This window comes from Propithecus coquereli, unplaced genomic scaffold (genome assembly GCF_000956105.1).
Source record: "Propithecus coquereli isolate 6110/MARCELLA unplaced genomic scaffold, Pcoq_1.0 Scaffold439, whole genome shotgun sequence".
NCBI classification, from domain to species: domain Eukaryota; kingdom Metazoa; phylum Chordata; class Mammalia; order Primates; family Indriidae; genus Propithecus; species Propithecus coquereli.
Genome location: NW_012150163.1, coordinates 1,409,304 through 1,480,729, shown reverse-complemented (window position 1 = coordinate 1,480,729; position 71,426 = coordinate 1,409,304).

The following is a 71,426-nucleotide window of genomic DNA, read 5'->3' as shown; positions in this document are numbered from 1 at the left end:
AATAAAATGTGTAACGACATGTCTGCGGTAATCTATACTTAATTATGTAATTTTCTAATACCCAGAAGGTATGCACAAGCGCAGATGAGTAAATTGCATTGTGTGGCATTCATTTCATGAGGTCACTGGTCATTAAAGTTTAATCATGTCCCATTAAAAAGTAAAGATTTCTGTTTTCGCTCTTTCCCAGTACCTACTAGTGTGTGCACGTGGCGAGGTATGAAGTCATATCGATTTTTAAAGAGAGAGATCTCGTACCTCCGCCCATGCCCGGCACACACCTGTTAGGACGTTAGAGGTGCACGGGGCGTGCCCGTCTTCCTGGGCCCAGGGCCGTGTTGGGCAGGTGTGACCAACGCGTAAGGTAACAACAGCCACAAGGCAGAGCTGAACCTTCCAGAGTGCGGGTCACGGAAGTAGCAGACGTGGCTTCCCAGAGACTCGATCCCTGCGTGGCCAGTGCCGGCGGGCGGCCGCGTCCGGCAAGTGCCTCCGGACAGACGAGCGGGCGAGCGGGCGCATGAGGCCCAGGAGAACCAGGAGAGTTCTCGGGGGAGAGGGTCCAGGAGGAGCCCTTGCAGGGGGTCAGGAGTGAGGCCCAAAGGCCAGAAGAGAACTGGTTTGGCTGCTTCCCACTGGGGCCGGGGATCTGCTGGTGAGTCGCGGCAGACGGGCTGGTGACGGTGGCCTTGGAAGCCTGGACATTCTCGGCTCTGACACCTCTAAAAGTCATTTTGTCTAAACTTCAGACCTAAGAGAGACCAAAACTGCATGGACCCCCGTGCCGCCACGCCTTCTGCGCCCAGGGCTGCTGGTGGCTGCAGTACACACAGACGCCAGGTCTCGGGAAACACCAAGCGTTTCCCCAGAGGGCAGCCACAGTGGCAGCGGCAGCGAGTCACCATGGAGCAAACAGCCCAGCCGGCAAACCACCGGAGGCCTCTCTGAGCACACAGGGGATCTCAGGGTTTCCGAGTGTTTCCACAGGACCTCTGGGTGCAACCGGTGGTACCCAACCCCTGCCGGGTAGCGGGAGAATTCCGCAGTGCCACAGCCTAAAGACCTGGAGTCCAACCCCGCATCCGACCCTAACCCGCAAGAGACCTCGGGTGAACCCTGAAGTGGGCAAGGACTCGATTTCCTCAGGTCGAAAGGGAAGCAAAGACGCCGGCCTCATCCACTCGTGACCTGCTGCAACGCCGGGTCACGCCAGGAGAACCTGAAGCCGCAAGCCGCGGCCATCCCAGGGTTAAGGGTGCTTGCGGAGGGCAGGCAGGGGCAGGGTTTTGTTGAGCAACTTTGGACAAGGCACCAAATTCTCCACCCACGAGATGAGGTTGTGAGCTGGGTTCAGTGGTTCCCCAGATCCCAGCCCCTGGTCCCACTGCCCCAGGATCACCTGCGGCGCCTGTTGCAGGTGTCGAAGGCCCCGCCCAGCATGGGACGGGCAGGGCCCAGGACCAGGCGCTGGCCTTGGAGGGTCCCCGGCAATGAACGCACAGGAGTCGCGTTGGAAATGACGGGCGCTGCAGTGCGCAGCTCCGCGTGGGGCTCTGGGCCTCCCGCTGCCAGCCCAGGGCACCCCCACGGCCCTAACCATTCCTTAAGTGGTCTAGGTCATCCGTTAGCGTCTTCCTCAACCTGGTGGCCTTGGTAGGAGACGCATCCGCGCTGCTTGTGCCCAACTGCTCACGATGTCCAGGTGGTCTGGGGTGCCGTGGCCCCAGATTCCAGAAAGTTCTTGCTCCGCCCCCAGCTTCAGCTCCTTTTGACGCACGATTGTCTGCTGGCAGCCGTGCTCCAAAAGCGGAGCGTCGGGAGGGAAGCCCGGTGTCCCAGGCAGCGTCCCACCTGCCAGCCCCCCAGCCCCCCGAGCTCCCCTTGGCTCAGAGCTCCCGCGGCACCTTTTCCCGGCTGCGCTGCGGAGGCCACGGCGCGGGGCCCGGGCAGGCGCGGTGGCCGGTGCGAACGCCCCTGTGCTGCATGAACTCCGTCTCCAACATTCTGGCTTCTAAGGAGTCCCGCGATTGCCGTGGGCCACCTTCGGCCCTGGCTCACTTAGAGGCTGAGAAGAACCTCTGGAATTCCCAAGGTCGAGGGCCCAGCTGGAGTGATACGACCCCGGACATCGTCGGGGATGAGGACATCTACCCAGATGACGTCACTGGGCGCGGCGCTTGGCTGGGTCCCGCCACAGCCCCAGGAGGACCAAAGGAGGCCACCTGTGCGCACAGGGTGGTCACTGGCCACCCCACGCTCCTCCTCTAATGCCGGCGCCGGACTGCTCTTTGGCCCCTCGGCCCTGGCGCACGCAGTGTCCCCACCCACCTGGCATTTGCTCTTGGGCATCACGTGTCCCTCACAAGATGAAAAAGTAAAACTGGGTCTGCTCGACCCCCCACCAGGAGAGTTTTCTCTCGAGGGTCTCAGATCCTCAGACAAAAATGAGCAGTGTGGATCAAAGTTAGGGGCGTTCTCCTCCCCTTCCCTGGGCCTGGATTCACGGTTTTTGTCACATCCAGCTCCATTTTTATCGCAATTGCAGCTCATCCCCGAGCGTCGCCGCCAGACAAAGAACCGCGCAGCCCCCAGGCCCCCGGCCTGCAGCGGGGCGGGAGGCTGCGAGACGTGGGACCGTCCTGGGAGAGGACGCCGTCCCCCAGCACCTCCCGCCCCCGGCCAGAGCACCCTCGCGCCTCCCTGACCGGCTGCTGCTCCCCTAACATGCAGCCCAGCCCGGACCTGCCCCGCCGGCCTGCGCCGGCGCCCGGGACCCCTTCCCGCGGGCGTCGTGGGTTTGGCCACAGGGGTGCAGGCCGGACCCTGGAGGTGGAGAGGAGGGAAGGCCAGGTGTCCCCGCCGCAGGGCCGTGCGCCACAGCCGTCCCGGACTCTCCCGCAGCCGAGCCCCGCTGCCCGTGTCCGTGGGCTTCGCGACCCCGTGGGCCCTCGCGGAGAGCCCCTCGCCGCACTCGGAGTGACACTGTCCCCTGCCCGGCCTGCCTGATGCAGTCGCTGGTCACCACGCGCTTGACCAAGGTGCCCGGGAACATGCCCGGCAACAGTGACGTTTCTCCTCTAAACTCCGAATGTGCTCGCTTTAAACCTGGAGCCCGTCACCTGCTATCCGGTGGCCGTCACCTGTCCTGTCCCCCGTCACAGCTCAGCCACTCTGGGAACATGGTGACATCGCTCAGTGCACACAGCAGCCAGCAGGGAATGGTGCTTCTCACACACACACCACACACACCACACACCACACACCACATACACACCACACACCACACACACCACACACCACACACCACATACACACCACACACCACACACACCACACACCACACATACATACACACACCACACCACACATCACACACACCACACACCACACATCACATACACACCACATGCACCACATACACGCAAACACACCACATACACGCAAACACACCACATACATACACACACCACAAACCACACACACATCACACACACAAACATACTACATATCACACGAACACACACCACACATCACACACACCACACACACCACACACCACATACACCACACACCACATACAGACACACACCACACGCACCACACATCACACAAACACACCACACATCACACACACAACACATGCACCACATACACACAAACACACCACACACACTATACACCACACATACATACACGCACACCACACATCACACAAACAGCACCACATACACACAAACACACCACACACACTATACACCACACATACATACACGCACACCACACATCACACAAACACACCACACATCGCATACACACACCACACGCACCACATACCACACATCACACACACACCACACATCAGACACACACCACACATACACACACGTGCTTATGCTCGTTTGTCTCCGCAGCGGCTGTAAAGTGTGTCCACGGATCCTCTAACCCTCCTCCCTCTGAGGCGGAGCTTGATTCTCCGCCCCCCTTTGCGGCAACTTCACGGCTCAGCGCTTCCCAGCCTCGCGGGGCAGCGCCCGTGCGCCCTGCCACGCCCCGTCACCGCACCTTGGCTTTCTCCTCGCTCTCTGCCTGGGTCCCCGGCTGCCGTGTCCCGGGGCACCCGGCAGCCCAGTCGGGTCCCTGTGGGAGGACCCGGCCCCCCGCCAGCAGCCCGGGAGCCTCTCGGAAGGGGGTCCTCCGGCCTCAGCCAAGCCCTGGGATGACACGTCCCCGGTCAACATGTTCAGCTGAGTCCCTGACACCCTGAACCAAAGCTCCCGTTAAGCCGCTTCTGAATTCCCGACGCTCAGAAACAGTGCGAGGTGCTCACGGTTTGTGTCTCAGTCTGCTGAGTTTCTAGTCGGTTTGCTGTGCGGAGACAGTGACTAACACAGGCTGTGACCCGTCAGAGCGACAGAGCCCGTCTGCGTTTTCTCGGGTACCTGGAGATATGAAAAATTAAATAACCTCTGATGGAAAATCTGCTGACGATGGTAGCACAAGTTCTACCGTCTCTCCCCACGTCTGCCACTGTTACGTGTAAGTCGTGTTTTCTGGAGAGAAACGTGGACCCATCTTTCTCCTCGCGTCACCCGTGCGCCCGCGGGAACTTGGAGAAGGTGGCGTGGCCCGAACTGGGAAACCGTGTCTCGAGAGAAAAGAGGAGAAAAGGAAAACAGGCTCTTGGCTCCCGGCCGCGGGGAGCCAGCCCACCGTCCTCAGCTCGACAGTCTCCGACGGACACGGGGCCGCCCGGGTGACAGTGCGTGCTGTGTCGTCTCCCAGCTGCAGGCACGCGCGCTCCAGCAACACGCTCCAACACAGGCTGAGCTCAGTGTTCATGCACAGTCTTTGCAGGCTCTGGGGCCGTTCACATGCTGGATCAGGGTGGGCGCACCTCGGTGGAAGTCAAGAAAATAGCTACCTTCAGCTTCGCAGGCCGCGGGGTCTGTGCCCTGACTGGTCAACACTGGGGACAATCGCCAATGTACTTAGGTGATTCGCAGTTTTGGTAGAGAAAGAAGAAAAAGCGAAGGCGGCCAGAGAGGTCAGAGGTGTCCTCCCTAACCCTAACCCTAACCCTTGGAGCATACGAGGACCCAGGCCAGTGGGGGGAGGGGAAGAGGATGGCGCTGACGTGCCCCTGGGTGTCGAGGAGACAGCCCGGTGGACGCTGCCGGCCCCAGAGGAGCGGCATGAAGGTGGGATGCAAAGTCAGTGCTGGGCACGTGGGAGGGGAGACCCGTCTTTGAAATGAGGGACCAGACGGTTTCCTGGAGGGATGTGATGTTCAAATCTGCACGCAGGGCTGAGCAAGGAGGTGGAAGGGACCCGGGAAGAGCTGTCATCGAGGCTACTGCTCGAAGCATCCTGCAAACCTGAGAAAGGGAGCAGGAAGCAGGCCCAGGGCGTCCTGAGCCTCTGTGCTCTGCCCAGTCCCCTCTGAGCCGCTGGCCGTGGCGGGAGTGGCGGACACTCCTGTGTCCTGGGCCTGCCCCTCCTGTCCTGTCCTTCCTCCTCCACCCTTGCCTTCCCTCCTTTTCCGACCCACTTTCTTCCCTCCCCTTCCTGTGTCCGTGGACGCTGGCATTGGGCTGCGCCTTATCTCCCCTCCAGCCCTGTTCCAGAAGGATCGGAGAAGCCCAGTGGCAGTGGCTTGGAAAGGAGAGCCCAGGGGGCAGCCAAGAGGCCACGCTGGGGAGGGGTGTCCCTGGTCTCCCACAGCCTACCGAATATTGGGGAACAAAGTGAGAAATGTGACTAGGGAGTAATCCCCTCCCCTCCAAAGGCTCTGGGGGACTCTCTGGGTGAGAATAAGGAGTTAATGTTTCAAGATTCAAGAGGAGCAAAGGAGAGGGGAGAGAAACGCTCTCAGAACACATCATACCCTTCAAGGTCAAAGCCAGAATTGGTCATTAAAGAAAGTATTAATCTTGGTGCGGCTGCTTGACGTCTCGTGGCACATTAGGAAATTCTAAAGAGCTATAATTGTACAATCCAATACTGCAGGGACAGAGCGAGAGCACGCTTCTGTTCCTGGATCCGCCCCGCGCCAACGCCGGATATTTCTGTAGCTGGCCAGATCCTGGGCGCGCGGGAAGGGCTGTGATTCATGTCCCTGCCTCCAGACACCAGGCACGACGGCCGCTCCTGCCAGGACGGACCCTATGGAAACGGAGCCTTTGCTGGCAGAGCGCAAGCGTGCACACACACACACACGCGCGCGCACACACACGTGCACACACACATGCTCACACACATGCGCAGGACTCGCCCCGCACAGGCACAAGCCATGGCCATGGGGCGGCAGGGAATGGGTGGTGTCACCCTCCCCCGGGGGGCCGCCTCCCAACACGGCTCTCCACGACCTCGACCGAGAGGGCGTGAGGTTGGCCGCCCGGCAGGCAGCTGGTGCCGAGCACCTGGAGTCACCCACAGGCGAACCTGGCTGCCAGCCTCAGCTTTGTCATCGCCTGTTCTTATTACACCGTCATTACTGTGACCTTGAGCCTCAGTTTCCCCAGCTGCAGTTCAGAGATAAACACACCCACTTCAGGGGTTACAAGAAAGAAATGACCCGCGGGTGTTCAGACTGCTGTCCTGCGCTGACCTAGTGCTCAGCGGGCCAGAGGGCTACTGGCAGTGACGTCATTAGTATTGGCGCTTTGGATCTCTAGGCAGAAGGACGCTCGTCCCCAGGTCTCGTCACGCCTGTGGGCATTTGCTATTCCTGTGTCCACCAGCACGAGGTCCCCCATCGTGCCTGCCATGCAACCCGCATCCTGCAACCCATGGTCCTCGGGCCCCGGACACACGAGACCTCTCACCCGAGGCACAAAATCTCTTCTGATCTGAGCGTCTGGGTAACAGTTTTCTTTCCCTCGTCCCACCGACGGTCTTGGATTAATTACTTCTTCCCCCTGGACTTGGACGGGGACACAGCCTTGCCGCCACCTCGAAGCCTTCCCCGCCCGCTCTCCCTCCTTCTCTGCGCCCCCAGGCAGAACCCGGCGCGAGCGGGTAGTCAGACGTGCACTGCTCCCGATCGCTGTGCCGGCTGCACTTCCAGACCCGGGCCCTCCCTATCCTCCTCCACCCATCTGCGAATGTTGTCTCTAGAACACACCAGCATCATGTCACTCCCTGCCAGCCCCGGACAATGTCCAGGCCTCCGCGTGGCATTCAGGGCTAAGCCAGGAGTCTCTTCCCCTGAGGCACTGTGAGCTCTCCGTCCGGCTACTCCAGACCACACGCCATGCCCTCATACACTCTGTTTTCATTTTATGTGACACTCGTCACATCCTGGCTCAGGTAAACCCTCCCCTTTCTTGCCTGCCGTGCCGCCCTACAGGTTTCACTCACCTGTGCCCACCCTCAACAACCATCTTCTTTGCCAGACCCCGATGGAGGATTCTTGATACTACTCGCTACTCTCTCACCTCCCAGGCAGCTAATGGGTGGCCAGGTGACACAGTTCCAGCAATAGAACTTCAGCCTGTGGGTACTCCTCCTTGCCCTTTCGTCCTCTCTAGAATGTAGACATGAATCTGGAGCTGTGGCAGCCACCTTGTGACCATGAGGAAGTAACGAAGGGAGGTCCAAGAGAATCCGAAAGACATAAGCCCCACCATCATGAAACCACTGAGCCCAGGCCAATGTCACCCACCTCCCAGCTTCTGCTTAAGGGAAGAAAATAAATCTCCATTTCTACCTGACAAATCTGGTAGGTTTAGGTCAAATGCTCTTCTTTGTAAGGACTTTTTGATTCTTCCAGCCCCAACTGTAAACACGATTAAATGCTCACTTCTCAGATCCACTAATGCCTGGCAGTTAGTATCACACTCGTATGACACTGGTCTTTTTACATGACCATCCTCCAACCAGATTGTATGCACTGCCGTGTGCCTAGTACTAAGCCTGGTGCTTGGCATACGATGAGGAACAAAACGGGGTGTCCCCCAAGACTCCAAGTCCCAGTGGAAGACTTGTGTGGACACACTGTGACAGGCAGAGTGACGGGCCCCCCAGAGGTCTGTGTGCTGATGCCCAGAACTCGTGCGTGTGCCGAAGGGGGACCAAGGTAGCAGACAGAATTAAGGCTGCTCATCACGGGATCTTGGAATGGGTCTGTCTGGGTGGACCAACGTCCCACGTCACAGGGGTGATTTCCACATGTAAGTGGGAGAGGGATGCAGAAGGGAGGCTTAGAGTCGGGGAGACACCCCGAGATGACACGTTGTTTCCCTGAAGAGGGAGGAGCGGGCACAGCGAGGTGTGCGGGCTGCCCCGGGAGTGGGGAGGGCGGGGGGCCGTCTGCTGGAGCCCCCAGAGGGAGCTGGCCCTTGCCGACGCCTCGCTCTTAGCCCCTGGCAGACCTGTGAGCTAGAGGATGAGGGGACAATAAACACGTGGCTGGGAGCCACTAGGTTTGTGGCAGTTTGTCACAGCAGCAACAAGAAGCCGAGACGCTCACCGGTAAAAGTCCCCGTGAATTGACATGGTGCACACAGGCCTGACGGGCCTTGCATCCCTTTCCCCGTGCGCTGAGTTCCCGCAACCGGCAAAAGCGGATACGAGTGACAAACGTGCACAATCGTCACATGTCTGTGCCATGAAGCTTTTAGAACAGCACCTAAAACACAGCGAACCCACAACAGGGCAGCCAATACTCCTGGCGTGAGGTGCACTCGTGTGGTTCATCGGTGTCTAGAAATAACGGCTTCCTTTCTTTAATGACTGGCGTGTTGTCTAAGCTTCTATAACAAACAGATCCAAATGCCATGGTTTAAACGAGTTTGAAGTTTACTTTTTTCTTGTACAGCAATGAGAGGCAGGCAGTTCAGGACTGCACGACGGCCCCGCTGGCCCTTCCATCCGGGGCCAAGGGGGCCACTGCAGCTCAGCATCCAGAGGCCGGGGGGGCCAGCCATCCCTTGAAAGGACGTGACCCAGGAGTGGCACGCACCCCGCGCCACAACCAGGACGTGGCCACGCAGCCACACCTGGCAGAGGGAAGGCGCAGACAGCGTGTGAGCAGCTCAGCGCGGGAGCAAAGGCAGAGGCAGGAGCTGTGTCAGGAGCTCCGGCTGCCTGTGTCGCGGCCGCCAAGCTATAAAACCCCTGGAGGAAGATGCCTCGCTGGGCCCAGAATGGATCTCCACGTGCTCAGGATGGACGGGCTGGAGGAGACCCAGCTCTGACAGCAGGGAAGACCCGAGAGCCCTGTTTCTCTGCGTCCCTTCCCGGCCTCCCTCGTGGGTGGGGTTTCTCGCAGCCCTTCAGAGTGTCCCTGCCGGCCACCTCCCTGCGCAGCACCCACCATGGCCACTGTGTGCCCCTCTTTGCTCTGCTGACGCGGAAGGGACACCTGCCCTGAACAGCGTGAGACAACACAATGCGCAACACCTGGTGTGGGACAGGTGCTCTCAACGGCAGCTTATCAGTCACACAGACGTGCAGCCCTGCGAGCAGGACCCTGTGCCATGCGCAGTCACACAAGGCTGCGCTCTGGAGCAGAGTGACCAGGGGGGCTGTGGGAGGCAGGCTCAATGGTGACAAGAGGGTGGGGCGGCCCCTGGTTCTAGCAGGAGAATGACAATGGCTTGTGTGAGTCATTCCGGGGCTGGGAGGACAGAGAAACCCGCCAGGTGGAGGGACAGTGGGCACAGCTGCTGGGAGCGCTAATGGGGGGGCGCCTTCCCACTGGGTGCGCATCTCTGGCGAGAGCAGGGAAGCTCAAAGGGTGGACCCTGGGGCCTGCAGGCTCTGGGATGTCAAGGCAGCTCTTGAACCGTAGGCTCGCGGTGTGACGCACACTCTGCGGTCTGCACGGTGCTGCCCTGCGCAGAGCAGACCCCCTGGCCAGGCGCCCGGCCGAGACCCCCGGCCTGGGCTTTCTCCCCCACTCAGAGCCATCCAGCCCGGTCCGTACCCTCGGGTTCTCCTTGCAGCTTTGATTCTTGGGTTCTCGAGACTGCAGACCGCTCCCCTCGCGCACGCACTTGTGACCTGTCCGCCTTATCTCGCCCTGCAGGGCGCACAGCCATCAGCCTGCTTCCTGGGGTTCCTCTCCCTGCACCCAGGCAGCTCCTAGAGGGAAGGATTCTGTCTTTTCATTGACTTCCTGGCCCCTCACCTGCCGCCGTGCCTGGAGCACGGAGAGGCCGCTAACGTCGGGAGTGGGTGCGCGGGTCCGTGAGCAGTCACAGACCCCAGGTCCCTGCGCTTATTCTGTTTGAAACAAGAAGCTGTCTGAGCAGCCCCCGCTGCCAGCTGAAAGCCCAGTGACCGCCCACCTGCACCCGAGCCCCCGCCAGCCTGTCTGAGGCACAGCCACCTGTCGGTCGACCCACGTTGTCCCCTGCTGGGCCCCCCCAGCCACTACCGGTCACGGCATCACTCTGGTGGCTGCTCTGTGCCCACCTCCCTGGAGTCATGGCCTCCCGGCCAGCCCAGGGACACCCAGGTCTCCCCCGCCCTGCGCAGAACCTGGCCCCGGGGCAGAGCTCACAGTGGGAGGCCTCACGCCTGCCATCGCCAGCTGCGTGGACGGTCAGGTTCCCTCAGCTTCCTGCTCAGGAAAACGGGAAGAGGACACCTGCCTGGACTCGCGGGGCAGCCCTGAGCAGCAAACGGAATCCCAGCACCGTGCCCGCCCGTCACCGTCATCGCCTTTGCGATGAGTCTCCCTCGAGTCCGTAGTAAGTCACAAAAGACTTTGCAATGCCTGGGAAGGGCACCCTTTCCAGGGAATCCTGAATTTTATCCACCCTCAAATCCTCGAGACGAACGAAGTTTCAGCAGAGGAAGCTCCGCGTCACCGCGCCGCCGAGACCAGAGACCCCACGCACGCGGCCTCCGCTGGCCCCGAGGCTCTGGGGCTGCCCTTACGCACCCCATTTCCTAGACAAGAAAACGGGGGCCTGGAGAGGTACAAAAACAATCCCTAAAACCACGGGGGAGCTGGACCTTAAACCCAAGTGTCCACGAGCTATTTTGTCCCTGAAACAGCAGCCGTTGCCTAGGTAACCTATGAATGGAGGTCGTTCGTGAGACGCAGCTCCTTCCCGGCGGTTACAGAGGACACGGCTGGAAAACGCCCACTTAGAGAACCCGGAAGCGGAGGAACTTATGTTTTCTGTCTGGGGGAGAAGAGCTCTTGCCCCACCCGGCCCGGTCCTGCCGTGCTCCGGGAGGCCAGGCTGCCTGGTCTGCGGCCACAACACCCAGTCTGTGTGTGCGGGGACCTGTCACATTCTCCTGTGCCCTGTGACATTCCAGCAGCGCAGCACGGCGATGTCGCACGGGGGTGAGACTTTGCTCACTCCCCTGCCGTTGACTCAGGAGCTTCCACAAACAGCAGCCAGCAAAGTTCAGACGGACGAGATCCGCTGGGGCTTCCGGAAATTACTGCTCACTCCTGGCGTGATGCCAGCCAGGGCAGCAGTGGGCTTGGCCGGAGCCACCGCCCTCCCCAAGCCCGTGCACCCTCACCCTGTCCCTTCCTGAAAGCTGGCCCCCCGAGGTCAGCAGAGCCACAGCCTGGCCGGCGCGGGCGACCCTGCCATCCGCCCGTGGGCTGGGCCGTTCGCTGTTTTATGCGCTATCTCATCACAACACACGCATTTGCAGTAACGGTTTCAAGGCCCACTTGTTGCCACACATTGTATTTCAGACTCCTACAGGTTTTGAACGGGACAGATAGCAAAGCCAGTATTGAGAAAATCTGGCACTTGGAGTTTTTATTGTCCGGGATAAAAGTAGCTTTCGTGCCCAGACCTTCCGAGCAGCCCCCGCCTGAAGGTCACTGAGCAATGTGACCAAGCCAAGGCGAGCACGGGTGAGCAGGGAGTCTCTGAGCAATGAAAATCCTTTTGTTGTTCTGCCCGGAAGGTCAAAAATTGCCATTTGAGATTGCCTAGACAAGCAGGGCGTCCACCCCCGCGAAGGTGACAGCATCGGGGACAGAAGTCAGCGTCGCCACCATTGACCAATAATGCTGCATTGAGCAAAGGCCCCATGATCCGATCGCAAACAAATGCCATTGTCACCCAGAAATGGTCCACAATAAAGAGGTGCTTGTTTGAAATGCCACCGACTCAGCCGGGCCTGGAAGGAGAGGTGGCCGGGGCAGCGCCAGGCACTGGGCTTCAGGAGAGCGGCCCTGCCCCGCGTCGAGTGGCTAAGACCCCGTCACGACTCCGTATGCGCGTAGTTATGCTCCGTAGAGTCTCTGTGAGCGCTGAGCGCCTAGGAACCCTGGCTCCTAGGGGAACGCGGGTTAGGATCCTGAGGGCCTCTGGCCGCTACACCGTCCTCACGCGATCCTAGAAACCTTGCTTGATGCGTGTTCCTCCCCGAAGGCACCTCCCTGAATGCTGCCGATTCATCAGACTGAACTCGCTGAGAGCGAGGGAACTTTCGCAAAATGTCCCACACGACAGCGTCGGCAGAGTAGCTGTTCAGTGAAGACTCACCATGCATGGCCCCCACCTGGGAAACCTGCGCTCTGCCCAGCAAAGCCGGGGTGAAGGTTTTCTTCCTTCCTGAAGTGGGGTCTGCAAACCTGCCCCGAGGGTCCAGAGACGTCGTGGGCCACCAGCCCCCATGAAACACACGTGGGAAAGTCAGAAAAACCCAACTGGAGCGAAATGCAAACGTCCTCCGAGTTACGGTAGCTGAGGCTTCGCACCCCTTCCTCAGCGAGCAAGAGTTCATGTTACAAACACACAGGCGCACCTTAGAGACACTATATGTGTGGTTCCACACGGCCACGGCAAAGCAAGCAGCACAAGAAAGTGAGTCACACGAACTTTTAGTTTCCTGGTGCAATGAAAGTTATGTTTACACCACACTGTAGTCTACTGAGTCTGCAATAGCGTTAAGTCTAAAACAATGTACATACCTTAATTAAAAAATACTTTATTGTTGAAAATGCTACAATCATCTGAGCCTTCAGCCTTTGGAAACTCTTCATAAGTGGTGGGTCCTGCCTCGGTGCCGACAGTCACTGACTGACCAGGGCACGGTGGTCGCCGAGGGCTGGGCTGGCTGTGGCAGTTTCCTAGAATAAGACAACAGTGAAGTTTGCTACATCAATTGACTCTTCCTTTCATGAAAGATGTCTCTGTAGTGTGTGATGTCGTTTGGTAGCATTTTACGGACAGTGGAACTTCTTCCAAAATTGGAGTCAGTCCTCTCAAACCCTGCTGCTGCTTTGTCAACAAAATTTGTGAAATATTCTAAATCCTTTATGTCATTTCCACCATGTTCTCAGCATCTTCACCACGAGCAGATTCCATCTCAAGAAACCACTTTGTTTGCTCATCCGTAAGAAGCAACTTCTCATCGGTTCAAGTCTGACCATGAGGTTGCAGCAATTCAGTCCCATCTTCAGGCTCCACCCCTGACTCTAGTTCTCTTGCTGTTTCCACCACATCTGCAGTTCCTTCCTGCCCTGAAGTCTTGAACCCCTCCAAGTCATCCATGAGAACTGGAGTCAACTCCTTCCAAACTCCCGTTCATGTTGATATCTTGACCTCCTCCCATGAATCACGAATGTTCGTAATGGCACCTAGAATGATGAATCCCTTCCTGAAGGTTTTCGATGTACTTTGCCCAGATCCATCAGAGGAATCACCATCCATGGCAGCTATGGCTTATGAAATGTATGTCTTAAATAAGACTCGAAAGTCAAAATGACTCCTTGATCCACGGGCTGCAGAGTGGGTGCTGTGTTAACAGGCTTGCAAATAACATTCATCTCCTCCACATCTCCAGCAAGGCTCTCCGTGCCCAGGTGCAGTGTCAATGATCAGTAATACTTTGAAATGAATCTTTTTTTCTGAGCAGTAGTTCTCAATGGTGTGCTTAAAATATTAGTGCACCATGCTGTGAACGGATGTGCCGTCTCCAGGCTTTGTAGTTCCATTTACAGAGCACGGACAGAGTGGATTCAGCATAACTCTTAAGGGCCCCAGGACTTTCAGAATGGTAAATGAGCACTGGCTTCCACTCAAAGTCACCAGCTGCACTGGCCCCTCCCCAGAGTCAGCCTGTCCTTCGAAGCTGTATAGCCTGGCATTGACTTCTCCTCTCTAAGGAAGTCCCAGATGGCATCTCCTTCCAATGGAAGGCTGTTTTGTCTACACTGAAAATCCGTTGTTCAGTGTGGCCACCTTCATCGATTGTCTTAGCTGATCTTCCAGATAACTTGCTGCAGCTTCTCCATCAGCCCTGGCTGCCTCACCTTGCGCTGTTATGTTACGGAGACGGCTTCTTTCCTAAACCTCCTGAACCAACCTCTGTGGCTTCTAACTTTTCTTCTGCAGCTTCCTCAGCTCTCTCAGCCTCCTTAGAGTTGAAGAGAGTTGGGGCCTTGCCCTGGATTAGGCTCTGGCTTAAGGGAATATTGTGTCTGGTTTGATCTCCTGTCCAGACCTCTCAATCTTTCTCTGTGTTAGCAGTAAGGCTACTTCTCTTTCTTATCATTCACGTGTTCACTGGAGTAGCACTTTCAATGTCCTTCAGAAACTTTTCCTTTGCACTCACAATTTGGCTACCTATTTGGCAGAAGAGGCCTAGCTTTTGGCCTATCATGGTCTTTAATATGCCTTCCTCACTAAGTTTAATCATTTCTAGATTTTGATTTAAAGTGAGAGACATGTGGCTCTTCCTTTCATTTGAACACTTAGAGGCCTTTATAGGGTTATGAATCAGCCTAATTTCTTTTCTTTTCTTTCTCTTTTTCTTTTTTTGAGACAGAGTTTCACCCTGTCACCTGGCTAGAGTACAATGGCATCCTTGTAGCTCACAGCAACCTCCAACTCCTGGGCTCAAGCGATCCTCCTGCCACAGCCTCCTGAGTAGCTGGGGCTACAGCTACCACAACCAGCTAATTTTTCTATTTTTAGTAGAGATGGGGTCTCCTTCTTGCTCAGGCTGCTCTCAAACTCCTGTGTTCAAGAGACCTCCTGCCTCGGCCTCCCAGAGTGCTGGGATTACAGGCGTGAGCCTCCGCGCCCGGCCCGGCCTAACTTCAACATTGCTGTGTCTCAGGGAATAGGGCCACCGGGGGAGAGAGCGGTGGGGACGGCGGGTTGGGAGCAGTCAGCGCACACACAACACTTACCAACTACGGTCTCGTATGGGCACAGTTGTGGCACCTCAAAATAATTACAACGGTAACATCAAAGATCACTGATCACAGATGACCATGACAGACACACCAATAATAACCACGAAAAAGTTTGTGATATTGCAAGAATCACCAAAATACGACAGAGACATGCGGCGAGGACACGGCGTTGGAGGAATGGCGCCGACAGGCTCTCTGTGCGCAGGGCCGCCAGAAACCTCCCACTGCTGCGGTCTTGGCGAAGCACGGAACGGGGAAGTGCAGCGGGACGAGGTGTCCACGTTCGTGGTAAGATATGGAAAAACATACTGAGATCTTTAAAAACGAAAAGTCTTCCAGTGGCCCTGACGTTTTGGATCTTGTATGACGTTCCTTTTGCACAAAGAATTAAATGCTTAACTCCCTCATTAACAGGTCGAGTCTCTTAGTGGGCGGGAACAGTCTTCTCCGCGTACGGTTCTGTGATACCCGTAGGAGAGAAGACCCGGCAGATGGCCTTGACGGTACTAGTTATGACTGCTGCTCCCTGAGCCCCTGCCCTGATCCGGCCGCTGGGGAGCAGTTCACACACATCCGCTCACGTAGCAAGTGTCTGGTAAACAAAAGCTCTGTTTTCTTAGAAAACAAGAGAAGGAACTCACTCTCAATATTGCATCTCCGTGAGTTCTCATAACATAGCACAGCGGGACCTTGTCTGGCGCTGGAAGGGCTGCGCAGCCACACGCGGCGGGGAAGGGCGGCAGGAGCTGGGGGGGCATGGACGGTGGGGGCCCCAGGATCCCGGGCTGGGGGTCAGGAGGGCTTCAGACCCAGCCCAGCCACAAACCACCTGTGTGGCCTGGAGAGAGTCCTCTGGCCTCAGAGCGACTGGATTTGGTCACCTGTAGATTGGAGGGGTCGGGGAAGCTAGACAGTGATCGTGAAGACTCTTCCAAGTCTAAGAATGAGCCGGTACACTGGAAAATGCCTCTCAGTGGCAGCAAACAGGGTCTTGTATGAGTGATTGGTCCCTTTTCGCGCTCTGGTGACAACTCGACCCTGAAGCAGAGATTCCACAGCAGAAATAGAGAAGCCCCCAGAGCCACACGCAGAGCTGGCCTTGTCCCCACCGTGCACGCCGCCCGCCCTGCCGTCTGCACGGCCCTCCTGGGCCACTCAGGGGACACCTGTCAGCTCCTCACTGTGACTGTCACCTCCTCACCCAGGGGGGATGTCTCCCCGCTGACACACCTGCTTCCTTACCAGCCTTGTTTCTGACACGCCCCCCACCGCCTGATCCCTCCCGAGAAGATGGGGGAGCCGGCCGGTACCCCGACCCTTCCGTCTGAAGTCCTGAATGGAGCCAGCTCGAGCGGGTTCTTGTCCCAGCAAACCTGGTGGTGGGAGCCGGGCACTCCCGAATCGAGGGTCGGTTTCATCCCTGGGTGGTGGGGCAGGAGCAGTAGGGCTCCCTCAGGCGCCCCTGGTCCTGGTGTGGGGGGAGGTGTGCAGGGCGACAGCTCCTCCCGCTCTCCCGTCTGCCCGCCTCCCCGGCTGCGTAGCCTCCTCCAGGGCCTCGGGGCTTTTGGCCTCTCTGGAGAAAGCTGTAGGGGTAGGGAGAGGCTTAAACAGCCCATAACATTCTCTCTGGAGGCCGCAGGTGGTCTTCAGACCTCTTTGCTTATAAACACAGCCTTGGGGTTGCAACTGAGCCAGCTCGAAGAAGGGTCTGGAGCAGGTGCCTCTCACTTGGAGGAACCATCTAGAAGAGCCCAGCCGTGTGCCAGGCCACGGGATGCCACCGAGGCCCCAGGCCCTGGGCAGCTCTCATCCAGAGAAGCCGGTCTCGGAATGTGTCAGGAAGCTCCATCTCGGAACCCTCCTTTCTAGCGGCGTCCTCGCTGCCGGCACCGCCTCAGCCTGGACGCGGTCTCTCCGCGGTGCCCTGTGCGCTCTCCGGGGTCTGCCCCAGCCCCAGGGCCTCCCTCCACCCACCTTGGCTTTGTCCTGACCGGTCCTAGGAGGTCCGGTTTCCCAAGGCCACTCCTCCTCCCTCCGCCGTGCCCCGTCACAGCAAGGGGGTGGAAAGTAGAAGGAAAACCTTCCGTTTTCCCAGCAGCAGATGCTGATAAAATGCGCGTTCTCTGTCAGAACAGCTCCGAGGGCAAATAACGAGAGGTTCCCTCCACCCAGACAAAGCTGTGAGCGGGCGAATTCCCCGCTAAAGGTGCTCGAGCTCAGAGACCTTTGCCTCTCTCGCAGTGACTTAACGGGAAGTTGAGATAAAGCTAAGTGAGGTCCTGCGATGGCCCCTCGCGCCACACAGGGCTCTTTTGTGTCTGGCAGCCGGGCCCCGGATGCTCCTTTATTGAAGGGCAGGGCTGTGTTAAAGGCTGGGAAAAATGTCCCTCCGCCCCAAAAATAAATCACTAGTGAGTGCCGGGGCTTTAAACATTTTATAGAGAGTAGATTTATCTCCTTCTTATCTCCGAAGGCGGGGAGGCACAGGTACGTGCAGGCAGACAGGTGCCCTGTCCTCGCACGGTGAAGAAGGCGTTCGCCAGGCACGCGGGATAAGCGTGGGTTGGGCAGAGACCAAGAATAAAGGAAGACGTCGAGTGGGGAGAAGGGACATCTGCCCCATGGCTGGGCGCGTCGGCTGCGTGACACCCTGGGGATAGGTTGGACTGGATGCCATAGGCTGGGGTCCCCGGCTGGCCAGCCCTGGGTCAGCCCTTCTCACATCCCCCAGGGGAGAGCTGAGTTCTGGAGCTGACGGAGACATCTGGGTTCATTCAGACCCACTCCTGGGAAAGGGCCAATGCAGGCCACGTGACGTGGGGCGTGGCGAAGGAGGCAGGCTCTGAGCTGCCGCCACCGTGACCCCGGCTGCTGCTCGGAGCACGGAAGCTCGGGAGTCAGGGCTGGGCTCAGAGCTCACCTCTGCTGGCCACGCGAGCCTCGGGGCCCCTTCCATGGAGCGGAAATGGCGATACTCACATCTCCCGGGGACACCGTGAGGATTGAAAATGTGGGCGCAAACTTATAAAAGCAGTGAGCGCCAAAAGTGGCTCCCAGCCAGCCCTCGGGAAGAGTGAGCGCCAAGTATAGAGGCGGAGGCTCCGCAGTGAAAAGGTTTTGAGGCCGAGGAGCGTAGTTCCAGCCCCGACCTACCATTAGATAGTCGTGACCGGTGAGCCCAGGACTGAGACCTTCAGCGCTGAAACCCAGAAAGCCCAGGCGGCGGGACGAGTCGGTCACCCGGCTCGGGAAAGTCATCCGTGTCTGTGAAGTGGAGATTCCGTCCCCCGTTCGGAGGCCCCATGGCAAGAGGCACGTGAAGCTCCCTCCTGTAAACCACCTGCTGCACGGAGGAGGGGGCATGTTGCCGTCCTCGTCACCGTTGTCACAGACGATCCTGCCATCGAGGTCCTTGCCCTGCTCTACCCGCCAGCCTGGGTGCCACCGCCGGTGCAGCCTCCAATCCGCCCGCGCTCCAGTCCCCAAAGACCCGCTGGGGAGACTCACTCACTCCACGCTCGCGTTGTGTGGGTCCCAAACAGGCGCGTGACAGGGTACGAGCCACCGGTGACAACATAAGCGGCCGTCACCAGGCTGTGCGGGGGCCGTGCTATGTGCGTGGAAATCCAGTTCCACATATCTAAAAGCTGTTCTCCTCATGGTAATCCCTGGGAAAGGGATGTTGCTAAACTGCAAACCCAACCAAGCTAACCGCGCAGCAGAACCGATTTTGTAAGACAAAGGAAACGAGCTCGACAGACTCCCAAGGCTTGTGGGGCTGGGGTTGGCGTAGAGACCGGGATTTATGGGATAACCGGGGTTGACTGTCGGGACCAGGGGTGGCGGGGTGGTGCTCAGATGGGGCCGCTGCTGGGCTCAGCCTGAGACGCACCGAGGGTGATGGGTTCCCAGGCGTCCGTCACAAACCCCAGCGCAGCTCCGCGAACTTACAGACGAAACCCAGGCAAGCAGCCCGGGGAGGAAGAGGAGACACAGTTTCCTCCTGGACACACCGCATTTCACACGCGCTCGGCACACGGCTGGTGACAGGACTCTGCGGCCCCTTCCAGCCCCAGTGTCCCTGGGTTCCCCCCACCTCAGGTGCTGGGCCCTGACTCCTCCTGCCTGTCTTGACGAATGTTAAAGCGTGCTGAGAAAGAAACCTGAAAGTGGACACAGGCAGTGCCGTCGCTCTCGTGATAGCCGTGAAAAAGTCAAACACGGAGCGGCCGCACACCCAGCCGCTCTGCTCCCAGGCGAGCCCAGGAGAAACGAAACTCGCATCCATACAGAACTGTGTGCGTGAATGTTCCTAGCAGCATTCTCCACAATCGCCAGAAAGGGGAAACAACCCAAACGCCCATCGACTGATAAACGGATCAACAACACACAGTCCGCCCGCACGCTGGACCGGGATTCAGCCTGGACAGGGAGTGAGGCTCTGGCACGCGCACACGGACGCACCGTGGAAACAGCAAGCCGGGTGACAGAGGCCAGGTCCAAGTGGCCACGCACTGTGATAGCAAGTGTTTGAATGGAGATGCCTCAGAGACAGAGGTCGCATTCGTGGTTGCCGTGGCTGGGAAAGGGAGGGGGGACAGCTAAGGGATGTGGGGTTTCTTTCGGGGGTGATAAAAATGTTTGAGAATTAGTAGAGGGATGGCTGCCCAACTCAGTAAATGTACTAAAAGCCACTGAATTGCACAGTTTATTTTTCTTTTCAGGCAGCATCTTGTTCTGTCGCCAGGGCTAGAGTACAGCAGCATCACCGTAGCGCACGACAGCGTACGATTCCTAGGCTCAAGAGATCCTCCCACCTCAGCCTCCCGAGTAGCTGGGACAACAGGTGTGCACCACCACACTCAGCTAATTTTTCTATTTTTTGTAGAGATGAGGTCTTGCTGTGTTGCTCAGGCTGGTCTCCAACCCCTGGCCTCCTGCCTCAGCCTCCAAAGAGCTGGGATTATAGGTGTCGGCCACTATGCCTGTCCTGAATTGCACACTTCAAAGTGGTGAATTTTATGGTAAGTGGCTTATATCTCAATTTTCAAAATTAAATTAAAAAAACAAAACCAGTGAGGGCCAAAGCAGCCTGTCCCTGGAAAGGTGGTTGGAAGGTCAGCCTCGTGCCCTGGTCCCGGTGCATCCCACCAGGGCCGCCAGCTCGGCACAGCCCCCCAAGACCGAGAGCCCACGCTGGCCAGCACTGCTCCATGCGGGGAGCCATAGCTGAGCACGAAAAGTCCCAGCCCTGGCTCCACGCCAGCGTCCTGAGTGGCCTGGCCACAGACCAGCTTCCTTGAGTCACTCTCTTGTCACAGTCCGTGTCCTTCCATCCCTGGCCCACAGCATGGGTCTGGTGGGACAGGAGAGCACAGGGCACAAGCCATGTGGACAGCCCTGGGGGGAGTAGGGCCCCTCCGAGAGGCGGTCACAGGCGCCCTGGGCAGAAGCTTCGTGCTCTCCTGTGCCCGGGTCCTGGCCCTGGGGTGGCAGGGGGGAGACCAGGACAAGGACGGTGTCTGTGCAGGCCGGCCCGCCAGCTATCTGGGGTCTGGCGGCTGCGTGGCACTTCTCAGAATCAGAAGCCCGAGTGTCCTGGGGTCACCCTCACGCTCCCCAGACGGCCAGAGCAGCCCATGTGCTCCCCGGCGGCGCCCATCTCCCCACAAACGCAACGCGCTCTGCCAAGCTGTGTTAGGTCCTTTCAAATCCCTGAACGAGCACAGCTCCTTTCTTATAGGGGGAAACCGAGGCAGAGAAGCGTCAGCGAGAGTCCCTTCAGCCTTCATCAGCCTGGCTGGACCAAGCTGCCCGTGGTGGCAGGACGCCCGCAAGCGGTCATCTCCTAGCGGAGCTGCCCGGGGTCTGCCGTGGCCCTGAGCCTGGCGGGAGCCGGGTGGGGTCACAGCCGGCCGCGCCCCCGCGGGAGCCTGTCGTCCCGGGATCCGCCCGCAAAGCTCAGTCTGCCCCTCCGGGGCCCTCTCCGCGTCCGTGCGCCCACCGCTCCGTGTCTCTCTCCTGCACGTTCCCCGCGGCGCCGTGAGCTCAGGGCAGGCGGCTTTGCTCACACTGCATCCCGCGGTGCCTGGGATCCCGCCGCTCACACGCGTTTATGGAGTGCGTGCGTGAATGAACAAAGGAGTGGGGAATTAGGGGTTTAGTGTTACTCCTCCCCAGAGAACTTCCCCCGAGAAACAAGAACAAGTCGCACGAACTCCCAAGGATTCTGGGTGTCTGAGGACGGGAAGGCAGCTTAGTGCTCTCAAGATCTAATCTCCTACCCAGAGCCCAGCCCCTCGCTGGCCGCCCAGCTCCCACCCCCACCAGCGGCAGGTGGATGCCGCGTCCATGCAGAGCAGTTGGCGGAAGTGCGTGGGGCGGGGTGGGTGGCGGGTTCTGAGCAGAGCTGAGCCCCCATCGTCCCAGGACATCTACCCCTCCCGCCCAGTGTGCTCCTGCGGGCCCCAGTCCTTCTCCCCTGTAGGAGCTGGGGGGCATGTTCTCGGGGTGCTCATGACACAAGCCTCCTGACTCACTCCCCCAACAGCAGAGGAGGAGGAGGAGGAGGGGAGGAAACGAGAGTCAGGACCGAAGCTCAGATCTAATCATCTAATGGCCGGGATGAGCTCACAGCCTCTGCAAGGGGAGGGAAGGGGAAGGGCAGGCCCCGTCGGGCGGCGGTGACTCAGGCCACGGGCTCTTTGTCATTCGTCCACAATGGGGGGACAGTGAGCCGGGCCCCACGCAGAACAAAGCGGTTCTGTGGAGCAGCGACCAAACAGAGGGCGGAGCTGGCAGTAAACACTCGGGAAAGAAAGGAAACTCCTCGAGTGTGGGCTGGGGCCGCCCGGAAGCGCAGGATCACTGATGGTTCTTCCAAACGGGAAGCCGGCTCGCGGTGGGCGGAGCACAGAGGGGGACACACAGGGACCTGAGCTGAGCAGACGCGGCCTGCAGCTAGCCGTAGACCAGGGTGGAGGTATCTGAGGCCCAGAGGGTCCCACCCCACCGCCTTCCAAGACTCCCGGCAGCGCCCACAGCCTCCGCGCCCGCCCGCTGCCCGTCCCCAGTCAGGGCTTTGGCAGCGCCCGTCTCCCCAGGGCTGTCTGCCCCGTGCGGCTGCACCAGCGTCAGACTCCTGCCGCCTCCTGTCTGCACCCGCCTAGGACGTCCTCTCCTCACTCAGGCTTCCAGGGGAGGCCTCCACCTCCCTCCCCGGCGGGCAGGGGCTCCAGAAGACACGAGCGTCTCCCCCCAACGGCAATCGCCGATGACCCCGGGGTGCCACCACAGACACACCCAGCAGCCAAGCGTTTGCTCTCCCCAGAGCTGGGGCTGCGCAGACGGAGCAGGAGCCCACGCAGCCCATGTGGCTCCCTGAGCCCCCGCTGACCCAGAACTGCGGCCAGCCCAGCAGAGTTCTGCGCACCGCGACCTAAGCTTCCTACCTCCCGCACCACAGAGTGCCACTGAGTCAGGTTCTGTGACAATGCCGACTCCTCACGCAGGACACCACCCCGTTGGGAACCCTCTCCAAGCAAGCGGGTTGTTTGCCACTTGGCCCCAAACCCCTGGGAATAGGCCTGCAAGGGGCCAGGCCCTAGGACAGCAGGTTTCATTTGTGCCTCACCAAGAGCATCTCCGGCCGCAGTTCACGGACGAGGGCTGAGAAGGTGGTTTGCGTGGGAGCAGGACGGCGGCGCCTGTTGGGGGACTGGCCCCAGCACGCCCACCCTGCTGCCTCAGGGAACGCGGTGGCATGTCCAGAACCAGGAACCGCCCCGTGGGTGGCCGGCCCTGTCCTGCGGGACCAAGCTGACATTTCCCCGTCTGTTCTGGCTGCCTGGCAACGTGCTCCCTGCTGGGTGCCAGCTCTGCCTCCGCAGCCCAGTGTGCCGAGCAGACCTCAGGCAGGGGCAGGCAGGGCAGAGAGCATCCCAGGTCCTCTTCGACAAGTGCAAAATCCCCCGGACCCCCCAAACCCACCCCCTCAGGCAAAGGGCTACCCCGGGCCACCCACGCCGGGACACCTTACACGGAAACGTGAAGAGGCGCTGCAGAGACGCAGAGGAAACGCCCCGTAAGGCAGCCCCCGGGACGCTCACACCTGGCGTGGCGGAGTGGGTGAGCCGGGACGGGCCGGCCCGGCTGCAACAACAAGCAGCCCCGAGCCCAGGCCCGTGTGCCGCCAGCTTCCGGACTCGCCCACGCGTGGCGGCACAGCCCACAGAGGGTGCCGCTCAGGGCGCCAGGCCGGCAGGCGTCCGTCTCGACACATGCTTTCATGATCACCGAGACGAGGAGAAGAGTGTTAAATGTGCTGTTCTGGATGTTTCTGCCCAAAAGTGACTCACACCACTTCCACACGTTTCATTGGCTCCAGCAAGCCACGCAGCTACTCACGAGCCTGACGGGGTGGACATGTGTGGTCCTCCCCCGGGAGGGGCACCAGATGCTTTTGAACAATAGTGCAGACCGTTGCAGGGGGTAAGTTAGCACGAGCACCTAGAGAACAGTCGACGTTATCTAGTGAAGCTGACGAAACACACACCCCATGGCCCGGCCTCTCCACCGCTGGGAACATGGTCTGGAGACACGCGGGCGCACACGTGGGCCCACACGCCGGGGACATGGACCAGCATTGCTCACAATAGCTGGACACAGCCCAGGCATCCATCAAGGTAGAACAAGGACAGAGACTGTGGCATATTTAGATAAACAGAACGTTACGCAGCAACAGAGTGAACCAGTTACGAGTGCAGAGAGACACAGACTAATCTTTAAAACGCCGTGTTCAGTGCGAGAAATAGAATCCAAAGAACACGTGCAGTGGAATCCAGGTGTCTGACGTCCAGAAACAGGCGACCGCGAGTCATGTTGTTAGTGATCACGCATGGTTAAAGTCATAGAGCCAAGCGAGGAAGGGATCGGCATAGGGTCAGCACTGGGGTCACGCTCAGGAGGAGAGAGGATGGCGTCTGGGGACAGCAGCGTTCTGCTTCTTGAGTTGATGGGGGTCACGCTATTGTTCACGCTTACGGTTACCCTGTAGTAACATGCGAGCGCTTTTCCGTGTGTTACACTCCCCGAGGGAAAGCTCTCATTCAAAGTGGAAGCGCCATGTGTAATGCATCTGGTGGCCCCACACCAAGGGCGGTCCCCTGGGCGAGTGGAAGGAAAGAGGGCCTCGTCTACACTCCCTGTGTCCCCAAAGTTCCACGTGAAGACACGCCACCTTCGTGGGTCCCACGTTTCCTCAGTGGTCGCAAAATTGTCCCGGGACAACTGGGTGGCAAAGCGCCTCCCCCCTTTCCACTGCGGGCGACTCGCGGCGGGGCGAAGGCCCCCGCTCCACCCTCTGAAGAGTCTCCTCTGAGACCGTCCCGGCCTTTCCAGATAGAAGCACCTGCCTTCTGTCCCTGCAGGGGCGGAGCTGCAGGAAGCACTTCCTCCAGGTCACACGTGGCTGTCGTGGGATGTGCTCTGCCCCCTGGGGGGTGGGCAGTGGCACGGAAGAGCTTTCTGTTGCACGTCAGCGACTGTCTCGGGGGCTTGGCGGGGAAGAAGCCGTCACTACCTGCCTTGGAGCCACCCGACTGAGACAACCCGACCCACTGCCTCTGCTTTACGTGAAGCAATGGTCACTGCTGTCATGTTTGCCGTGTGACATCTCACCTCATTTATCTTAGTGGCAAGCAGGTGAGACAGGTACAGGTATGACCTTCACTTTACGGAGGGAGGAGAAGCTTCGGGAAGTCCAGACGTTGCCCGAGGTCCTGCTGCTGCTCTGCGCTAAGTACAGAGTGACGTTAGGCCCAGGGAGGCATGATGACCTGCCTGGTGCGCATCTTGTACCGGTGACACTAGAAGGTAGGTGTCCGGAATTTTCCCACTGGATAGCACTTTAAACCCCCTTCTGTCCCCTTCCTCTTGATGCTCTGCCAACGCCCAGCTTCCCTGCTGAGCTCGCAGCTCTGCACATTCAGCTGGCACCAACCATGCACGGCTCCGGGTTGTCACCTCCTCATGTGTGTCATCCTCCCAGCCACGCAGGAGGGGAGACCACCTCATCAGACCGGACAGTGGCGACACCCTAGCAGGTGTCCACTGTGGCCTGTGACAAGCTTAACTCATCTTCCAAATCAAAGACATGACGACTCTCTCTCTGATGTGCGGCCAGCATCGATGACACGGCCAGAAATGACACTGGCCTTTCTCCAGGATTCTGGGAGAAAACATCGTGATAGTGACAAGGCTGATTTTTTAAAATGCAACCGGATCTCATTGCATATGAATTTGTAATTTGCACAATGTGCTTTCTCAAAGGAGAGGGGGATGTTGTCCGCCAAAGGAGAGGGTTTGCAAAAGCCGGTGTGTGACATCGGGTGGGGTGTTTGGGGGTCGAAGACAACTGGAGCTGCCACTGTGATTACGGACGCAAGCTGGAGGCCCCGTAGGCCGTGTTCTGAGCAGGTGGCCATTGTGAGCAACTGCAAAGGATTTCTCTTTGTAAAACACGCCCTTACTTTGGAGTTGAGACAAGAACGGCTGGTGTAAACAGAGAGACCCGCTGTTCCTGGTGCGCGCTGGCAGTAAGACGTGGCAAGGACCCCGATAGGTCCGCACCTGTCGGGGACACCGTGCAACACCCTAAGTGCTGTGGCCATGGCGACCTGTGCACAAAGCCTGGGCTGCACTGCGGCCTCCCCTAGTGACCGGTCCGTACCTGAACCCACTGACAACGCAGGCAGAGCTCACTCTCCTGCCTCCTCCCTAGCTGTTTCACGTCCCAGATGCTGTCACTGTTTCCCAGGGAGAAAAGTCAAACGCATCTTCAAGGTTGAGAAGAGAGCAGGAGCGCAACCCACCTGAGGCTGGTCCCACTCTCCCATCCCTCTGACTGGCGATTGACTCCCGCGTCCCTGGCCCCGCCACCTCCCGCGCTGCTGTGGTCCGACTGCGCCATCGTCCTGGGTCTGGGGGGCTCTGAGAAGCTGCAGGCAAGGTGGGGCTTGGGAAGAGCAGCGTGAAGTTAAATTCTAAGGCAACCCAGTTTCTGAAAAGGCCGAATCTTGGATCTTCAAAACGCTCTGTGCTGGGTTTCTAGAATCTGTGGTCAGGAAGACGGAGGGCAGCTAATGGACCCTGTCGTTTCACTGAGTACTTAAAACGCAATCATTTTTTACATTTTATTTTTAGGTCGCGCTGTAGAAGTTATCCCAATATATAATTTTTGTCAGTCAGCGGATACACTTAAATATGCATGAGGCAGGGCTATAAAATGACGGGATGGTTTTTGCGTGTGGCTTAGAGAATCCATCCCGTGGCCTCACGGTCACACGGCAGGCGCATCCCTGAAGGACCCGGCGCTTGCGCCTTAGGCGGCAGGTCTGCTGGTGTGGAGGTCAAGGGGTCACCAGGCTCGCTCTGGGGAGCGACGCAGTCTGCTTGAGGCTGAGCACGTGCTCCGAGCCATCAGACGTCCGTGGTGAGCAGAGTGGCCGTAGAGCCACGGAAACGCCAGAGTGCTGGGCAGGCAGCCGTGAGCATCCCCCACGGAGACCTTGGTCCAGGAGGGAGCACCTGGTGCAGATTCCGACAGCCACAAAGCCACCACCCAGGGGCCCGTCTGACACCCTTTCTTCATCCCGCTGTCAGGAGAAGCTGAGAAATGTCATTTAAACAGACTCGTACGGAGGATTGTTTACATAGCACGATTTCCAGGGTATCCACAGACACAGCCCACGGCCTGGGACAGCCCAGTGGACAGAATGGGGACGTGCAGGGCGGGAGAGGCCCCCAGGCTGGAGCTGAGCGTGTTAACAGGCTCGTTTCACTGGGTCTCCGTCCTTGGAGTCGCCCGTCAATGTGAATATAAACATAAAATAAATCCACGCATAAAATGTAACGTTGACACAAGACTTAAGATACAGTTGATGTTCAAACGTCCAGATACAAATCACTTTAAATGGAAATAGTTTAGATACACAGCAAAACTAAAGAAAACATGGAATTTTTGTAGCATGAATACAAATCCCTGAACTCAAAAGTGAGCTGGAGAAAGCTGCGGAGACAATTCAGGACGTGTGGGACAGACCCAGTGAATCCCACAGCAAATACGAGAGGTAGGAAAAATGCAATAAAATTTTAAAAACACAAGTTCGAGCTACACTGACAGAATTTAATATTCACATTATAGCTGATCAGATTTTTGGGTTCAGACCTCACCCCTTAGAAGAGCAACTCTTGAGAAGCCAGACGGGCCCTACGGCGGATGCAGGGAGCAGGCCCCTGGCTCGGCCGGGATGCGGGGTCTGTAGTCCATCCCCAAATCTATAGTTCATTGGCTGTGTGACTTTGGACGGCTAGTCAACCTCTCTGAAACTCTGTTTTCTCATCTAAAAACACAAACTTTCTCTATGTGAGATAATTATGTAAAACACAGCATCTGTCTCTAAGTCAGCACTCAACAAATTTACTAAATTGTTCTTATCGTTGTGCTAAAAAAGATCTCCTGCCAAAATGAACACAGTGGCTGTTGTCAAACACTCGTCACAGAGAGGTGGGGCAGAGCACGGGGTCGCTCAGCTGGCGGAGCTGTGGGCCGTGGGTGGGGCGTGGCGAGTGCCCCCAGACAGCGACACGCCGGCCCCAGATATGCTGACAGAGATGCAGAACTTCCGCGTGCGGACCGTGAGAAGCACTGCTCTAGAAGTGCTAAACCTCCGTCAGAGCGCGCAGTCGGCTCTGGGCGCTGCAGAGCCAGGACCTGCGGCGGGCAGGACCGAGCCAGGTGATCCTCACGCCGCTCCCAACCCAGATTCTGCGGTTCTTTCTCCCATGCCCTCTGCACCTGCAGCGTCACACAGGCATCGGGCCTCGCAGTACCAAGAGCACGAAAATACTCTCCAAGGAGGCCCCTCACCCCCAGGACCTGGCTCACCTGAGCCGAGACCTGTGCGTGGGGGCACGGAAGGCCCCCCTCCCCCACGTACTGAGAGCCCCTCTTCTCCCGAGGGGCCTGACCGTCAACGCCTAGGCCACACCTGCTGGCACCAGCCATGGCAACGCACACCTGGCTCTAGCCTCCCAGCGCACTGCCGATCCTTCCTCCAAGAACTCCTGACGCTGGGGCCGAGAAAACATCTGAAAATGGCTTCTGCGGTCGGGATGCACATCAGCTAGACCCAAGTAACAAAGTCCTCTTAGCCCCATGATGCTCCTTTTCCCCACTGATTAGGAAAGTAAGGCAAGCTCATTGCACGAGCGTGGACAATGCAAAAGGTAGCTCTTGCTCACCCTTAACCTCATCATCGAGAGCTTAATAATGACTCTCCTATGTACCTGGCATATACAAAAGGCTTATTTTACAACGGTGGGCGCACACGATTCCTTACAAGCCATGTCCTTTCTGTCCCTTATTGGTCAGGCAGACGTCCCACTCCTCGGAGGGTCCTCAGCATCGCGGTTGTGGGTCCCACTGCGTGAACAGGGAGTGCTTTACTGGACAATTTCCTACTTAGCTATTTGTGTTGTCTCCAATCTTTTGGTATTATACACAAATTTAAGTAAAAACATTCTTGTATGTAGCTTTTTATTATCTCTTTAGGATAAATTCCTAGGACAGTTTATTGCTGGGTCGAATGGTGTAAGCATCAAGAATCTTGATAAAAAGTAATAAAATTACTTTCAGAAAATTGTACCAATTTGCTCGTAGCTCTATATGGGAATGGTTGTGTCACTCAGCCTTTGCCAGACCTGAATGACTGTTAAGTCATTGTTTTATCTCTGCCAATTTGATCATTGAAAAATATTTTTTATTTTATTGTGAATCATTTGATTGCTAGTGGGATGAGCACTTTACTTGTTTTGTTGGCCGTTTGTCTCACTTTTGGTAATTGTCTGTTGGCACTGTTACTCATTTTTCTCCTTGGATGGTCAGCATTTTCTCATTGATCCTTAAGAGTATTTTTATATTTAAGGTTTTTAACTCTTTGTCTGCCATATGTGAATATTTTTCCAGTACATTTTGTTTTTGTTTTATCTTGAGAGTCCATTTTTAATTTGCAAATATTTTAATTTAAGTATAGTCAAATCTATTAATCTTTATCTTTATAGGTTCTCTTTGTTATTCTTTGAAAGGTCTTTTCCATCCTAAGATTAGATAAATATTGCTCTGGGTTTTTTCCCTTTGATTTTTTATAGTTTTTTAATATGAAATTATTTATTCAACATGAAACTAATGCCGTTTTCTGCTGGGAAGTAGAACTCTAATTCTGCTTTTTCAAACAGTAACCGAGGGTCCAAGCACCACTCACTGAATGAACCGAATAACCAATTCTTTCCTCACTGATGTGAAATGTACATTTTATCTCATACTAAATTTTTATAAAATACTGGGTCTTTTTTTTAATTTTCTTTCTTGTTATATTGATCTACCTTTTCCTCACTATTTGATTTAATATTTCTTTATAATACCTGTAGTCTGGTAGAACAAATGGAATAATCATTGAATTTATTTTACAAAAATTTCCATTTCCACCCATTTTTTTTATTTCTCCAATTTAGAATCACTTGGTCAAGTTCCAAAAATATCCTTAAATAATTTTGGTTGGAACTATATTATGTATTTAAATTAATTTAGGGAAAAGTATATCTGAATAGTGTTGAGTCTGTACATTTGGCAACATGGCGTATTTGTATCTTTCCATTTAGTCAAATGAAAAATGTTTCGTTTGTTATACTGTAGACATAGTTCTGCACATGTTTGTACACATAGTTCTGCACATGTCTAAAATTATTTAAGGGATTTTATAGACTATAACAAATATGATCTTTTCTACCCTTTTGTTTTCATTCTAGCCATTATCAACACATGGAACACCTATCAGGTAATATTTTTATGCTACAACTAGCCAATTAGGTATAAACTCTTTCAATAGTTCTAGCAGTATTTTCAATTTATTCTCTTGAGTTTTTTTAGGTAGACCACCAAAACATCTACAAATTGTGATTATTTTTATCTGACTTTTGGCAATATATATTATTTCTTATGTTTTTCTTATCTTATTGCATTGTCTAAAACTTGTAGGTCAGTATCATGGTGGCCAAATGAGCTCTCTTGCCTCCTTCTTCAGTTTAATAGGCATCTTTTGATTGTCTTACCCTAATGTCTGATGTTAGATTTTAGTTTAAAAGACAATATTTACCAAGTTAAAAAAGAATCATTCTGTTCATGACCTGCTAAAAAATTTTATCATAAAGAGTCTCTTAGAAATTCATCAAGATGAATTTTTTCCTTGTCCTTAGGCCTCCTGATGTGATAAATTACATTAACAGTACCCTATATTAAACCAGCATCTCATCTCTGACATAAATCCTTATTAAAATCAAGATGTAATATGCTTTCAATATTCTGCAGGATTTAATTAGGAAGACAATTGAATGCATTTATATGCATAAATGAGATCGATCTGTAATTTTTCATACTATTTTGGTCAAGATTCATATAAGAATTATGCTAACTTTGAAAAATGAATTTGGGAAGCTTTTCCTCTTCTGTGTGGATATTTATATAACATGAGAATTATCTATTCCCTGAAAGTTTAAAAGAAGTTGCCACTAAAATTTATCTGTGTCATGGATCTATGTTTTCTTGTTTTTGAAATAACTCCTTGACAATGTTTAAACTTTATTCCAATTACATTAATCTACCCATGCTTTAAACATTTTTGTAATTTTTAATTTGTATGTATTCACAAGGCACAAGTGCTATTTTGCTGCATTGACGTGTTGCGTTGTGCTGAAGCTGTGGCCTGCAGTATGTCCACACCTGGAGCGACACCCACTGCACCTGCCAGGCACCTCCTGTCATCCACCCCTCTTGGACATTTTATTAAGCCAGTTTCACCAACCTTTATTTCCCCCCAAAAAATGTCAAATTTACTAAAATCTATAAATTACAAGCAAAGTGTTATAATCATACTCATCCTCATGATTCCATTTTCATAACTTTATATCATGAGCATGTCTCCTTTTCCATGTCTAACCTCAGGCATTTGTGTTTTCTCTTTTTTATTGGACTTTTTAGATGTCTTCATTTTTTCCCAAACAACCCATTTATGGATTTGTACCCCATGAAGATATTCCTGTTTTCTAACACGGTTCTTTTGCACATGTCACTTTGTTCTCCTGGCTTTTCTTGCTTTGTGTTTGCACTTATTGTCTCATCCCTTTGACAACCTCTTGAGTAGCATATGTACCTGCACTTTTTCCCGTGTGGTCACGAATGGACAATATGGTAATGACATGAATGGATAGTATGCTAATAATGTGAATGGATAATATGCTAATGACATGAATGGATAATATGCTAATGATGTGAATGGACAATATGCTAATAACGTGGATGGACAATATGCTAATGAATGAACAACGCGTGGTTAACACTGTGGGTTGCCATGAGCACTGTTTCCACCACCCCGTAGAGCTGCTGTACGGATTCCACCGACACTAACCAGATAGCAGGCGCCATTTTGATTCCTTCTTTAATGCAACTTATTTTGTTGAGTGATTCTCAATTTCCAAAAAAGTTTAGGGTTGGGGCTAAAACGTTTGGTCAAGGTGGACATAGCATCTGAGCAGATCCTGCTCTCAGTGGATGCACATGGAGGGGAGGGCGGGGCGCGTGTGAGCAGAGATGGGTGTGTGCACAGTCAGAGCCTTGCAGTGCGCCTGGTCTCAGCCCACAAGGACGACGCTGCCAGCAAAACCTCCAAGGGTCTAGACCTCCTGGCCAGTCCCCACTGTACTCCCAGAGGACTCTGACTAGCTCCAGGGTGGGTGTGCGCTTCCATGCACACACTCTCTCTCTCTCTCTCTCTCTCTCTCTCCCCCACCCCCCACTCCCATCTGTATCTCTCTCTATATATCGACCTCTTCTGAAAAAATAACATAAAAGCAAAACTTTCTTTAAAAAAAGACACCATTTAAAAATCTTAAAGTAATGCTCTCAGATCACAGAGTCTCAAATAAGAATCTCATCACCATCTACACAAACGTCTGAGACGTCTCCTCTGCCCGCATGCTGACACCAAGCCCAGGGCCGGCACTCACGGACAGCTCCTGCCATCAGAAACCGGGGCCCCCCAGCTGCCAGCAGCTGTCTCCCCAAATCTGCCACCGTCAGCTGCCCACTTGCCACGATTCGTGGCTGACACGCTGGCCTAGGAACTAAAGCCTGTTTTAAACCAAAGTGCACTCAGAGTCTTCTTGGGGACTACTTTTTAGGCCCCATGGCCTCCTCCCTGTCAAATCCAAACAAGCTTTCACTTTGGGGCGTGACTGTGTGGTGTTCCTTCTACCCTCGACCATCCCTGACGTGGTGAATGGTAGCCACGTCCACCTGTGATCTCAGGAGAAAGAGGAGACGTAGAATTCCTGGCCTCACCCACGAAGCCGCTCGTGACCCGCATAGCACTGCGCTGGGCCCTCAGGGCTAGCGCCTCGCGTTTTCACAGGACGTTATGCAGCCCAGTAACGCTATCCACCAGCAGCCCTCCTGAGCCAGTTTAATCGTTCCTTAAAAACAATGCAAATGGAAAACAAAGTTACTTTGCCCAGCTCGGAGGCTGAAAGGCCTTGGCTGCTTCGTGGCAGACAATAGAAGAAAAGACGGCAAACAGATAGGAAAGAAAACATGATTAAATCACAGAGGTGACATGAAATCAATAGAAGCAGGGCCAGATCGATACTCTTTGCTCAGAGTAACAGCAGCGGCCTGTGCATATTTTCAGATTGCTCCGAGATTGTTTCCTGTTTGAGCTGCACAAAGACAGACTTTGGGGGACCCTGCAGGGAGGACTATCTCTTAAATGTCTAATTAGATTCTTCAGTGTGGTTCTATTTTTCTTCCCCGACTCAGCGTACAGTGCATCAGTTCCAGCCCCGTGCACACGCCAGACGCCAACACCAATGACAACACGGGTAATTGCCAGATACGAGCTACTCTACACGAACCAATGGGAGATTAAGGAGCCGCGACGTGCCCCGTAATGACCAGACTGGTGGAAATCCAGGTTGTGCAAACAGTCCGCTGTCCAGGCACTGACCTTGTACCACTTGGCTTTGACAGTGACCGGGTCCACGGAGAGGATTCCATAGCAGGGGAGCAGCAAACCGCGTCCACCCGGGGCTCAGCCCAGGAAGTATCAGCAGAGAGGAAATCCCGCACTGAGGGGAGGGTCTCTGGGTTCTAGCGCTGATTCTCCCGCTAACTAGCAGCTGGACGTAAGCTCCTTAAGCTCTCTGGGCCTTGGCTCTTTTTATCTCCACAGTGAGGCTGTGGGAGCAGGTGATCTCAATATCTTTTTCAACCTCCAACATTTTTATTCTATAAAAATTGGAGGGATTCCTGTGTATCATTTCTGCATGGTGGTAACCAAACAAGAGGGCTAAAAAGACACTGGGATGTTTTCAACCACTCTGGACAAATCGTAACTAAACAGTATTAAAAATATCTCAAGAGAATGTTTTGTCAGTAAAGAAAAGACACACATAGTACGAGCTATATCCTGCCATCGATCTGAGCACGGAACAGGGGCAGGATATGGCCAGGGCTTTGCATTTGTTATTAATAGGAAGGCTGAATTTTTCTGGACAAAAATAACATTATCGTCTGAACTAAGGAAATGCGAAGCCGTAAATAAAACACGCCACTGCTAGCTGAGAGGAGAGCCTCTCCCGCATTGCTCTTCACAGTCTCACTCCTTGGGGCTCGGGGACTGTCCTGGGCAAACGAGTCCTCGGATTCCAATCTGGGGAGTTATAATCCAGGGACGTGAAGGCTGAGCTGGTTGTCTGGAATCACTGAAGACGGATTAACGGGACATTCAGCCTGTAGTTGTTCATGGCTCTAAGGAGTGGAAAAAGAGAACACGGCTGCCGCGCGTGTGCCTTCCCTGGTGGCACAGGAGAGAGGCGGTGCCACAGGGAAGGCCCAAGGACAAGGCAGTTGGGGCTCTCCTGCCCGGGAAAGCTGCAACATGAGGAGAAACTTGGTCCCGACCTCATCGATTCCGCAGCGCCGTCACCTGGCGGCAGGCCGTGACGTGGAAGGGCAAGGGTGCGGCCTGCGTTCCAAAGCAAGGCCGGGCTCCCCGTTCTCCACCGTCAGGGCTGAGAGCTGCCTCCTCCTGGTGGGATGGGGGTGGCACCTGCTTCCAGTGCTGGACGGGACCCGGAGGCCAAGTCACCGAGACCTACCTGCTTCAGACAGCGTCTGAGTCCATGCTGGTCTTTTTTTTTTTATTTTCAAAGATGTTTCTTTAAATAATGGTTTCAACTTCATTTTTCTTTTTAGGGTACGTTATGTTCTGTATTGAGTCCCCAACATCCCTATGTTGGAGTCCTAACCCCGGGACCTCAGAACGTGGCTGTATTTGGTGATGGGCTTTAAAGAGATAATCGAGTTATTAATAAAACGAGGCGGTTAGGGTGGGCCCCCATCCAGTAGGACTGGGGTCCTCACGGGAAGAGGAGATTGGGGCACAGACACACAGAGGGACCACCCGGCCTCGGTAGAAACCGGCCCTGCCGACACCGCGATCTCACACTTCCAGCACCCAGAGCTGGGAGAAAAGAAATGCCTGTTGTCCGAGCCCCTCGTACGTGGCGTTTTGCTCCGGCTGCCCGAGCAAATGAACATGGGGCAAGTGAGTAAAACCAAAACATTCGCGAAAGGCGAGGGGTCGTTAAACAGACTGTGGAGTGAATGGTTGCAGGTGAGAGCCGGCTGCAGGGGAGAGCCGGCTGCAGGTGGGAGCCGGCTGCAGGTGAGAGCTGGCTGCAGGTGAGAGCCACAGTAGCCCACAGCAAAGGGGAAGAGACCGAATGGGGGCCGGTCCTGGCGATGCGTGGTTTGGGGGCACGACTGGAGGCATGACGTGGGGTTCCAGAAGCTCCGGGGTAGGACAGCTTGGCGGGCGGAGGGGGGCGTCTGCAGGAAGTGCGCCTGCCCGGCTGGGAGGACCGGATGCTGAGGACAGTCTAGGCCCGGGCAGGCGCACTTGCGGTGTCTGGGGCAGAGCGAGCGCCTGGAACAGCGCAGGGAGGGGAAGGGGGGTCAGAGGGTGGTCGGAGACACCCTGGGAACCAGGGCTTTGGCCACCAAGGGCTTTGAGCGCCTTGCCGAGGAGTAAACTGTGGACAAAACGACGCTGCCTGTATCTGAGGAACGCGCTGCTCCCCCCAAGAGAAGACAAGGCTGCATCAATGCATGTCTTTCATTAATTTTTAAAATACGTTTTATGGATCTTCAAAGTTCTTTTAAGGAAAGGAGAGTCACTGCAGGACGTGCCAGTCTGGGAGGGTGGGTGCCCCTGCAGGAGGACCCCGTCCCGTGCCTGAGGTGGGCCACCGCCCGGGTGGACGACCAGATGTCTGTGAAGCCCGTGCCCCGAGGAGTGGCCGCAGCTCCGGGCTGCCTGGGAAGGACCCGTCCCCTCCCCAGCCGCGAGCTGGGAGCTCACCAATCCCGATAAGATCGCTGCCCTCAGGGTGCGGGACCAGGCCCTGCAAAAATTGGAGTTAGTTAATGCAAGGCCAGGGGACAGAGCCTGACAATGGGGGTCTATTCTCCCCTAGCTGCGCATGAGCAACTCCATGTAATATTTATAAACCGAGTTATGCCTGTGCATTGAAGGGAGGCCGGGGCCCCGGGGGACTATTTTGCTGGCCTCACTTCATGCGTTCAGGAGCTCCGTAGGGAGGTGACAGGCAGGCCAGGACCATGAGGCGTGCCCCATCCCGCAGTCCCCGGGCTCCTGAGATCTTCAGAGGAAAACTCTACCCCACTCCACCACCAGGGCTAAGGCCCTGCTTTGCAAAAAGAGAAAGGTCTGATATGAAACTGAATTTACTCTGGAGATCAAAACGGGCAGCCTCCAGACCCCCTTGCCTCGCTGTGTGACAGGTGGGGCAGGAAAGGTACCAAGAGCCCCTGGCTCTGGTTGGGAGGGTGGGCCCTGAATTGTTAGTTCATACTCACCGTCCTCGAGAGCAGGACACACACCTCTCTTATCTTTGTGCCCTCAACAGCCGTGGAGGAGGGTGTTCCCCGGCCAAGTGCTGATCGCACACTTGCTAACTGTGTGAATGAACGGACGAGTGAGTGAGTGGACACAGACGTGGCTGGGGACCACAGAGCAGAGTCCAGCCTCTAAAATGCATCTACGACATGGATTGGCAAACTTTTCTGAAAAGGGCCAGATAGCACATTTTTCGGGCTTTGTGGGCCATGTGGTGCCTGTCGTGACACTCACCTTGCCACAGACGATAGGGAAACGAATGAGCACAGCCGTGTTCCGAGAAATCTTTCTTTACGGACACTGAAATTTGAATTTCACATCATTTTCACATATTATGGAATATCATTCCTCATTTGATTGTATTCAACCACTTAAAATTGTAAAAACCATTCTCGGGTCATATAAGGACAAGTGGCCGGCCAGATAGGCCCTCTAGCCACAGTTTGCAGGCCTTTAGTCTAGAGTATGGCTGGCCAAGATGCTACAAAATCCAAGAAATCTTACCAAAAAAGGGAGGCCAAGTCATACCTTTCACTCTCCGATTTCTACCATGGCCCCAAACCTACTTTAGCAGCCCACACCCTAAATGCAGGCTGCGCTGCTTCCTGGGGCTGCCCTGAAGCCAGATAACCACCGTCGTGCCTGCCTGCCACCGCCCCCAGCCCCGGGCCCAGGGCCCCTGCCCTGCAGTTAACAGGAGCTAAAAATAAGCTTATTGTGTTACTAAATAAGTTCTGTTGTGTGGCTAGGACTTTTAAGGTTGTTTGTTACACAGCATAACCTTGTCTATCCTGGCTGATACAACCTCTATGTTTTTAAAGTCTCAGCTTTAGAAATTATCTGTTGCATGCATATTTGGAAGGTGAAGGTCTCCTCGCTTACACCTCTTCTACCTATCCTCTAAGCAATAGATGATAATAGATATGTCCTTATTTTCAGTTTTTCTGTTTCTTACCTTTGCAAATTTAGACGATAATCTTCATTTCTTCCGCCAACTCTAAAGGTATCTCTTGCCTTTCCACTATGTAAATCAGGGTGGCAGCAAATCAACCTTCTCTCCCCTCCTTGCTGTCTCCTCTCACTCCACTTTTATCTGTTATCATTTTATTGTTACATTGTCGGGAGTAATAACATTGACATTCTGTCTTGGAGCCATAATCAAGTCCTCTGGGCTTTATTCCTAGGTTGATTCTAAGAGGAAAATAAAATTTTTTAAAACAATGAAAGCATTTATGTTACTATGACTGCATGAAGATTGTTCCATTCGGGGCAAGCAGCACGGTACAATTTTATTCTCTCCAGGTCGAAGGTTAAGACCTGCTGCCACTCGAGGGAGGGTGTTCCCAGCATCAAAGTAGAAGAGATTCCTCTTCCTGTGCTCACCACTGTCTCAGCGTTCTCTTCCCCCCTGGCACGTGGCTTTCCCAGAAAGGTCTGTGCTTTTCCTATACATCGTTCTTCTGCCTGCCCAACTGCCACGCCACTCCCTCCTGGTGAAACAGAACTGTGATTTCATTTAGTGACAAGCCCAGCCTCAGAAGATGACGCATGACTGATCCACATCAGTGGGTCTCCAATCTGGTGATGAGAATTACCCAGGAAGTTTTTAAATCCACAAATACCCAGGTGCCACCTCGTGCCAACTGGACCACAATCCCCCGGCCAGGACCTTGTCATCCGTTTCCTTTAAGTTCCACCAAATCGAGAAACATGGGTTAAAACCAATAACCATTCTGCTTCCTCTTGCCAAATACTGACTTTTCTCATCCTATCTTGCAGCAAGAGGTGGGCAAAGGACCCACCAGCAGCCAGAAAGACAGAAGGAGAGGTCTACCGGAGAGTTCAGGAAGTTATTCCTTCATGACAGAAGGAAAGACCCTCTTCACCCCTCCTCACTGTTCCCATCCCTGCCTCTGGATGCAGGGTGAGCACACTGTGCCTGGAATTACGACAGCCACCTCCCAGCCCTGCGGCGACAAGCTGGAGACCCACATTCTCACGCTGAGGGGGCAGAACTGAGGACTGGAGCCGGCCCAGGTCCTCGATGGCATCTGTGACCCACCTGTTAGGTAAACAGAAGTTCCTGCTAAGTAAACAATAAATGCACTAATGCGTAAGCCACTTTGGGCAGGTTATCTGTTATTTGCAGCCAAAAGCTCTCTTATTGACAGACCTTTCTTTCTATTTTAGAGAAGAAGTGTTTCTTCTTTCTCACACCACCACTATCTTCCGGATTCCTTTTCAATCTATGACATAATCCAGTTTTATTTTATAAGATCTTCGTAAATCCCATTGACTTCTTGTGCTAACTGGGCTCTGTGTCCTTCCAAGATTGCAGTGTAACGTCATTCTAGAATGTATTTTCACTGGACTCCTAGGTTAGTGCCCTGTTTCTTGTTTCCCCTACCTTATCGTTGTTGACTTTCTGGAGTATATCCTCAAGTCACATTTTCAGAAAAGCCCCATCAGAGACAAAATGTGTTCACCTTGCCCTTACACCTGAATCACACTTGACATTGACGTGGTTGCAAACGAAAACGCAGATGCTAGCCAGGTTTTCTTCCCCTTGTAGGTGGCTTGTTTTTTCTCTCTTGCAAGTTCCCAGGTGTTTTTCTTTATCCTTTGTTTTCTGAAATTTCACCAAGATATGTAGGTCTTTTTTCATTTATCATGATGGACACTCCTTGAGTTCCTGTTATTTTGAAAATGTGTCTCTTTTCGGGTCTTGAAATCTTCCTATGTTATTTCTTTGATAATTTTCTTCTCCATTTTCTTTGTTCTCACAAGAAATATTTTAGTCCAATTTTTTTTAACTTTCCGAATTGATCCTCTATGTATTTTGTTGATTTCTCATAGTTTCTATTTTCTCTGTGTTCTGGAAATTTCCTCAACTTACCTCTCAACTCCTCTTTGACTTGTTTTACAATCCTTTTGTCTTTATTTCTGAATACTCTTTCTCGTGGTTTCATGATATCTCTTCTTGTTTTTAAATGCAAACCCCGCTTAAAGGATACTTCAGGATTTGTTTTGAAATGAACTTATGACCCCTGAACTATTTCTTTCTCCTTTTGGGTGAGTAGTTCTTATGTTGTGCTTGCTGGTCTCCTCGTGTGTCTGCCGCTCCTGTGCAGCGAATGCTCTGGAAGCCTGGGTGGGTCCCCGCGCAGGTCTGTTTCCTGCCACTTGTCCCCGGCGGGTGGTTCACCGGGTGCTCTGTGCACACGTCCAGGACCTACTGGCGGCCCACAGGGAGCTCACCATTAAGCTGGGCCCCCAAAGTCCAGACTGAGAAAGGTGTCTGTAGTAAACGTCTACAGTAAAATTCCTATGCTCGTAAGCCGGCTGCCTGTACCCCGCCCGGGGCGGGACAGCGTGCCGGGATGGACGGACGGCACACAGGGATGGGCAAGACTCATGAGTGTTCCCAAGACAAGCTGGCGACCCACCCCGTCTCCAGCCTCTGTGCCCACTACACCCGCTGCCCCCGAACTTCAGCGCACATCCTCCTGCCGAGCTTCTGGCCGCCGTAGGTCTCGAGGAAATCTGCTGGAACACCTTACCTCCTGTCGCCCCTGCGATCTGCTCTCTGCTCTGGGTTTGTCCCACGTCCCCTCCTTTGGCGCTGTCTCAGCAGGATCTGATGCTGGAGGGGAGAAGTAACACAAGTTTGTAACTTCTAAATACCAGCTTATCTCCATAAGAGAGCTGAGTGCTGCCTAATTTCTAAAATAGCACACACCAGGGGAGGGGAGCAAACGGTGGGTCCCAAGGCTGTTACCTGGGTGTGTGTGTCCCATCATGGCTGTGTGGAAGCTCTGGCCCCAGCCGCGTCCCCCGCACCTGCCGGGCACCTCTCTGCCCTCGGCCTGCTGCAAGCGCGGAAAGTGGGGGGACTGATGGTCCTAAGGTCATCCCCCACTTAGGGGTGGGCACCTGTGGGCAGACACTGCTCTCCCTTCAGTCCCAGGGCAATTCTTGAACCATCCCCATGCTTCTCAGAAGAGAGCCCCCACTGCCTTCAACAGGAACCCAGTGACCCCCTCAACAGCTGTCCCCGTCATGCCCGACTTCTGGGGTCACCTCCCCAGTGAATACCTTCCCCAGATCTTCATCTCAGGCTCAGCTCTTGGTGGGGCTGGAACTGAGACCACGCATATTGCCCTCCCCAGGGGACAGGAGAGTTCATGTTTATGGAAAGGCATTGACATTTCTAGAACAGTGGGGGCTGGAGTCTGGCAACCCAGGAGGCCGGACCAGAGGACAGACTCAAGCTGGGGGCATCGGGACATGGGGCATGGGGCCAGGATGGGTCCCAGAGTGGGGGGGAAGGGAACAGTAAGGAGGAGGCCCCACATGGGGACCGCTGAGCAAGCTGCCAAGGCCTGGGCTGGGTCCAGTTCGGGGTTCCTGCTGGGATCTGCCCACCGTCAGCAGCATCCGAGCATCCGAAAGACACTCCAAGAGAAGAGCCCAGGGCACTTCCTCTGCTGGGGACAGGGCCATGTGAGGGAAGTGCCCACCCACTCTCGGAGAAGGAGACCTGGCTTGGCCTGCCAGCCGGCCAACCAAGCAGCCGGTCAGTATTAGCCGCGTGTTCAGGAGAAGCCGGTGCAGCCAGCCTTTCCTGTGGAAGATCAGGCCAGATGCTGTCATCCAAGAATCCCTAGCCTAATGGAGCATCCTGAAACCGCGGGCATGTTCTCCTCACATCCTCTCTGCAGTGGCATATTGCTTAGAAACAGGTCGGGGTCGGGACGGCAGTGCTGAAGTCTTGCAGGAGGGCTGTTTGTGGTCCCCGATACCCACCCCCTTTCCTGTCAGTAACAGGACCTCCCACGTGACTCCAGCTCCAGCAGAGGATGTGGCCACCCAGGGAGAGGCAACCCCCTCCTGTGTTGCCGGGTTTGACCCTGCGACCACACCAGCGGGATGTGAGAGGGAGCAGTACTGCGACCTCCGTACCGCTAACCCCACAGGAACTGTTCCTTCTCCCCTTTTCTCTTGCCGCCTTGCCTATGGCCAGGACATCATTATGCACGAGCCTTGGACCCAGAGATGGAAGCACGCGCTTGAAGTCCTGGGGCCCTGCATGTCCTCGTGGAGCAGTGTCTCTGGACCATGAGGTGTAAGAGAAATAGCTTCTGCTTTAATGTAGGCAACCATAGCTGAGGGTGTCTGTTACAGCGTCTTAGTCTGTCTCCTAACAAATAAAAGACTAGACCGGTGGGGTGGGGGGGTCATTCTGGAAAGCCTTCCTGGGGAGGTGGTGCCCACCTTTCCAGCTGGAAGTGAACGGAGGGGAAAGGAGAGGGAATGGCAGAGAGGTGGCGGCAAGGCCGTGCCCAGAGGCCAAGGCAGGCAGAGGCCGGCTGCTACCTCGGGCCGGGACAAAAGAGGAGGAAGCGTTGAAGGGATTAGGAGCTACACGACCGAAAGACCTCTCTTCCTCAGCATGGACCCCACGGGAAGCAGCGCTGAGGAATGTAGACAGGCACATCTCTAAATGCGTTGGCTTAGAAGTTCACACTCGAGCCTGCGAGTGGGAAATTTGCCATTCTGCCGGGAAAACACAACTTTGGGCGTGAGGGGGCAGGGTCCGGACCAGGGTGTCCATCCCGGCTCCACGAGGAGACAGAGCACAGCCCCTGCCCCTGCAGCAAAGTGGGGAAGTGTCGGGGAATCGGCAGCACCAGAGTCACTCTTAGAAAGGATCTATACTCATTTTAAAAAAGGAAACATCATCAGTGTATGCGTGGGGTCAAGGTGGAGACCCCCGACGGCGGGCAGTGGGGGCACAGGGTGTCTCCAGTGAGGGCCCAGCCCTCCGCCCCCCTGTGTCTCTCCCAAGTCTGCAAATGCCCAGATGGCCTGGGCGTGGGGGCTGCCAGGGTCTGCGAAGGGCAGGAGTGTGTCAGGGTGGCCCAGGGCACAGCTGTGCAGCGCAGAGGGGACGCGCCCACCCAAGCGAGCTCGGAACCGACCAGGCGGTGGGTGACATGAAGAGGTGGTGGCAGGAGCCTGTGCCACGCGTGGCTCCCTCTGGGCAGAAGGAGCTGGGATCAGGCAGTGCCAGATAAGGATGAAAAGCAGAGAACTGACTTGGTACATCTGGGGTTGTTTACTCTGGAAGGCTTCCGAAGGTTCGATTCTGTCCTCAGAAAGCCCCGGCGTACAAAAGTAAAGCGTGTCACCGTCAGAACCGGAAGGCAAATGTCAGGTGAGCCGGCCTGGCGCCACACCCCACAGACCAGCAAGCCTCGGGCCGGCCTCCATGTGCGGAGAAGGCCGGGTCTGTGGGGAAGCTTCCGGGCTCTGAACCCTGAGTGGAAGGAGGACACCCCACTGACGACATCACCCTGGATCGACCACGGCCGGTTGGGGGCCCTGGCCCAGACCCAGAGCAGCGTCTCGCGTGCATGGCAAAGCCACCTGGGAGGGACACTGGGGACCCTGTACACAGCGTCTGAGCTGGAATCCGACAGCTCGGTCTGAGGCCGCGGCTTTTCCCTGTGGGTTTTCTTGCGTGCACTAAGTACAAGCACTTGTGCCAGCCACGAGAGGACAGAAGGCAGCGGTGTGAAGAGTCCTTGTGATTGGAATTGGGGAAAATCGTGCCCCCACGGCTCGCAGGGGCGGGGCTGGGGCGGCCTCCCGGGCTGCAGGCCCCACAGGGTCCGGGGAGTGTGGCCGGGCTGCCTGCTAGGAGGGGCGCCCGGGGCCCGAGGGCGGCGCCGTCCAGACATGGGTGAGGCGAAGCACCCCAGACCTGGGTCAGCCCTCGGGAGCAGGAACGACCGCCCCCGTCTGCCGGGAAACCTCACAGGTCGGCCGTGGCCTCTGGCAGGGCAGGTGGTGCCCTTTGCGTTCTATCATCACGCTAAACCCAAGAGTCATTTTCAAGTCGAAGTTTGCCCTTAACTTTTTTCTAACTGCAAACAGCAGCTTATGGTCCAACAATACGTAACCCTGTAAATCACGAAATGCCTCCTGTCGCGAAACAATGACAAGAGTATGAATCGATGGACGTATATCAAGACCGAGAGGTTTATGCCAGGCTGAGACAATAGCACAACGAGGCAAATGTTTGCATTCTGTAAGAATAGCATTCTCATTTATAAAGTATGAGTAATAAAATCAATACTGCTGACACTGAGCAGCAGCAGGGTGGAGCAGGTTTTCTCGGCCTCGTGACGGGCGACTAGATAAGAATGTTCTCTACTCTTCTCACTGAATGAAACTGTGGCCCAGGGCGTCAATTTCCTACTTATGGTCGAGGTAGATTTTCCCACAGAGACTCCGCGTGAAGATGAGACGGACGGTGGTGAACCCGCGAGAGAAAGGCCCCCTTATCTTAGCCCGGTAGGTGTCTGTGGAGCGACTGATCCTTGTCTTTCCTGCAAGGGCACCTGAACTCAGCCGTGTCAGGTTAAACTGCGACCTGGTGCCCACTTTGGAGCAGCGCGAGGAGGGGAGTTTGGGAAGCGTCCCCACCTGGGGGGAGAAGGACGGCGCCTCCGATAAACTGCAGGAAGGACTGTCGATGAGTAGTGGCCGTACTGGTGTGACCGGAGGGTGAACTCCGAGACCGTGCAGCTCTGGGCGGGGTGCAGGTGACCGACCCCTCTTCGCCACGCGCCTGTCGCCAGCATTAGGGCCCTGCGTGGGCGTGGCAGAACGACGTGTGACAACGCGCTTCTCACAGGCCATCAGAGGGGTCAGCCTGCAAGCGAAACGCACTTAAAAACTGGAGCGATTACCCAGAGTGTGAATTCTACTGCACTTCTCAACGCACGGGCTATGCCATCACAACCCCACAGAGCTGCTTGGCCGGGCAATGCCACCGTTTTCGGGTTGCATCTCTACCTTACCCCCCGCCCCGGCCAGAAGACCCAGGCTCTGCCGCGCTGGGTGCCAGAATTCCACTGTGCCGCCCTGGGGCCGGCCCCGTCTCTCCTGTTCCCGTTCCTGCCCGCCTCCCCCCATTCCGTGCCAGGGCATATCTGCGCAGTGGGCATGACCGAGACTCGGCTTATCTACAGAGGCAAGCCTGGCGGTGATTTCCCCAAGAGCCCTTTTCACGGCTGGACGAGGGCCAGCTCCCTGCTGCTTCTCGGAGGGTTTGCAGAGCTGCACCAGGAGCCCCGGTCGCTGGCGTCGTCTCTTCTCTCGGCACCCGGGCTGGCGGAGGCCCCGCGAGAGGCACCCCGAGACCACCAGCCACCCTCGGGGGGGCACTTGCCGGGGCCACTCCCTCGCTGCCCCTCAGTGGGCGCTGAGAAGCACTCTCGGGGATGAAGCCAGGCCTTGGCAAGCCCCCGCGGGGCCGCCTGCCAAATGCTCTCCCAGCAGAAGGGGCTGTTTTGCAGGAAAGAGGAAGAATGATTGCAAATATGAGCAGACGTCAGCTTTCTCTTTGGAGTCTAAAGGTTGGTAGCAGGATGAGGTCACCCAACACGCTCTCTCTCCTCCACTGAATCCTCCTCATTCATCTGGGCCTGAGGAGCCCTCAGTCCCAGGGGCACCTGTGTCCAGGTCGCGCATGAAGACGGCGCCCGCCCAGGTCTCTCAGCTGTTTGTGCTGCCCCCAGCGCCGGTGCTTCCAGACCTCACACGGCAGTGGGCTGCCTAAGAATAGCATCCGAGCCTCCCGGAGCCAGACACTTCAGTACACACAGGAGACACCTGAAAGCTTGGTGACAGTCTTCAGCACAGGCTCAGCGTCACTCGTCCCCATTGCCCTTGACGGCCCAGGGACCAGTCCCTGTGATTCCTCATGAGGACACTGAGGCAGGGACAAAAGCAGGGACCCACTCGCATGGCAGGGGCAAAGTCTCAGAGACATGGGGGCAAAGAGAAGCAGATGGTTCTGCTGCTGGGGGCTAAGGAGAGAAGCTGAGATGCGCATGTAGCTGATGCAGACGCGGACAGACACGGACAGACGTACAGTAGACACAGGCACGGACATGGGCTTAACGTGGGGTTAGACGGACACAGACATAGACACAGACACGGACTCAGGTATAGACGTAGACACAGACCTCCACGGAGCAGCATGGAAAGACGGCAGCTTTGGGGCCAGACCGAGTTCAAGTCCCCACTCCTCCTCGTCCTTGCTGTGTGACTTGGGGTAAATCCCTTGAACTCTCTGAGCCTCATTTTCCTCAACTATAAACTGAAGACAACAGTAACTACTTGAGGGCTGCCTTGAGGATCGAATGGTTACAACTCACACCCACTGCGAGCTCAGGTAGCACGTGTGGCCCTGAGCTGAGGGGTTTCCACGGGGCCCTTTATTTAACCCTCGCGAGAGCCCCCCATGTGGTATTGGGGAAATTCGAGCAGCCGGGGCAAGTGACCGGCCGGAGGCGAAGGCCACTCTAGCGCCAGCGCCCTTCCCCCGCCCACACGGCCTCGCCTCTGACCGGCAAGGAGGAACCAGATGACTCGCGCCAAGGGCTGGCTCAGTAGCGGCTGGTGGCGGTTCTCGAGAAATGGCCGCTACCCGTTGTCACTGATCCGATTCCCACCCTCATCCCAGGCCCCTCACACTCGCGCACTCGCACACTCGCGCACACATACACTCACGCATGCACAGACACACGCGCACACCACACAGCCACGCTCAGAATCACCTGCGCACACTCCAGCAGTCGCACGGTGGTTTTGGGGACAGCTCGTTGCCTCTCGTTCTCCCCAGACTGCCCTGCGTCCGTTCCTCCCGGCGTCCCCCGCGATGGCAGGAACGTGGGCTCCCCTGCAGACGGAAGCTCGCAGTGATCATTCTGACCCAAATCCCGCTTTGGAGCCAAACACGGCCACGAGAGCAGCAAAGACTGAAGGCGTGCAGACGAGTGACGGGGAAGGATTCTCCCGTCATCGTCCGCAGATGACACCTGCACACGACCCACCTGGGTGTTGTCACCTGCAGGCTCCGATGCGGCAGGTCCCGGGTGGGGCGAACCCTCTGACAGGCTCCCAGTGACGCTGCCGGTCCTCGGCCCGCACCGTGAGGAGCAGGTCGCAGAGCATGCGGGGGCCGGCCCCGACCCGAGGATGGGACTCGGAGAGCTCGCCGGGTGCTGGCGCGCTGCGCGCAAGCTCAGACTGCAGCGCCGACGGCGCTCACGGGATGGAAACCTTGCTGGCAGCCTGCGCGAAGCCAAGCACAAGCACCGAAACAGGTCCTCAAGCCCTTCACCCCAACTTAGCGACGGGGGGCTGACGCCAAGAGTGCCACAGGGCTCCCTCGCCGCCACTCAGTGGCTCTGTGGCCAAACCTGCCTCTGGCGCTGTTTCCTCTGTCCCCACCTAGGCAGGTGCCGGACCGTGCGGCGGATCGCCCGGGCATACGTTCTGTGGGCAACTCAAGGACGCCCCTGGGCCGCAGTCCCGTGAGCAACGGAAGTTTGCGTGGCTTCCTCCAGCTGGTCTGCTCTCTTCCGTCACTCCATCAGGGTGGTGCCCCAGCATTGCACAAACCCGGACTCGAAGATGAGCCACCACTGAACATCACGTGCACGCCTCTTTTAAATGGAACTTTCCAGACCAGATTAAAAACTGCTCTCAGGAGTCTGCAACATACGAACAGGCAGCAGACATTTCTGTGCCTGCCAGTGTTTGTGCAGTACCTGGAGCACACGTGTGTCGGGCTCCTCGTGGGACACAAGATGAGTAAGAAAGGCCTCGAAGACCCTGGTCAGGTGGGGGCACAGCCAGGGCTGGGTTTAGAGAGCTCTGGAAACACGAAGGGGGGACTTCTGCCCGGCAGGGAGCCGGGAGACCGAGCTGGCCTTGCAGGGTGGCGGGGAGCCCCCGGGCACAACAGCACTCGGCACTCACAAAGACCACAGAGCACGATGTCACACAATGAAGGCGGCCACGGGGTGAGAAGGGACACCTGTCCACAGAGACCCCGGAAGGGCGGGCTTGGGCAGGCTGCCGTGCAGCGCCGGGCTTGTTCTGATGGGAGTTCACGCAATTTCCAACCTCCTAGGCTACTCCTCAGCAAAGCCAGGCGCTTCTGTGGGAACGTCCAAGTCCAAAGCCATCCAAGAACATTACTTCTCCTTGGCAGTTTTCCAACTTCCTCTTCAAGGGAAATAGATCTTTCCCTTGGAACTGACAGCTCTTAAGCAAATCTATTCTTTTTCCCTTTTCTTCCTCAGTTCAGGCTGTGTATGAAAGCGGGTCCATAATCACGGCACGGCGCGATTCTTCCCCGGGCATGAGACTCGCCTGACTTCAGCCCTGGCCGAACTGAACCACGGTGACGGGTTGTGGGGAAACCAGCGACGTGGTTGCTACCCCTGGGTGTCAGGAACCCTGGGTGGGTTTCACCAGCACCCCTCGCCCCAGTGACACACAGGCATCTTACAGGGGCCATACGGGAACTCCAGAAAGGAGGACTGTGAGGCTCCACATCAACTGGAGAAAATACTCAAACTAACATGTTCTTTCCCAAGAAGGTTCAGTGGTGTCACTTTTATGCGCAACATCGTTAATACATAAATTTGAATGAGGTCAATATTTCAATCTGAATTACACAAACTGTAAATTTAGGAAGGTGCGCCATGCTGTGTCTGATGTGCTTATGCCTTGCGAAGTGGCACCACAGTTAACTGGTCCATCGCCTCACAGACTTACTGTCGTGTGTGTGTCACATATATGACAGACAGCTAACGTCATACTCACCAGGGAAAAGTTTAAAGCTTTTCCTCCAGGGTCAGCAACCAGACAAGTCCCTACCTCGGCACTTCTATTCCGCAGGGTCCTGGAAGTCCCAGCCAGAGCCACCAGGCACGGAGCAGAGGTGACAGGCATCCACGTAAGAAAGGAAGAGTTCAATTTTCTATTTTCAGATGACATGATCTTACAGATTCTAAGGGTCTTTAGGATTATAGATCCTAAAGTTCTGCCAAAAAATATTGGAACAAATAAACTCATTCAGTAAAGTTGCAGGATACAAAATCCACATAGGAATAGGCGTAGATCATAGAATCTTCTATACATGGCTGTTAGGTCCACTTGGTCTAAGGTGTTGCTCAGATTGGCCATTTCCTGATTGATTTTCTGTCTGGGTGATAGAAAATAGGGTATTAAAGTCCCCTGCTATAATTATATTGCTATTTCTCCTTCCAGTTCTGTTAATATTTACTTACATATTTAGGTGCTCTAATGCTGGGTGGATACATAGTTACTGTTGTGTTATCTTCTGATGAACTGACCTCTTTATCGTTATGTAATGACCTTTGTCTCCCTGCTGGTTACCGTGTGCTTGGCAGATTTTCCCAGCCTAAGTGTATCCTTGAAGCTAACGTGCGGGCAGCTTGCTTTGCTTATCCATTCAGCCACTCTGTGTTTTAATGAGAAAATTTAATTCATCTACATTTAATCATTGATAAGAATGTACAAATGCCAGTTCATTGATGTTTACTGACTGTTTCCTAGTTCCTTTTTCATTTGCTCTTCTCTTGCTTTCTGCCTGTGTGATTTGATAATTTTTGCAGTGGTGTGTTCTCATTCCTTTCTCTCTCCTGTGAGTGTCTACTGTGGGTCTCCACTTTGTGGTTACTGTGAGCCTTACGGAAAACAGCTTATGATGATGCAAGTCTACATTAAACTGCTAGAAGCTTACCTCCAACCACATGCAAAACACTGCACTTTGCTTCCCCATCTACATTTTATGTTTCTGACGTCACCATTTACATAGCGTAAATTTTTTTATAATGTATCCATTAAGAAAATACAGTGGCTGTAGTTATTTTTAATATTTTTGTCTTTAACCTTTATACTAGAGTTAAAAGAGATTTATACACCATCATTACAGTACTAGAGTATTTGAATTTGACTATACATTTATGTTTACCAATACATTTTATATTTTCACATGTTTCATACTAGTAATTAGTATCTTTTGTTTCCACCGAAGAGCTCCCTTTAGCGTTTCTTATAAGGTAGGTGCTGTAATTTGGTTTGTTTGAGCCTCCAAATCTCATGTTGAAATTTGACCCCCAGTGTTGGAGGCGGGGCCTAATGGGAGGTGTTTGGGTCAAGGGGCGGGTCCCTCACAAACGGCTTGGTGCTGTCCTCACGGTGAAGAATTCTCACTGCATCCGTTCCCACAAGAACTGGTTGTTTAAGAAGTCTGGCCCCCCCTCCCCTTCCCTTGCCTGTTCTCATGCCGTGTGACCTCTGCACAGTTGGCTCCCCAGCACCCGCCGCTGTGAGTGGGGGCAGATGCTGGCCCCGTGCTTCTTCTGTAGCCTGTAGAACAATGAGACAAATAAACCTCTTTTCTTTACAAATTACCCGGCCTCAGGTATTCCTGTATGCCGACACAAATGGAGTAAGACAGTAGGTCTAGCCTTAACGAGCTCCCTCAGGTTGTTTTTGGTGGGGGAGCCTTCACCGCTCCTTCATTTCTGAAGGACAGATTGGCCAGAGAAAGCATTTTTGGCTAGCAGCGTTTTTCCTTTCAGCCCTTTGACTGTATCATCCCATTTCCTCTAGCTCGTCCTCTCCTGGCCCACAGGTTTCTGCTGAGAAATCTGCTGCTCATCTAATGAGAGAGGCTTGAATGTGACATGTCCCTTCTCTGCTGTTGCCTTCAAAATTCTGTCTTTGACTTGATAATTTGATTATAATGTGTCTTGGTGAAGATTTCTTTGGGTTGAACCTATATTGGGACTTTTGAGCTTCATGGGTCTGGATGTGCATATTCCTCCCGAAATTTGGAAAGTTTTCAGCCATTATTTCTTGAAATAAGCTTTCTCTCTCTCTCTCACCTTTTTCTTCTGAGATTTCCATAATGCGTATGTTTGGTCACTTAGTGCTGTCCCACAAGTCTCGTAGGCATTCTTTACTCTTTTTCATTCTTTTTTCTCCTCTTGCTGAATAAATTAAAAAGATACATCTTCAAGTTCACAAATTCTTTCTTTTGCTGTCTTGAGGCTGTCGAAGCTCTCTCTTCCATTTTTTATTTCATCCATTGTATTTTTCAGCTCCAGGATTTGTCTGTGGGGGCGGCCCTGCAGCCACAGAGTCCAGGGCAGTCTCTGCCTTGCCAGAAGGGGAAACTCAAGGCCTCCTGTTCTTGCTTGAGGCCTCGCTGCCCTCCTGCCAGGGCCCTCCATCCCTCAGGCCACCGTCCTGGGGAGACACCCTGGGGGGCCGCCTCCCGCCTGGGGAACACACTCTCTTCCTGAGCACAGAGCCCCCCACCCCCCCACCTGAGATCTGTCCTCACTGCCCTGAACACACCCAGAGTTTCTTCCTCCCTGCTCGTTTTTGATGTTCCCAATGTTTACTGTGGCATTATTATCAATAGCCAAGAGGTGGAAACAAGCCAGCGTCCACCCAGAGTTAAATGGTAATATATATATATATATGATGTATATATTAAATATATATGGAACATACACACAGTGGAATATTATTCCACCTTTAAAAGGAAGGAAATTCCTGCGCAACATGGATGAACCTTGAGGACCTCATGCTGAGCGAAAGAACCCAGCCATGAAAGGACAAGTACCTATGATTCCACTTACATGAAATATCCAAAACTCATAGAGACAGAAAGTAGACTGGAGGCTTTGGAGGGCTGGGGGCAGAGGCGCGAGGGGCGGCTCAGTGCACACAGAGCGGCCGTGTGGATGATGAAAAGCTTTGGAAGTAAGTGGTGCTGATGGACACACAACATCATGATGCAATTAATGTCACTGATGACTGAAAAGGCAAATTATACGTGATCTACATTTTGCCACAAGTTTAGGTTAGTAAAGTGATATACGAGAAACCATTGTATTGTACACTTTAAATGGGTGAATTATTTGGTATTGTGAATTATATCTCAATAAACCTGTCTTAGAAAGTAAGAAAGAGAGAAAACCTTCCCAACCTGTGAAGACCCACGGGGCTCCCAATCTCCACCCCCGTCCCCACCCCCAGGACGGGGTGTGCCAGGGGAGCTGTGTCCTGTCTGGCAGCCCCGTTATGGCCATACTCATCTTACTGCTCCTGCTACCTTGTAATAAACTCCTGAAATTGGCGACAGTGCCTCCTTCCCCTCTGAAGGCCTCACGTCACCTGCCACTCTGTGTCTTTCTCCCCAAGCAGAGCTACCTCAGACCCCAAATCTGCAGAGGGGCCCTGATCCTCCCGTCCCTGCAGAGTTGTAATCAGCAGCCTGCCCTGCCCCTGCTGCTTCTCACCTCAGCCCTGCCCTCCCCCTACTGCTTCACACCTCAGCCCCACCCTCCCCCTGCTGCTTCACACCTCGGCCCCGCCCTCCCCCTGCTGCTTCACACCTCAGCCCAGCACGCTGACAGTCCCCTCCCCATCACCTGGGTTCATGGCCTCTCCCCACTCCTAACTGGCCTCCCGGCCTTCATCCAAGCTCCTGACTCCCCATACAGCTGCCCAAGCAGTCCTGATAAAACATGAGTCACCATGCTTCTGCCAAAGCCCTCCCAGGATCCCCCTCCTCTTAGAGTAAGAGGTGAAATCCCAGGACAGTCTTCGGGGTCCTGCAGATCTGCCCCACCACTTTCTGCCTCATCTCTTGCCCCCTACCCTGCCAAGCATACACTACCACAGGGCCTTTGCACTGACCCTTCCCTAAACCCAGACATCTGCCTGGCCTGCTCACCTGCTGGTTTCCAGTTCTGCTCAGAAGGTCTCTGCTCCAAAGTCCCATCCCACACCCCACACACCCGGTTCCTTACCCTCTCTGTCTTTTCCCAAAACACATATTAACTTTTAGCAAGATATACATTTACTTACTTGTCATGCAAAAGAAATCATTATTTTTTGTTTCCCCCATCAAAACGATCTTTGTTTCATTCACTAACATGTCCGTGGCACTGCAGACAGGGCCGGGTAGGTGCGGGCTGCAAACAAAGATTTGTTCAAGGACAGAACACATGACTCCCACAGGGCAGGGAGTGATGGAAGGAGTCAGCCGCCAGAGCCCCGGACAGGCGCGGGGACCCCCGTCAACTGTGAATTACCAGGCTTCCTGAATAAGAGGTGGAATCTTCCAGAACTAGGTAGGAACTCCTCAGGGTAAAGCTAGAATCGTCCACCAGAATTCTACAAGAAGACTTTGACCCAGAGCATGGAGAGGACGTGTTTTTGGACACACAAAGGACTCTGTAGGAAACATTCTCGCCACTCAGAAAGCCGAGGCCGTCTTGGGTGCCAAGTACCACTCCAGGTGCCCAGACCTCACTGCTGTCCCCACGCAGAGCCAGGTGCTGGGGGAGAGGAGCTGGCCCATGCAAACAGCTGGGGTGTCTTCTGCCCGCTAGCCTAATTCCGACCAGGGACCTCGAGACGCACTCTGAGCTCCGAGCTCCTCTGGGACACCATCCGAAAGCAAAACGGCTTGTGTCAGCACCTTCCTTCCGCACGTCAGCCATCAGCTCTATCCCCGGTCTCCCGGACATGGAGATGCAGCCCCACCTGTCTCCTCTGTTCCAGGCAGGGCCCCAAAGCGTGGCCAGAAATCCTAAGTCACTAAGCTGGACGGTTGTCAAGAGAATGGACAAACCGCAGCAGGGAATCGGGGGCCTGCTCGGCCAGGTGCAGGGAGGTCCCCACGCTCAGCCACTTCCATGACTATCGGTCTCGTTAGCATCTGACATGCCATGTGCCCAGCCCCCCCCACACCCCCTTCAGCAATCTTTCCACAGGACCCAGTTAAGGGCTGTGTTGCCCCTGGTAGATTCACAAAGGTTGTCCCCAAATTGCAGCCTCGGGCGTGGTAGCACCTTGTGCCCGGGCTGGCCTGGGGCTGCCCACCTGCCCCACCTCGCTGACCTGTGTGGGTTCAGGTGTGCACCTGGCCACGCCCACCTGCAAAAGAAAGGGAGGTCTGCCTCCATCCACACAGACCCAGGCCGCAGTCCCCAGCTTGCTAAGAAAGAGAAGTTTGGAAGACAGGGCCGTCACCGGGGCTGGGAGATGCCTGGATCTGTCGCATGGAGCGTGGCCCAGGCCTGCTGCCAGCCGGAAGGAGACCAGCTAGGACCAGGACCGGGGCCTGGCTCTGGCAGGAGGGCTGGGGGCCACGGGGCTGGCGGGGCCTTGGGAGGCTGTCAGCCAGTGGCCAGTGCTGGCCTGCAGCCTGAGTTCAGGGCTGGGACCGCAGTCCCTGCAACAGACTTAGGCAGAGAAGAAGAGCACAGAGTGCCTACGGCAGCCCCGGCCTTCACCCCGCTCTTAAATGCAGGAAAAGAAGGGGCCCCGCCAACACGTGGGGCTCAGACGCCTTCATCCCGAGGGGGCCGGGCCACCGGCCTGACAAACGTGGTGGGAGGGCTGGCGGAGCAGCATCGCGGTCCTGTAAAAGCGCGGGGTCCTGGTGGCTGGGGGGCCGGGCGGGAGCCCCAGGAGCTCACTGAGAGAGCCCGTGGGCAGGCGCAGGGTGCCTGGAGCCCCCGCCTCCTTCTGCACAAAGTGAACAGAAGGGCAACAACCGAAGAGGGCGCTGTGCCGACAACACAGCACATGCCACGTCCCGTGACGGTCTTTCCCTTTCCCCAGACCTGTTAGCTTCAGACAGCCTAAAGTTGCACCCAGGTTATTAGGGAGAAAACTCCAGACCCAGAAAACCTGGACCACTCTCGGCCACACCAGGACGGGGGAAGCAGGTGCCTGGGCAGGGAGAGGGGATGCCCCGGCCTCCCCCGCTCAGAGTCCTGGTGTGCGCCTGCCTCCGCCTGGGGGCCTCCTCCCGGCTCAACGCACTGCCCGGGGCACAGGCAGGGCCCAGCCAAAGAGCCTCAATTCCAGGAGGAGACAGAACCCTGAGGTTACCCGGGATGGTTCTTTCTGGGGTTCTGTTGGCCCCCATGGCCCAAGTGTCCCTCCTGGGGAAGCAGAGAGGAGCTGGTGGGGGCAGGAACCGCAGAGAGGGAGGAAGAGCGGCTGGAGGAGCAGAGCGGAGACCTCGCGAAGCGCCCCGCCGCGGAGGAGAGATAAGAAAGAGACAGACTCAGGCCACGTGGAGCTGGGGCCGGTCTCCCCCGATGTCTGGGGAAGCAGGTTAGAAGGTTTGCTCGGCCTCTGGGCGCAGTTTCCCAAGCGCCCGCCTCTGTCGGGCTGTGGGATCTGAGAAACGGAATCACGTCGGGGGAGACTTGGTGAAGTCCCTCCCTTGAGCGGTTCTCGGAGTTAGAAAGTGGAGAAGCTGGAATTTAGCCCCAGCTCTGTGTGCTTCGGGCCACTCCCGCAGCCCGACGCCCCTTTGGCTGCGGTTCAAGAGCAGGTGGGGGGAGCGGGGAGGAAACACCCAGAAGGGCCGAGGTTAATCATTGACGGGCACCCCGGGCGGGAGCGGCTGTCGCAGGAGGAAGCTGCCCGGGGAGCTGCAGGGGCAGAAATGCTTCCCACAACTGCCACAGAAGCAGCCGCAGGCGGGGGCCAGGGTGTGTTCTTCCCGGCTGAGCCTCGCGGGGCTGGACGGTGGGCGCCAGGCGTGGCGGTGGGAAGGCAGCGGCCCTGCGGTGAGGGGCGCAGTGGCCTGCCCAGGGCTGCTGGCCACACAGGCCTGGGCCCACCGGCAGCCAGGGCCACAGCTCTCCTGGGGACATCCTCCGCCCCGTGCCCTCACAAGTCACCTGCAAGACCCCCTAGTGCGTAGCCAGCGCTGCCCAGCAGGGCTAATCCACGTCCCCGCAAACCACGGGCTTCCATCATCACACAGGGAATGAGTACAGGCCCAACATCCCTAATCCGAACATCTGAAATCCGAAATGCTCCAAAATCTGAAACTTTTTGAGTGTGAATATGTGGAAAATTCCAGGCAGTCCGAACGCCGGCGCACAACGCAGTTCATGTGGGGGCCCGGGAGCGGGGAGTAAAGTTACCTCCGGGCTATGCGTAGAAGGCGCATATGAAACAAACGAATTTTGTGTTCAGACTGGGCTCCCACATCCGAGACATCCCATACACAAGTATTCCGAAATCCGAAATCGGAAACAATTCTGGTCCCAAGCATTTCGAGAGGGGTGCTCCGCCGCGCCGCCGCAGTGTGGAGTCCACGCGTGTGCGAGACGACGCCTGCATGCAAAATGGAGCGCAACGAAGCGTGGGGCTGCCTGCATTCTGAGTCGGCACGTGGACGGCGGAGGGCATCCCTCGACCGGCGCCTCCCCGCTGCCTCCGCCCTCAGTGCTGACGTTGCTTCAGTGACGTCCTTTCCTAGCCACTGCAGGAGACCAGCCCTGACCCGGCCCCAAAGGACTGCACCCCTGGAGTGGGCATTGCACGCGTTGGCATCTGGCGCGTTCTGTCTGCATTCCCGGGGTGCAAGGTGAGCGCAGCGCGGGCCAAAGTGAAGAAGTTGGGATTGTTTCTGTGTGTCCCCCCACCCTCACCGCCACCGCAGAGCAGGTAGGGGCAGGTGCTCGGGGAACACCTGGTGGGGAAGACAGAAACAGCTCCCAGGGGGAACTCGGTGGTCTCCCCCTGCGCCATTTCATCGGGGAGGACGCTGTTCTGAGAGGTTCGTACATGTAAAGATAAGGGAGAGGAAAGCCACACGCTACAGCTCCCCGCCTCACTGCAGAGGATGCCACACCAGCGGGGCGGGCCCGGTGCTAGTAAGTCACTTTTGACCCGCTGCGATACGGACAGGCATCCTGGGTCTGCGAGCCGTGGTTGGAATCCACCCTTCCACTTTCGCCGTGGTGACTCAGGGAATAAAAATAAGTAATTTCTCCCAAAATGGAAGCGGCTGGGGAAGGTCCCGGTGGAGATGCACGCTAGGGTGTGTGTCTGCCAGGCCGACGGCAGGTAGCACGCGCCCCTCATCCTACCCATGTCTCAGCCCCTGCAGGTTCCGCCGCTACAGCCTGGGGGCCGCCATGGGACCAAAGGGGCAGCGGAAAATCAACAGTTGGCCTTAGAGACAAAAGGGTGGAAATCAGCACAGCTGAACTTCTTGTCCAAACGAACCAAACAAAATGCCATTTTAGTGACAAACTGGCCTCTACTGAGGACAGACAGCGCATCAGGCTGGGCACGAACACACACACATACCGTGGGATGGAAGGGGCAGCACAGCCGCGACCTGTTGCTCACAGGCACCGGCTGGTCAGAGGACGGTCACCCCTCGACACACGTGCCCCCGTGTCCCGTCACACTCCCTTCTCCGCAGCGCAGTGAGGATGGGACGCCCTCACCTTGCAGGGAGGAAGAGGGCTTTGTCCACAAAGCCAGGAACGGGCCCACAGCGAAGCAACCAGAAATGCCAGAGGCCAATCCCGTGAGCGAGGTGGCCGTCCCACGGGGCCAGACCACATGAGAGCTCGGCTTGTCGAGGTGACAGTTCCAAAGGAAAGAGCTGAACGCACTGGGATGCGCGGTCAGGTGTGCCGGGGTGTGGCACGCACGCACCTGTTTCACACTTGGTTTTGCGCCTAGCGGAGTTACCGGGAACCTACTGTCCCAAGGTACCTTACAGCCAGTCCTTCCGAAAAGCAAATTAACCCCCACTAGGCATGTTTGTAAATTCGGATCACTGTATCTCACATCTGTTTAAAATAGGACCTACCTGAATTTAGCTGAAATGCACATGCACACAAAATACAGTTTAAGAGTCTGTGATCCCGAAGAGAAAACTGGTCACAAATTCCAATCTACTCTCTGGCTTTTTCGGACGAAAAGGAAACAGGTGCAGGACGCTGCAAGGGCAGAGGGCAGACGATGGCCTGACTCCTGGGATGTCTCGGTTACTCCTGTCACCAGACATCGCTTCTCCTCAGCAAAGCCTCCGTGCCTAGCCTGCTAGCTGAGAGCAGGACTTGCCGTGTGAGCGGTAGAAGACCCCGGGGGCTGGAAGTTCGGCCTGTCTCCGCAAACAGCTGCAGATGAACTCGATCGGAGTTCAGGGAGAAGCAGCCTTCAGGTAAACAGGCACCTTTGCCGGGCGGAAATCCCAGCCCTTTGTAAATCAGTGCTGAGTGAGGGTAAGATTTCCCCTCTGACAGCGTGACGGACACGACAACAAAAACAGCCTGCCACTGCGGCAGAGCATGCGCCTCAGAGCACACTCGGGGCTGCAGCTCGGTCCCCGAACACTCCCGCCCTGCGAGACCACCGGCACCCTCGGAAGCCAGTCTCTCCGGCACAGGGACGGGCGATGTTCCCGGAGTTAATGGTTTGGAGACCGCCAGAGCCCTGCAGATCGCCAAAAATGATGACGAGGTCCGGCACATGCGCACGGCTTCGCCCAGGTTACTGCCTTCCAGAGACCGTAAGCAAAGAATTGCCGACTTCGGGGAGGCAGATTCCCGCCCTCCGTTTCCCACGTCTGTGCTGTAACTTCGTCACCAGGCATCCCTGCCGTGCCTGGAGTTTGCCCGCAGCGTCCCGTGAGACGAGCTCGTGTGTCCCGCCCTGAATCCTTAACCACGAAACAAATAGGCCAGCCACTTGGCTTCTTGGCGACATTGGGATTCAAGGCTGCGTCCTCCCAGTTTTGTGGTCTCCCCACAAAAGAGCTGGTCTCAGGACTTTTTCTGGAGACATGGCTGTTTTTCAAGACTGTCGAGACAAATTCATCTATGTAAGGCAGTCCATAGATAATTAGGTGGATAGAAATTGAGCGGTTTGCTCATTGAAAGTTTGGTTTTATGAGTTTCTAGATACCTAGTCCCAACCACAGGACACTTGTCCACCAAAAATAAGTCATTGCACCAAACAGTTATTCTTGGAAAGATTCTTACCTAATACTTATGTTTTATGTGTTTGCTTATTTTTGTCATCTAATAGCACTCAGTAAGAGATGTCGGATGTTTAAGAAAATTTCATGGGTCATAAACTGAACATTGAGGGAATTACATCCGTTAAGTTATATTATTTTCCTAACTCCGTTCGTTGAGCTTTAAACCTTTACTATCACGAACAATGTGGAAAACACCCAGTCACTCTGTTCTCAACCCCAAGATCCCTCGGTTCAGCCCCTAGAACTGCCGTGTTGTGCAGAAGCACCGTCGAGACGCCCTGAGCCACACTGCGCTCTCCCACTTCCCAGCAGTGCTGGACGCTGACTTTGAAATAGGATCCACTCTGTCATGAACAACAGAAGAAAGTGAGAGCAGCTTGTGGTTGTGTCTGCTTGCGTGCCAGGACAACAGCCACCAAAACAAACTAGTAGGTCACAAACATGATCAGAACAACACGCGCGCGGCGTTGGTTCTATTTCTCTTCACTGGTCAAATCTCTTCTGTGTTTACCACCCCGCTACACGCAGTGCCACGCCTGCCCCTGGCCACACGCAAGCCCGTGGGATAGGAAGGGCACACTGTCCCTCTTTACAAATGAAAAACGCCGCCAGAGAAGTGGCTTTCCCAAGGTCGGGGGATCAGGAAGAACAGACCAGACCAGGCCTCTCCCCTGACCCCAGCCCCGCAAGGCGGCTCCAGGGAGCACGTTTGGGGAGCCCCAGCCTCTGTTACCCATCATGAAAAGCAAAATCAAAGAGTCATTATGTGAATAATTAGCTAACAAAGACTCCAGCAAAAACCTAGCTCTGTCACTGGGTTTCTCTTGGTCAAAACGGGCATTGTGACATTCACACCATGACTCAAAGCCCGTCTCTGCCAGGTAGGACCCAGGTAGCCAGCGCGCAGGGGAAGAATGTCCTCCCGATCTAAATGGCAGTGAAACCCCAGTGCTTGGGCCGTCCTGGCTAAAACCGTATTTAAAGACAGACTCGTAACTTAAACGTGTTTTCCATTGGTGAGGCTTTGGGAACATCATCCAAAATCCATCCAACATCTCACAAGCGTTTATTCAACACCTTCAGCATGCCTACAACAGTGCTAGGAGCTGGGGCGGTGGGGAGGGGGCAGCCTCCCCGCGGGCATCCCCCTGCGTGGAAGACGAGAACCGGCCCAGGACGCACGCGGCACCGCACCGCGCCACAGCTACCCGCACACCCACGCACGGGGCACCGACGCCACCGCACGCAGGAACCTGGAAACCGTCACCCCTGAGAGAAGCCAGGCACCAGGGAGCACGCATCGTGTCACTCCATTCATGGGACGTGTCCCGAACGGGGCAGGCCGTGGAGCCAGGGAGGGCGCAGCGGGGAGGGTCACAGCTAAAGGTCATTTTCAGAGGTCATGAGAAGTTCTGAACTCGTGATCGTGGCACATGTCTGTGACTATGCTGAAATCCATTGACTTGTACAATTTAAATGGGTGACTGTGCGGTGAGCAAATTACTTCTCAATAAAGCGGTTTTCTAAAACATTCTCATGGAGCCAGAAAACCTGTGCTGTGGGCTTCGGGGCTCCCACTAGCCAAGAACAGGCCCAGCCCTGGGCGGTCCCTGCCCCCACCCTCCCGAGAGGTGGGTCCCGGCCCCTCCAAAGCTCGCCATCCCCCACCCGAAAAGCATTGTCTAGCAGACAGCACTTTCCTGAAACTCGAGTTCTGCTTAAAGAACAGGGTGGAAAACTCACAGTGCTCCTTCCACTCTCTGGCTTTCAGGATGCCACCTGCCACCAGCGGCCTCTGTCACCCCAGATGTTCCAGCCCTGGGCCCCTGCCCCTCAGAGGACAGGGTACAGGCGTGGCTGGACTTCCTGGACAGCAGAACCAGGGACCATGTGGTTTTTCAGGAGGAAGTGGAGCCTTCAGCATCCTCCGCCAGAAACGCGCCTGTGCGTCCGAAGCCGCAGGCTGTCTCGAGAGCAGCTTTCCGTGACGGGAGGGGCAGGCCACCAGCTGTCACCACCCAGCCCCGGGGCAGTCGGGTTCCCGGGGCACTGCCAAGGAATTCTGGTGGTGGACAAACACCCTTGGGCTTCCAGCAGGTGTTGGTGGACGGCAGGTCAAAGAGGCTCCTGAGGGAGCAGAACCGTCACGGCTGTGCCCACGAGAGGGTCCCCAGCACACTAAGATGCCACGAGCCATGATGAGAAAAATCATCATGCGATCAGCCAAGGCTTCAAATGTCTCAAGAACTTGAGCCAAGTCCTGTGTAGCTATTAATTACAGCTAAGACACATAGACGTTGGTATGAGTTTGCACAGAAAGCTGCTTTCGTGTGTCATTGAGGAGACTGTCTGGGGGACCCTAGAATGCCTGCAAGGTCCTGAGCCCGCCACAGCGGCACACGCCTGTCGCCCCAGATACGCGGGAGGCTGAGGCGGGAGGACGGCTTGAGGTCAGGAATTTGAGACCAACCTCAGCAACATAGCGAGACCCCAGTCTCTTAAAAAAAAATGTCTGCAAGGTCCAGAGTAGGTATTTTTAAAAAATTACTTTGTAGCCTGAAGATGTAGCCTCTGAGAAGGAGAGAGCCATGGTGGGGCAGAGGGTGTGAGGCTCTGGCAGGCTGGGCGGCCCATCCCCCAACTGTCATCGTCCCTCTCTGGGCCACATGGGCTCACTTAGGTTTGGGATCCATGACTCTCCAGCCTGCCTACACATCAGAGTCACCTGTAGGATGATTACTGAGCCTCGCCCCAGACAGATTAAATCATTACTTGTGGGAGGGAGGCTGGGCGGAGACATTTTTCTAGAACTTTCCAGATGATTCTAATGTGCAAAGTTGAGAACCCAATGAGACTGGATGGTGCCTCGGATCCTTCTGGCTCCGACATTCTTTGTCCCTACTCTACCAGTCCAGAAGATTCTCTTCCCCCAAAACCCAAGGGAACGGGATTGGGCTCTAGGAGGTGCGGAGCCCGTCTCAGCAAAGTCGCAGAGCAAGACTGACCCACGGGGCCACCCAAAGGCACGTGGCGTTGGCCACGCTGGGGGGTCTGGCCCCTTGTTCCTCAACAGGACAGCCTGGGCTGGGCGAACCGAGGCAGGAGAGCCACGGGCAGGTCTCAAGGCTGGGGCAGGGCAGGGTCGGGAGGGGAGCAGATGAAGAGGAAACTGGGAAAACAGCCCTGCAGGCCCTACTGCTCAGGGTCAGTGGTGCCAGCTGAGGGCTGACGCCGTCCAGTCTCTCCTTGACCTGCAGGAGAAGCTCTGCCCCAAGAGATCCCTCCCTGTGCGGTGCACCCCCCGCCGGCCTCCTCCAGCTCCCGCAGAGGACAGCATGGAGCTCCAGCCCTAGCTCACTCCTTCCACCCAGCTTGGGGCCGGAAAGGGCCTTGCAGGGCACCCGCGCAGAGCTGAGACTCGCGCACCGCAGCTCTCAGGCGAGATGGACTTCCAGGGAATTTAGGGCCAACCTCCCTCCAAAGGCCAAGAGTCTGGTAGGTTAACCATCTTGGAGGCAGGTGTCTTCACGCAGCAGTGTGACGCTTCTCTGCACGGACCAGCTGGCCTCGCTCTTGGGCCTGGTTCATCCTTTGGGGGCCGGCACCCTGTGCTCGGTGCGCATGCCCTTCCATCTCTTCCCTTTGGCTGATGCCAGCCTCTAGGAATCTCCCTTTTCTTTGGAGGTTTTTTCCTAAAACTGCTAGGTGTTTGCAGCCAGATAACCAAGTGGGTTAGAAATTTCTCAAGAGCAAACAGCCTCAAACACAGGCTACTGGATGTTTCTACGTAATAAAGCCGCCCGAGAACGTGGATTCCGCATGGCAAACGATGCATTTGCGGAAGGATTTCTGAGTCTCCCCCCAGAATTCCATGGGTGGCGCACATTCTTCCACTCCCCGTCGGGGGAGGTCGATGTGGAACCACAGAGTCGACATGACCTGCTTAACCAAAAGTGTGACTTTGCTTTTTTTGAGACAGAGTCTCATTCTGTCACCCTGGCTAGAGTGAGTGCCGTGGCATCAGCCTAGCTCACGGCAACCTCAAACTCCTGGGCTCGAGCGATCCTCCTGCCTCAGCCTCCTCAGTAGCTGGGACTATAGGCACGCGCCACCATGCTCGGTTTTCTATTTTTTGTAGAGGTGGGGGTCTCACTCTTGCTCAAGCTGTTCTTGAATTCCAGACCTCAAGAGATCCTTCTGCCTCAGCCTCCCAGAGTGCTGGGACTATAGGTGTGAGCCACCGCGCCTGGCCATGAAATTTTTTTTAAAAAAAGATTAGCACTGAGGGTCCTAAGTGTCACTGGGCGTGGACTATCAGAGCCGCAGGGGCAGGATTTGGAGATCTTCCGCCTCGTTTCACATGTAGGAAAACTGTAGCCCGGAGAGGAAGTGACCTGCCCAAAGTCACACTCTGTCCAGAGCACACCTGCCCCTGAGACCGTCTGGGCCCGGCGCTCCTTCCGTCAGACTCTCCCCTTGGCCAGCACCTGCCTTCCCCAAAGCGCCCGCCCTGCAGGGCTGGGAGGAAGGCGGGGAGCCCTTCGAGCAGGCCAGCCTCTCTGCGTGAGTGTGGTGTCGGGGAGGTTTCAGGTGAGGAGTGGGGTCCCCGTGTGGTCTCTCCTGAGCTGGAAGGTCCAAGGCTATGACCACACTGGTCTCCATGGCGACAGCCCCACCACGCCGGCATCCCAGAATCACGCCTCCTGACCTGGGCTGCTCTCGTCTCCCGACCGCCGAGGTGGCAGCCTGGGAAGCAGGAGGACGCACTGCGGGACGAACCCGCCCCTGCTCCGGCTCAACGGTTCTCTCTCCACCTCCCTGGGGCTCAGTTGCCGCCTCTGTGGAATGGGACTGTCACCCGCTCCCAGTCCCCCCACCAGACTGGCAGGAAGGTTAAATTAGACGCAGGAGGCACCTTGAGAAGTGGCAGGAACAACACAGCCTTGGGGGCACCGTCCACAGGGACCTCACCTCCTCCTGTGCGCACAGCAGGTGTGACCAGGGGTGAGGTTTGGGCAGGGACTCAGAGCAAAGCCACCGGCCAAACTGGCTTGACACAGAGCCCCGTGGCCCCTGGCAACCCACGCCAGGACTCATTTCTTCTCTCTCCCGTGGTTCTTGGAACCCAAAGGCACTCAGGAAGTAAGATGCCCAACCTGGCACATTTCTAGACTGCTTCCCGGCCCTGGTGCAGGCCCTGCGGCCAGGCTCACCTCCTGCCACCTTCCTGCTCAGCCCGTGCCTTCCTCCCAAACCTCCCCGGCTCCTCGGACCCCCGACTCTAACTCAGGGTTGCAGATTCAGGTCCCACTCATGGACTCCTCGGTTTTGTTTGGCGACTTGGCCTGTCTCCACCTGTGCCCTCCACTCACCATGCTGGGCACCGTCAGTACAGGCCCAGCCATGAGCAGCCAGCAGCGGCCTGGGTCACAGAACACGGCTATCACAGGGCAGGCTGATGCCAGAGGTCACAGCCCAGACACAGTCTCGCACCAGCACCCCTCGCAGGCAGGAAGCGGGGGCTCGCCTGCGCGGAGAGCCTGCCTGGGGCAGCACCCTGGACGCGTCCCGGCACCTCACCCGCCCCTGTTTCTGTCCACTCCTTCCAAGTGCTGAGTCCCCAGAGGCTGTGCCAGGTGCGGCTGCTGACCGAGCTGCGAGGCTGCATTAGCGCACCCGTCTCCTGACTGCACAACTTAGTCATCGTTGGAAGGCGTCGTGCCCCACAGACCTGGCTGCTTCTACATCTCTCAGCCCTGCTGGGAAAGAGGCCACCTCCAGCACTGCTGGGGGGTCCAGTCACCTGGAGGCAGCAGAAGGTGAAGCAGACCAGAGAGGGAGAGAGTGAGTCCCTCCTTGCCTGAGGAGGGCATGCCTTCAGGCAGCTCCGGGGGGAGCAGGTGCTGGGTACCTGCTGTACACCTGTGCTGGGCACCTGCTGGGCACCTGCTGGGCATCTGTGCTGGGTACCTGTTATGCGCCTATGCTCAGCACCTGCTGGGCACCTGCTGGGCCCCTGTGCTGGGCCCCTGCTGTCGTGAATGGTGCTGGAAGGAACACGGGAGTGCAGGTAGCTCTTCCAGGTACTGACTATATTCCCTCTGGTTATTACCCAGAAGTAGGATTGCTGGATCATATGGTGATTCTAACTTTCTGAGGAACCTCCATACTGTCCTGCGACGGTTACACAGTTGACACTCTCCTGGGCACATCAAAGTAGCCGCGATGTTGAATCAGTGCGGCAAAGTGCTGTGGCCTGTCCAAGGTCATCACTCCTTCTTCTGGCCGTAAAGTCTCTCTGTTGGCCCTGTGCCCACTGGCAGGGCTGCCAATCAAAGCCCCCGGGGAAGCATTCTGCCCAGACTGGATCGGAGAACCTCACGCCCTGCACACGAGAACCAGCCTAGCACGGCACGCGAGCCAAGAAAGCCAGATCCAAGCCTTTCGGGGGTACTGCGGCCCGTGTAAGCCAGGGGCTGCCAACGCCGTCTTTGCCACCAAGTGGACGGCGGCCTGAACTGAAACCAACAGAGACCCAGTTGCAGCAATCTAGGGGATCGGGCTAAGCCGGGACCACACACCCTGCTGCAAATACATGAGATGACGGGCGATGTGTCATTTTCTGAAAGTCCAACACATACCTGGAAAGGAAATAAAGAGAAATCCTCAGGTGACTAAAAAGAAGAAAAAGCTTAAATCAGATCCTCGAGCTTGGGAAATGATGTAGCAACAGCCCAAGGGGCCAGCAGACCAGCCATGGGCCCTCGGGAGCCGGGGTTTTGTGGCTGTAGAAGGCGGAGACTTGGCCTTTGCGCGTTCGAGGCGGGACCCGGCCCTGACACTGGACATGGAGGGCTCTTCGCGGTGAGGAAGCTGAGAAGGGGGTGCGACATGCCAACCACTGGCTCCAAGAAGCAGTGGAGGCTCGTGGCTCTACCCAGGACTCTGGGTCAGGAAGAAGTAGAAAACCAGACACAGAAAACTTCCTTCCAGGAGGAACTGGAAATGCCAGTGTGCCACAGACAGACGTGGTCTCCAAATTTACACGCCCTGCGTGGCGCTCCCAGCTGAGAAATTCACGCCAACCCCCGAGGTACAGAACCACGTTCTCTGATTTCCTCTCTTGGGCTCTCAGAGTCCTTTGTTCCCAGCTCAGGACGGGACTTGCAGCCTTGACTTATTTCTTCAACCCCAGATGGGTCTCGTGTGTACCAAAGGCTATTCCTGGCACGGTCTCGGCACATACCGAGTTGACTAAATGTTCGTGAAATAAATGGATGCATGAATAAATGATGGTAAATGGACCGGTGAACAAGCTTCTTCTGGACGCCTCTGCACCTAGAAAATACTGCGTGCGTGGTCCCCTGAATCTAGAGCTGGTCCTCAGGCCAGACTGTGCACCTCGGGAGGAGACCGGCGGGAGCCGGACCTGGAGCTGCCACTGGGGCCGCGGGCTGTTCCCAGTTCCGCCTCCGCCCGCCCCAGCCCCCGGACACGGGCAGGGCGCTTGGGTCAGACGAGCTCCAGTTTCCTCACCTAGACAATCAGAGGGTTGGATCCAATTTCTCATTTTCCTTCTTCTTCCAAACTTCGATGATGCTCTCCCGAGATACATGACACCACACACACTTTTCTCTTTCTTTCTCTGGATGCTTCGTTTCTTTTTTTTGATGAGTCAGAAATTCAAAGGTTTCCTGGGACGTCTGTGGACCGTGCATTGCTCAGAGACAAGGGTAATTTTCTGGACCACATTTCGTGCCTTCTTTTATGGCAGCCCTCTGAGCACTTTGTGTTTGTTTTGATTTTTCATCTTTGCTCTCTGAATGATGATTTATCTGGCTTTCAAAATAGAAGGCTGAGAGGCCTAATTGTGTGTGTGGCTTCTGGGGTTGTTTAGATTTATAAATATTTTAATAGGATTTTTATTCCTTCATAACAAATGTCTTAGAAACCTTTGTACCAGGAGCAAATGCCATGTTTTTTTCCTATAAAATAAAATTTCTTTCTTTCTCTACCTTAAGAGAGAGAGAAAAGAACAAAGACTCAGGAAAATTGTTACAATTTTAAAAGTCCCTAAAGAGCATGGGGTAGTCACACCTGATTTAAACCCGCTCTCTAATGCTCTGATGGCATTAATTTTCCATTATTCCTCACAGAGCTCCCCAAAACCTAAGACTACAGTCAGGAACAGATAGCCCTCATTTTAATTAAACTTCTTAATGAATGCATTATTGAGTAAATAAGACATACTAGACATTTAAACTTCCAACTTGAGGAGTTATAAAGCCATATTAGGTCACAGAAAATTCCACAGCTGAGTGATAGAGGAGCCAAACCCACGAGCAGGATATACCAGGACAAGAGGAGGAAGAGAACAGCCCAATGCTAGGAGGACAAGGAGCAGAGTGAAAGTGTGGGAGGGCCAGGGAGGGACTCTTGTCCTTGTCACTCACATCCACACCTGTTTGCATTGGCTTCCTTCCCTTCCAAAGTGTTTGCTTAGCTACGCAGATCTGGGCTCAGCTTTGCAACTCTATGCATAGGATCCTTGGTTTACCTCTGACCTCGTGCTTGCTTTTCTCACTCGATCCTTCCTCTCATGCTGAATCGAAGACCTTAGAAAACCTTCCCCGAAAATCACGTCAGTCATCCCAGGTTGTGCCTACCTGCCACCAAGTGTCTGTCTGAGAACTGAGAGGGACGTGTGTCAGAGACTCGGGTGTTTGACACTCTGAAGACGCGGCCTCTTTCACGCACCTCTGCGCAGTGGGGCCTGAGCGAGATGCGGAGCGTGCACTGCGTGTCAGCCGAGTGGTTAAGCACGGGAACGAACACCGTCTGGCCCTGAACACCAGCACAGTGAGATGAGCTGCTCGGACAGTGTTATGATGCTGGAAACCAGAAGATGACAGCAGAATTGAACTATTGCCCAAAAGCAATTACTGATTGGAATTAGTTCCACAAAGAAAGGTGACCGGTGCATTAGCTGTCACGTTACAGCAGCAGATTTGGGCAAAATTGCCACAACTGTGGAAGGGACTGGGCTACCTACGTAGATGGGAACAGAGACTGAGGCTCCAAGGCCCTCGGTGCAGATGCATAAACTGGAAGTTAGCAGGATGCCGGCGCAACCACCGGGCTCTCCAGGGCTGTCCTTGAGAGAGTCTGTTCCTGTTCTCCCTTCCAGCAGATGACATTATAGCACTGCCGTCACCACGCCCCGAGAGGTGAGTAAGCCACGCTTAAAAGCAAACCACGTTTCTGCTGTCGCTTTTATTTTTACAGGGGATTATAAAAATACAGACCTCATTTAAACCCACAGTAAATTAATGGGAAATGATATGTGACTAAATATTTGAAAGTTGCTGCCTTGCCTTATTTGATTTGCTAATTACATGTTTTACTGCCTCCTTTATGGAACTGTTGCCTAAGGTACCTAAAGCCTTTATACCTTCTTCGTTCATAGCTGAATCAAAATGCCATGTGGTCGGGTTGGCATGCAGTCTCAAAACTGCTTCCGAGTCCACTGACGCGTGCGTCCTGGAGAGAGAGGGCTGCAGCGGCCTTTCGGTGGCAGAATTGTCAGGACCAGGGGCTGGCATTCTCCACAATCTGATACAAAGGATGTCCCAGCCACTCCATCACCTCCCAACCCATGGCTCCTCCACGGAGCAAAACAAAACAAAACAAAACTAGGGTATAAATATGTCAGGATGAGAAAGAAAACATGTACACGACATTCAAACACCGTCTGCCAACGGAGGGAAACAAGAGAAGCCGGGACAATCACGCGCATACTTGGCCTGCTACCATGGGCCGGTGAATGGCGCGGTTACCATGGCGGGGCGGGGCCCGCGGGAGGACTCCAGAGGGCAGGCTTTGTCTGGGCACTGCTCAAACACAGGCTGGGATTCCGTCTGTGGGTCTGTGTGCTTTGGGGCGAGCCGTGCTCCCACTGAAAAGGCCAAGAGGAGAAGTGCTGGGTTTGACTCGATCTCATGCCTTCGGGTTTCTCTTGGCACCCCGCCCCCCCACTGCCCCCACCCGCCCGACGCCCTCCAGGCCGCCCCACCTCCCATCTGTGGAAACGAATCGCACCGAGCACTGTCACGGGCAGGCGCCTCCTCCGTGGGCAAAGTGCTGGTAGAAACAGCCCAGAGCCCCCGGAAAAGGAGCCAGCGCACAAAGCAGGGGCCTCCTCCCCCGGAAAAGCAACGTGCTGGGACTGCTACGCAGCCCCCGGACCCCGAGACGCTCCGACAGCCGGCTTTCGGGTGCAAGGTAAGCACACGCAAGCACACGCAAGCACACGCAGCTCCCGAGTTAACAGGTAGAGACATGGAAAGAACAATGGATGACGAGTCGGAGACTGAGCTGAGCAACTCCAGGCAAAGTCATTTAATCTCTCTTTAGACCCAAATTTCCTCGTCTGTCAAATGGAGATCATAATCTGCGGGCTGCCTCCACCTCACGGCATCCCTGCGAGATTAAACGCCCTTTGAAAACACCCGTCACTAGTGACGCAGCCCTCTCAGGCCGTCTGAGATGGTCGCGGAGAATCCTCACGTCTAGGGGCCGGAATGCCGGGAGCGTTTCCACCCCGAGCGGAAACACGTCCGAGGTTACTTTCAAGAGTGTAGACTCTCCCTAAGCCACACAAGTACAGCGGGACAGACCCCGCTGGCCTTTCCATGTGACGCGTTCCCTGTGCGCACTCCGTTTGCTGTCCTCGACAGGAAGTCAGAGTATTTACATTAACTCAGTGAACGTCCTCCTTTGGAGAGCTGAAGAAGTGACCCGTGTCATTCGGCCTGCTCTGCTTAAAAACTGCTGAATTATTTTACATCAAATTGCCTTTGGCTCCACATGCATTCGTACCAACGAAAGTGGCAAGTCCCAACAAGAGAATTTACCAGCAATGTAAGTTGGTCTAAACGGGAAACCACCGTAATTCACTCGCAGAGCACACATGGGGCTCCGGGCACTAGCTGTGCACTACACACACACACACACACACACACACACACACACGCAAAGTGCCCATTCCTAAGTGAATCCTACCACACCTGCAAGGCAGCTTCTCCATTTTATTGATGCGGAAATAAGTTCAGAGAAGTTAAGAGATTTGCCCAAGGTCACACAGATAGTGGACTTCAAAGAGGGTCCAGACCCAGTTCAAACCCGCCAGCTCCAGACAAATGACCCTGATTCAAGCCACAGCCCATGGCCACATTCCTAGCCCTTGGGTGACTCCCGCAGTGCACTGGGCCGGGTGGCCAGAGGTGCAGCGTGTTGGGACAGGAGGAAAACAGTGTCTGCCCTCAGCCCTCCGCACCAACTCTGCCTCCAGAACAGCAGAAAACCAAAGTTCCAGGTTCCTCTTGGGAAGAAAAGAAGCTACCCGGGTGCTGAATTTGACACTTTAGGTGCCACATTTTGTTATCGTTGTTGGCTGCTTGTTTCCTCTCTTGCTTTGCTTCATTGGGCCACTTTTTCAGTAGTGACCACCGCTGTGCCTTTCACAGCGTGCCACGGCTGAACTGGCTAATCGACAGGAAACTTCCGTTAATTGACAAATATTTACCGAGCATCCTCTGAGCTGGGAGCTGCGGGGCCTACAGAGATGAACAGGACCGACACGATTCCCCGAAGGCCTTCTGGAAATTAGGAACCGCACTGAGGACACCGACAGCCCCAGAGTCAGAAGTCAAATGAACATCCCCAAAAGTGAAAGAGGAACGTAAGCGAAGATACAGAGGCCGTAAGTCAAAGGCCAGCGGCATGGTAAGCGGACCTGCCTGGGCCCACAGGTCAGGATGGCGGACACGCGCAGACTTGAGGAGTGACAGGCCAGAGCTGGGCCGGGGCCACCGGCGCGTTCATGGGCAGAGTGGGCGGGTCCCCGTGGCAGGGGGTTCCGCAGGCGTGAGGTGCGAGATCCGCTTTCAAGGGGCAGAACGCGGGGAGGGGAATAAATCTAAAACGTATATCCTCTCTAAGTTAGGCAAAAGTCTGTGAATAAAGATCCAGCAACCATGGGCTGCAATTCACCCTGAAGCCCGGCAAGCGCTCTGATCTGCTCCCTGACGGGGTGTCCCCTGGGACCCGCTAGTCCCCTGAGCGCCCGTCTTCTGTGGAATGTGCCGGTGGCCCCTCCACCTGCCTGCTCGCAGGGCCGCTGGGGCATCCAGCGAGATCACAGCTGGGGACGTGGTTTGTCAACTATCAAACACGTGGTGTTTCTCGAAACGCCTTAGACTCCAGGTCAGTCACCATCGGCCACCATGGCAGACACAGAAGAAGTCTATTACACAGCCTTTGTCTTTCAAACAAACAACAGAAGACGGACGTGTAGCTTCCAGAACTCAAGAGAACTTCCGTTGTCTTAGGCCATCTAGTCTGTGGTAGGTTAAGGCAGCGCTGGGAGACTCCGTGCGGAGCTGTGAGACGCCCGAGGCAGAAGGCACCGTGGTGCTAAAGTGAACACGCTCAGAGGCCGAAAGTATAAACCGTCGCTGAGACTGACAGGTGATCCATCCTGTCTGAAATGATAGGGAACTTCCTCCTGGAGGGGCTAAGGCTGGAGTTAGCGTTGGGGAACCATGTTGTCTGCTTGGATTTGCATATCCTGTCAACGGCTTGAGCCAATGACCTATTTGGAAAATAAAACCGAAATCGGCAAAAGCTGCAACCTGGTGATAGGACACCAGTGGCCGTTGGTGCCGCTGTATCCAGCTGCCTCTGTTCTGTTTTGGCAGACATGTGACACGTGAAAACCTCGGAAGCCCTGACCATGGGCCACGGGGACCGCCATGCGTGTCGTGGCGTGCAAAGCACACTGCATGGCTGCAGCAGGGGACCCACAGGCAGTGCGCTGTGTCTGAAAATCTCTGTCCTTCCTGAAGCCTTGGTGCCCCGTCCGGGCCTCCAGCATGGCAGTGCCCAAGCCCTAAATCAGAGAGGCCAGCAGGTGAAAGACTGTTTTGTTGAAAAGTTTCTTCCACGCTGTGCCTTGTGCCTTCCTACAGCATCTAAGAACTCAAAAGGTCTAGGAATCTTAGAAACTCATGAACTTCACAGTTTCTGGCCCTGAAACCTGAGTGTGTGTCCACTATGCAGTGACTCCGCAGCCGGCTTGGAAACGCTGTCTTGTTGGGCGTCTCGCCCGGAGTCGGGAGCACGGAGCTTGGATCCGACACCTGCGGTGACCACTCCCAGCTGAGTGGTCCTGGGCGGCCTTCTGCGGCATCCCGTGCGCTGGCGCCAGCTCTGCCGTGACACTGCACGCTTCTCCAGGGCAGGAGCTTCCTCCGACATTTACCCGTGATGTCTGCCGCGAGTGCCCATCAGACCGCAGATGTGCAGAGGGCGTGTGTGCAGCGGCGAGCCCTCCTCACGTCTGTACGTCGCGTTTCTCGGTCCGCCATTTCCTGGTCCATTACCCGCCGTGGTCCTGTGAGTGGGACCTCGGCCC